This window comes from Schistocerca piceifrons, chromosome 7, assembly GCF_021461385.2.
Source record: "Schistocerca piceifrons isolate TAMUIC-IGC-003096 chromosome 7, iqSchPice1.1, whole genome shotgun sequence".
In the NCBI taxonomy this organism is placed as follows: domain Eukaryota; kingdom Metazoa; phylum Arthropoda; class Insecta; order Orthoptera; family Acrididae; genus Schistocerca; species Schistocerca piceifrons.
Genome location: NC_060144.1, coordinates 226,001,040 through 226,073,128, shown reverse-complemented (window position 1 = coordinate 226,073,128; position 72,089 = coordinate 226,001,040).

Here is a 72,089-nt window from a genome sequence, read left to right as displayed (position 1 = left end):
CTGCCATTTCTGATGATATATACATCTCTCGTAACCTTTTCTCGTAATGTGTACATCTTTCAAGAGTTTGTCGCGTATGTGCATGTCGCTGAGGAGGCGCTTTGGAAACAGCTGCAAAATTCGAGTATTTCGTTTTCCGACGGCAGGTAGAAGTTGCCGAGTTCGGGTGAGCCAGACTTGTTGAATGACTGATGAATGTTTTGATAGTGATTCAGTGAAGTTACGAAATCATTAAAGGTACAATGAGGTTTGGTTTCAATTCAAATCGGGTCCAGTTTCGGATCTTACACCATTGTCAAGTCATCCGCGTAAGTGCTATCATAACGTGTGTACGCTTTGCTGCCTTGTTGTATGCAGACTGCGCTTTGCGCTTAGCCATTCACACAAGCAGTGTTGTCAGCGTACAGACTTTATGGGAGCACTCAAGCGGATGACTTGATAATGGACTAAGGTCCGAAACTGGTCGTTTTGCACAAAAAACGAACTTCGGCGCAATATTGTCGGTTTCGTAATTCAGTGAATCGTAGTAATTTGTTGCCTATTGACGCCCAGCATGCTGGAAGTGAGTATAATAATGATGTTTTCATATCGATACCTCGGACACCTAACAGGTATTAACTGGACGCTCTAAAGCTAACCCGCTCAGGTTGGTAAACTAGTGGCCCAGGACTACTGACAACCGAGTCTCACCACCACCATAGTGGCCTGCCACCCCAGCCTCTGTATTATTATGATGCTCTTAATGCGCAAGATAAACACTGATACAACTTAACGATCTCACAGTGGGATAGTACAGGAGACAACAGCGATTCTCTAAATTGTTGCAGTATCAAATGCGACGATATTGGTGACATTATGCGCAACTGATTTATGATAGAATAACTTAGTGGTGCCTAAATCATTCTCTGGGAATAAATAGATGATTTATGCCAACTTGTGATATCTAGTCGGGCGAACAAAAGGAGTTCTATGAGATTTACTGTAACTTAGAACTACTTAAACCTAACTAACGTAAGGACATCACACACAACCATGCCCAAGACAGGATTCGAACCTGCGACCGTAGCGGTCGCGCGGTTCCAGACTGTAGCGCCTAGAACCGCTCGGCCACACCGGCCGGCGTGTATTGCATCCTTTTCGACGAAGCCCACATACTCATTTTTTAAATGTTTTGGTGCATTTGTAATACAGATACTCTGAACGCATACTATACACGTGGCGCAGCCACCACGGCTGTCTACATCAGCCCCTGTCATAAAGAATGAGATCTGAATACAAGTAATTTAGTAATTTTAGTTACAGATCTGATTGTTTGCAAATTTCCGAGATCATTGATAGTAACCTCAGTCCGACTAATCGTTAATTAAAATGTCGTCAATCGATCAATTTATCTCATTTAACTAATTTTCCCCGGAAAATGAAAAAAATCTACGTGGGGGATCGTTGATTTGAATGGTTGAAGTAATTTCGGTATTGACCGATTAATTCATTTAGAAACAACGCAAAAGAGCGAAATTTAGTGAATCCCGAGACCGTTAAACTGGAAAACGAAACTTGAAGTGTCATGTTCGCTACCGGAACACTGAGGTCACAGTCGCAAACTGCGGTGTGCGATCAGTGTACAAATAGTACGGTGAGTTGGTCTCCGGCCAGATTAAGTTGGTGTCCCTGGATACCCTCATTTTGCACGTAATAGCAGAGCGGAAGTAGCCGCCCTTTTAATGTACCAGCGTTCAATAACCTTGAGAGCGGCCTTGGAGTAAGACTGTAGAGTTCGTTTAGCATGATTCGTCACAGGAAACTTAAGCAACCATGTTGACGCAAATCTGCTGCATAATTACAGACCACGTTCTATGCTAATTTATTACGAGGTTTTTGAAGAACGAAAATCCCATCTATAGAACTCAACATACGATCCGCAAACAGAAATCTTGCGAAACTCAGCTCGATCTGTTCCTAAATGAGGTCAACAGTGCTGTAGACATCAGCGCTCAGGTTGATGCTTTGGTCCTCGACTTCAGGAAGTCATTTGACGCTGTCCCACACTGCAGATAAAAAAAAATACTACCTTACAGAGTATCAGACCAGATTTGCGACTGGATTCAAGACATCCCTGCAAGTAAAACTCAGCACGTCGCTCTTGTCGGAACAAAACCGACAGATGTATAGGCAATTTCTGGAATATCACAAGCAAGTGTAATAGGACGGTTGCTGTATATGAATGACCTAGTATAATCCGTCGGAAGCTCTTTAAGGCTATTCGCAGATGTTGTGGATGTCTATAAGAAGATAACGATTTTGCGAAATAACCTACATGGGATTGACGAATGGCGCACGGACTGGTAGTTGATCCTGAACATAAGTAAATGTGGCACGTTACGCATGCACAAGGAAAGAAATCAGCTGCTGTACGACCACACTACCAGTGAGCGACATTGTAGTGGGAAGCACAGATCCCATACTGAGATACATAGGAAGACATCCACAAAAGTGTGGCTTGCAAGGCACTTATTCGACCGATTCTTGAGTATTGTTCATCAGAGGTAGACAATACCCAACGAAGAGCCCCGCGTTTCGCCACGGGATCGTTTGGACGTGGCGAGGGTGTTACTGAGATGCTTAACAAATTCCAGTTGCAGACGCTACAAGAGAGACATTATGCATCACAGGGATGTTTACTATCCAAATTTCGAAAGACTCCCTTCCGGAAAGAGTCGGACATCGTATGTGAAATTTAAGAGAACGGAAAACCCATAAGATTGGCGACAGTTTAGAGAGGCTCGAAATTTAACGCGAACTTCAATGCGAGTTGCTTTTAATAGTTTCCACAACGAAACTCTGTCACGAAACCTGGCAGATCACGCCAAGAGACTCTGGCCGTGTGTTCAGTACACCAGCGGCAAAACGCAGTCAGCACCTTAACCAGGTTATTACAACGGTAATGTTACTGACGACAATGCCATTTAAGCAGAGTTACTAAACACAGTTTGCCGAAATTTCCTCGACAAAAAATGACGAAGTAAATATTCCAGAACTCGCATCAGGAACAACTGCAAACATAAATAATTTAAAAGTATAACCAGTTTAAATCGCTTAATGAAGGCAAGGCCTCCACTTCACATTGAGTTCCAGCCAGGTTCCTTTCAGACTATTCTGATACAGTATCTCCATATTTAGCTCGTGGAAAGATCCGTATCAAAAGACCCAAGAAAGGAAATAGGAATTACAGATCCATATAGCTAACGTTGATTTGCGGTAGTATTTTGGAACGTGTACTGTACTCGAACATTATGAATTATCTCACAGAAAACTCTTTATTGACAAACAGTCAACAGGAGTTCAGAAAGTATCGTTTTTTTGAAACACAACTAGCTCTGTATTCTACCGAAGTAATGAGTGCTGTCGATAAAGAACTTCAAACCGATTCCATACTTCTAGATTCTCGGAAGGCCTTTGAGACCGTACCTCACAAGAGACTTCTAATCAAATTGCGTGCCTGTGCAGTATCATCTCAGCTGTGCCACTGCATTCGTGATTTCTTGTCAGGAAGTTTGTAGTTCATATTAAGGGACGGGAAGTCACTGTGTACAACAGAAGTAATACGTGGCGTTGTATAAGGAAGCGCTATAGTTCCCCTACTTTTTTCTGATCTATATGAATGATTTAGGAGACAATCTAATTAGCTCACTTGGATTGTTTACAACTGATGGTGTCATTTACCGTCTTGTAAACCATTTGCCAAATGATTTACAGAATATATATGTATGCTGCTAAAACTAGCAGTTGACTTTAAATAGTGAAAAGCTTGAACCCATGAGTAGTAAATGGATCCACTGAATTTCAGTTCCACTATAAATCGCCCAACTCTAAAGGCTGCCAATTCAACTAAATACTTAGGAATTAGAATTACGAAAAACTTAAATGGGAACAATCACACAGATATTTTGGGGAAAGCAGACCAAACACTGCTGTTTATTGGCAGAATACCTAGAAACTTCAACAAGGCTACTAAAAAGAATGTTTGCGCAACATTTGTCCGTCCTCTACCTGACACCAGAAAGAGGACGGACAAGCAATGTGTAAACGGAGCGGCTACAGTTAGAATCGACGGAAGATATCGAAAAGGCGCAAAGAAGGGAAGCTCGTTTAGTGTCATCGTGAAACAGGGCAGAGTGTGCCACGAATATGACACGCGAATTGGGGTGGCCTGTCATTAAAGTAAAGGCGCTTTATGTTGCGGCAGGCTGTTCTCATGAAATTTCAATTACCAACTTTCTCTTCGGAGTGTGAATATATTTTGTTGTCACCCACCTACATAGGGATAAATGATCACCGCAATAATATAAGCTAAATCAACCCACATGCGAAGATTTAATTGTTCGTTTTCACCGCACTCTCTTCGAGCGTGGAACGGTAGAGAAATAGCTTGAACGTGGTTCGATAAACCCTCTGACAGGCACTTAACTGTGAATTGCAGAGTAATCACGTATATGTAGATTAGGTGTACTTCCTTTCACATACGTCTAGCGAAATGACCGCAACGAGTGGTTTCAAGGAATTATAGCTGATAAGAGGCTTTCCGCCAATCATTTTACCCACGCGCCTTTCACGAATAGCACAGCGATGGGAGGATTAGTTAGTGGTATCAGAAGTACCCTCCGCCACACACCGTCATGTGGCTTTCGGAGTATTAATGTCGGTGTAGATATGCTAATCCGTACAGGAAATTGCCTTCTGCCAACTTCGTATTTGAGTACACTTCCACTCCAGCGTACTGAAACCAAGTCCATGATGAACACTAAACGGTTGATGCCTTATGTTTTGATGCTAGCAGCACATTTATGTTAGTCGTATGGCAGTACAGGGCATGAAGGTAGTAGCTTGTCAACAGAACCAATGAAGTGAGTTTCATGTTAACATCACCTACATTCAATTGGAACAACTAACAATGGGGGTGAGACTAAGAACTTCATGTTACTGTACGTCTAATAAAAGCAGCGCAGAGTGTTATTTGAACATTCCATGTAAGGAAAAGTTTAATTTATTGCTGGTACGTTCTGTTTCTGTGTGTTTCCCATGATTAAAATGATTATTACGAGAGGTAGAAAATGAAATGAAGCCTTTTCGGATCCATGCCCGTATAATACATGTTGTTTCTCTTAAGTGAGGGGAATGGTTCATGAAAGTTTGGCCAAACCTTTCTGTCACGCTCTGTATGTCAAGAGATCGTCAGCAAATTTCCGTCGATCGACTATGTCAAAAGTTTCAGAACTATGGAGTAGCATTAACAAGAGCATATACGATTCAGTGGTGATTGTGAATTGTATACTGTGTCTTTACTCAAATATAATAACAGTGAACTACATATCTCACCTGAAATTTCACAAGAAACTTAGGTTGAGTAACGTGAAAACTATAACATGTCAGCCATCGTACAAGGCTCCTACGTAGGCCGCACCTAACTGAGGGCGGTGGTTACACTATGCGAGTATTTAGAGTCTCTCTGTGTGATGCGTTTGCAGTACTTATTTGATGGTATCTACACTCCTGGAAATTGAAATAAGAACACCGTGAATTCATTGTCCCAGGAAGGGGAAACTTTATTGACACATTCCTGGGGTCAGATACATCACATGATCACACTGACAGAACCACAGGCACATAGACACAGGCAACAGAGCATGCACAATGTCGGCACTAGTACAGTGTATATCCACCTTTCGCAGCAATGCAGGCTGCTATTCTCCCATGGAGACGATCGTAGAGATGCTGGATGTAGTCCTGTGGAACGGCTTGCCATGCCATTTCCACCTGGCGCCTCAGTTGGACCAGCGTTCGTGCTGGACGTGCAGACCGCGTGAGACGACGCTTCATCCAGTCCCAAACATGCTCAATGGGGGACAGATCCGGAGATCTTGCTGGCCAGGGTAGTTGACTTACACCTTCTAGAGCACGTTGGGTGGCACGGGATACATGCGGACGTGCATTGTCCTGTTGGAACAGCAAGTTCCCTTGCCGGTCTACGAATGGTAGAACGATGGGTTCGATGACGGTTTGGATGTACCGTGCACTATTCAGTGTCCCCTCGACGATCACCAGTGGTGTATGGCCAGTGTAGGAGATCGCTCCCCACACCATGATGCCGGGTGTTGGCCCTGTGTGCCTCGGTCGTATGCGGTCCTGATTGTGGCACTCACCTGCACGGCGCCAAACACGCATACAACCATCATTGGCACCAAGGCAGAAGCGACTCTCATCGCTGAAGACGACACGTCTCCATTCGTCCCTCCATTCACGCCTGTCGCGACACCACTGGAGGCGGGCTGCACGATGTTGGGGCGTGAGCGGAAGACGGCCTAACGGTGTGCGGGACCGTAGCCCAACTTCATGGAGACGGTTGCGAATGGTCCTCGCCGATACCCCAGGAGCAACAGTGTCCCTAATTTGCTGGGAAGTGGCGGTGCGGTCCCCTACGGCACTGCGTAGGATCCTACGGTCTTGGCGTGCATCCGTGCGTCGCTGCGGTCCGGTCCCAGGTCGACGGGCACGTGCACCTTCCGCCGACCACTGGCGACAACATCGATGTACTGTGGAGACCTCACGCCCCACGTGTTGAGCAATTCGGCGGTACGTCCACCCGGCCTCCCGCATGCCCACTATACGCCCTCGCTCAAAGTCCGTCAACTGCACATACGGTTCACGTCCACGCTGTCGCGGCATGCTACCAGTGTTAAAGACTGCGATGGAGCTCAGTATGCCACGGCAAACTGGCCGACACTGACGGCGGCGGTGCACAAATGCTGCGCAGCTAGCGCCATTCGACGGCCAACACCGCGGTTCCTGGTGTGTCCGCTGTGCCGTGCGTGTGATCATTGCTTGTACAGCCCTCTCGCAGTGTCCGGAGCAAGTATGGTTGGTCTGACACACCGGTGTCAATGTGTTCTTTTTTCCATTTCCAGGAGTGTAAAATTAATAGTCGGTAAAGCAGATGCCAGACTGAGATTAATTGGAAGAATCCTAAGGAAATGCAGGCCGAAAACAAAGGAAGTAGGTTACAGTACGCTTGTTCGCCCACTGCTTGAATGCTGCTCACCGAGGCGGGATCCGTACCAGATAGGGTTGATAGAGGAGATAGAGAAGATCCAATGGAGAACAGCGCGCTTCGTTACAGGATAATTTAGTAATCGCGAAAGCGTTACAGAGATGATAAGTAAACTCCAGTGGAAGACTCTGCAAGAGAGACGCTCAGTAGCTCGGTACGGGCTTTTGTTGAAGTTTCGAGAACATACCTTCACCGAAGAGCAAGAAGTATAATGCTTCCTCCTACCTATATCTCGTGAAGAGACCAGGAGGATAAAATCAGAGAGATTAGAGCCCACACAGAGGCATACGGACAATCCTTGTTTCCACGAACAATACGAGACTGGAATAGAAGGGAGAACCGATAGAGGTACTCAAGGTACCCTCCGCCACACACTGTCAGATGTAGACTAAATTTTTAAAGGGCTCAAAGTTTACGAATTTTACTGGAGATATTTGTATTAGGTAGGTGTATAAGTTAGTAGCAATTTTGATTTTCGTGTTGGTGTTCCGGTTGCTATGGGTTCTTTTGTCGACTGCCCTCTTTTTTATTTCTAGTTCACTGTTGCTATCTGGGCTTACACTTTTCTGATTTTGTCATTTGGAGATAGGGAATGGAGCCGTCGTCGCTAGGAAATCGAGTGCCACATGGAGAAAACGGAAAATTTCCGACATATTCGCCTGTTTGAATACAGCAGAGCGGTTACACCAGTGGAGGTAGCCAGAAACATTTGAACCATATGTGGAGATAATGTCATTGGTCACAGCACGGCAACGAAATGGTTTTCTCGGTTTAAAGAGGACTTTTGACATTAGTGACTCTCCACGTCCTGGAAGACCTTCGGGGTTTGATGACGATCCTTTAAATGTGTTAATACACAATGATCCACGTCGTTGTAGTAGAGAACTGGCAAATGCGATGAACTGTGATCATTTCACCTTAATGCGACATTTGCCTGCAGTAGGGAAGTATAAAAAATCTCTGTATATCCACCTTTTCAGAGATGGTTGTGGGCCTCTCCTGTTCGATACAGGATGTCATATCAAACACCTTTCAGCCGTCTAGTTTTCAAACTTATTTTATTTGGCTACCAGTTTCGACGATTTACTGCACCATCTTCAGGCCAATGAAGGACGTGTAGGAAAATTTCACCTCGGTTCTAGGCGCTGCATTCGGGAACCGCGTGACCGCTACGGTCGCTGGTTCGAATCCTGCCTCGGACATGGATGTGTGTGATGTCCTTATGTTAGTTAGGTTTAAGTAGTTCTAAGTTGTAGGGGACTGATGACCACAGAAGTTAAGTCCCACAGTGCTCAGAGCCATTTCATCTCGGTTCTGGTCAAAACAGGCGCCAGCATACGAATACTGGTATCTGCAGATTTCTGCTTGCTATGCCGATAACTGCGACAATCATGTGCCGACTCAAGTGAGTGATCGGTACCGTGGTGTACTCTTCCTACACGTCGATCAGGGGCCTCAAGATGGTGGAGTAAATCGCCTAAACTGGTAACCAAATGAAATAAGTTTGGAAACAAGTCCGCTGAAAGGTGTTTGATTTGACATCCTGCTTCAAATACCGGATGTATGGGTGCCGCATGGTCTAAACCAAAATAACAAAAATCGTTGGTTGGCAATATGTGCATCTCTGCTTGCTCGTCATCAATTGGCTCGTGAACAACACCGACAGTTCCTATCCTGTATCGCTAGTTTTGACGAGGAATTGTGTCTTAATGCTAATAGAAATAAAGGGAAAGAAATGGATGATCCCAAAGAAAACAGCAACTCCCCGTATAAAGACCTTTCTGCGTGCACAAAGATAGTGTTTGCGTCTGGTGTAGCACCGACGGTGTGGTGTATTTACGTAGAGTTATGTGTATCTGTTGAGTTTATTGATATTATCGAAAAACGCTAAAAACTTATGCATTAATACTTTATTTTTTCGTCATACCTTCTTACTTAATAGCCAACAGTTTGGTCCAAAAGAAATCCAGATTAGGAAAATTCCATTTTGAGATTCCTCTGTTCTGTCCTCCAACGATTAAAATGTAATGCGGCCCAGGATTTCGTTGGAAAAGAGGGAACAGACGCGGGCTCTCAGAGAGCAAACAGCGCCTTAGCGGGGCGAGATAGCAACTTCGCACAGCTTTATTTCGCTGCATGCAACTTTTAATCCCGGCTCATTTAGGACGCTCAACTCGGGAGAAAAGCGGGCGAGCGGCTCAGGAGGCGTCACTCTGGGTCCGCTTCATCACCGCCAAACTCCGCGGCGTAATCCCGAAAACTGCCTGCGCAGCTCCGCCAGCTAGGGCCGCCGCGCCGTCCGTCTACCTGCTGTGAAAGTACGCGCGCGCTGCACTTCCGATACCTGTGCAGCGGGCTGCCGCCGGCGCCGCAAACAAAAAGCTCTTATGGAAAGCAGGAGGAACTGCCCCAGAAGAAAGTCGCTCTGTTCTTCAACTCGCCTCCTTCGCTGTCTCGTCGCTGCATGTTACCAGTGGATGCTTTCCAAATCGGCTTTCTCTCCGCTGCCTGTCGTGAGTGTCACAAATCTTAAGCTACTGCCGTTAGATTTAGATCGTTAATGCCATTGTTTCTAAGGCTCCCAGCTACCACCCACAACTCTCTCCATTCCACATACATGTACTCAAACATACACACACACACACACACACACACACACACACACACAGAGAGAGAGAGAGAGAGAGAGAGAGAGAGAGAGAGATTTATTTTATTTTATGGGTCCGTCCCGGATTTAGACATGGAAAATACAAACATCAGAAAAAGTTTTGCATCACCTCGGTTCCAACAGTTCCGAAACCTGCACAGAAAATTGAAATAGAGATCAACAGAAACCTCATTTCCGCACCCTTTATTGCTCATGAAAACAATTGCATGTTACACCAGACCTGTAGAGTTCGTGGTCCAGATTTCTATACACACCAGTATCTCTAATACCCAGTAGCACGTCCTCTCGCATTGATGCATGCCTGTTTTCGTCGTAGCGTACTATCCACAAGTTCATCACGGTATTGTTGGTCCAGATTCTCCCACACCTCTATGGCGATTCGGCGTAGATCCCTCAGAGTGGTTGGTGGGTCACGTCGTCCATAAACAGCACTTTTCAATTTATCTCAGGCATTTTCGGTAGGGCTCGTGTCTGGAAAACATGCTTGCCACTCTAGTCGATTGATGTCATTATCCAGAAGTCATTCACAAGATTTGCAAGATGGGGGCGTGAATCGTCCTCCATGAAGACGAATGCATCGCCAATATGCTGCCGATTGGTTGCACTATCGGTCGGAGAATGGCATTCACTTATCGTACAGCCATTAAGGCGCCTTCCATGACGACCAGCGGCGTACGTCGGCCCTACATAATGCCACCTGAAAACATCAGGGAACCATCACCATGCTGCACTCTAAGGCGCTCAGCCTGACCCGATTACCTCCAAACACGTCTCCGACGATGGTCTGGTTGAAGGCATACGTGACACTCGTCGGTGAAGAGAACGTGATGCAAATCCAGAGCGGTCCATTCGGCATGTTGTTGGCCCCATCTGTACCGCGCTGCGTGGTGTCGTGGTTGCAAGGATGGACCTCGCCATGGACGTCGGGAGTGAAGTTACGCATCATGTAGCCTATTGCGCACAGTTTGAGTCGTAACACGACGTCCTGTGGCTGCACGAAAAGGATTATTCAACGTGGTGGCGTTGCTGTCAGGGTTGGCTCTCAAATGGCTCTGAGCACTATGGGACTCAACATCTTAGGTCATAAGTCCGGACATCACACACACCCATGCCCGAGGCAGGATTCGAACCTGCGACCGTAGCAGTCCCGCGGTTCCGGACTGCAGCGCCAGAACCGCTAGACCACCGCGGCCGCTGTCAGGGTTCATCAGAGCCATAATCCGTAGGTAGCGGCCATCCACTGCAGTAGTAGCCCTTGGGAGCAATGAGCGAGGCATTCCATCGACAGTTCCTGTCTCTCTGCATCTCTTCCATGTCCGAACAATATCGCTTAGGTTCACTCCGAGACGACGATGTCCGCTCCCGGTAGCTGAGTGGTCAGCGTGACGGATTGTCAATCCTCTGGGCCTGGGTTCGATTCCCGGCTGGGTCGGAAAATTTTCTTCGCTCAGAGACAGGATGTTGTGCTGTCCTCATCATCATCCTATCATCCTCATCGACTGCAGGTCGCCGAAGTGGCGTCAAATTAAAAGACCGGCACTCGGCGAACGGTCTGCCCGACGGGGGGCTTTTTCCATACGATTAAATTAAAAAACCCCGTAACGACTGGACACTTCTCTTGTTGAGAACTGTTCCTGGCACAAAGTTAGAATGTAAACGCAATCTAACCGCGGTATTGACCGTCTGCGCATGCTTGACCTACAGACAATATGAGCCGTCTACCTCCTTCCTGGTGGAATGACTGGAACTGATCGGCTGTCGGACCCCTCCGTCTAATAGGCGCTGCTCTTGCGTTGTTGTTTACATGTTTGTGAAGATTTAGTGACCTCTCTGAACAGTCAGAGGGATTGTGTCTATGATACAACGGGAAACGGGGTGATGCAAAACTTTTTTTGGAGATTATAGTTAAAATGCAACATGGCAATTAAAAGTATAGTACAGTAAGAGAAGATACTGAAAGAAGTGACGTGTTACAGCAACACACATATCGTTTTCTATTAAATCGACTGCAAGCTCCAGAATTCTGACGGACCTATCCCTTGCTGCATTAAGATCTTCTATGGTGCAAGGATCGTGCAGTCTTCCGTAGACCAGGAGTTGTTGTGTGTCATTGAGGTGGCCACACTCTCATAATTCCTCCTCAGTGGTGCAGCCCCACTTCCAGAAGTTCGCCTTTCATCTTGACATTCCTGTCCTCCGTCAGTTTAGAGCTCCCCATGTCGCATACGGCAGATGGAACCGTGCGGCAGGTTCCTCTTTGATGTTCTTCCTATCCCCTGTTAATGAATCTTGCCACAGATCTGTCCAACGAATTTCAGGTGCTGATGGAATTGCTTATCTTCGTGCATGAGGCTCTCTCTGAATCTCAGCCTAGCTCTTTGTGCTTCATGTAAGAACAGAACGTGCCTGGGGCCAGTTTCCTACTTCATTTTCTCAATCTCTGTGGCTGTTCTGCGGATGTCAGGTGGCTCTACACCCATAATTTGATAGATTTTGGGCGCAGTAGTTGGTCGTTGGCAGTCAGTCACAGTGTGGGAAAGTCTTATTCAATTCCGTATCTCGGAGAAGATCAGTTTGGATTCCGTAGAAATGTTGGAACAGGTGAAGCAATGCTGCCTCTACGTCATATCTTAGAAGCTAGATTAATGAAAGGCAAACCTACTTTTCTAACATTTGTAGACTTAGAGAAAGCTTTTGACAATGTTGACTGGAACACCCTCTTTCAAATTCTGAACGTGGCAGGGGTAAAATACAGGGAGCGAAAGGCTATTTACAATTTGTACAGAAACCAAATGGCAGTTATAAGAGTCGAGGGACATGAAAGGGAAGCAGTGGTTGGGAAGGGAGCGAGAAAGAGTTGTAGCCACTCCCCGATGCTATTCATTTTGTATATCGAGCAAGCAGTAAAGGAAACAAAAGGAAAGTTCGTAGTAGGTTCAAATGGTTCAAATGGCTCTGAGCACTATGGGACTTAACATCTGTGGTCATCAGTCCCCTAGAACTTAGAACTACTTAAACCTAACTAACCTAAGGACATCACACACATTCATGCCCGAGGCAGGATTCGAACCTGCGACCGTAGCAGTCACGCGGCTCCGTACTGAGCGCCTAGAACCGCTAGACCACCGCGGTCGGCGAGGCATCAAGGGATCACCAATTTAGTACTGGAGGGCAGCGTGGAGGGTAAAAATCATAGAGGGAGACCAAGAGATGAATACACTAAGCAGATTCAGAAGGATGTAGGCTGTAGTAGGTACTGGGAGATGAAGAAACGTGCACAGGATAGAGTAGCATGGAGGGCTGCATCAAACCAGTCTCAGGACTGAACACCACAACAACAACATCCACCTGTTTAGCGTGTGTGGAGCTGCGACAGACAGGTGCTGCATATTCTGGTACAGGGAAGCATAGCGCCAAGGCTATGATGTTGTTCCGCGCAGATATTTTGCCTTGTTTCTGTCTGATGGTATTGGAGTAGGACATGTTCTGAGGCATCAAAAATGGCTTTGAGCACTATGGGACTGAACATCTGTGGTCGTCAGTCCCCTAGAACTTAGAACTACTTCAACCTAACTAACCTAAGGACATCACACACACCCATGCCCGAGGCAGGATTCGAACCTGCGACCGTAGCAGTCGCGCGGTTCCGGACTGAGCGCCTAGTACCGCTAGACCACCGCAGCCGGCAGAGAAAGGGAGTCAGAGTAAACTGCGAAAGAGAGAATATGAGGAGGAGGGAAAGCGAGAGACTGTGGCAGAGAGGGAAAATGCAAGATATGAGTGAAATGCAGGTAGTGAACGAAATCAAAGAAATATGAGACGTAGAACAATGAGATAGTGCGAACAAGAAACTCAGATAGGTGACTGGCAGATAAAGAAAGAGACACAGAGAAAAAGACGGAGAGGAAGAAATAGGTAACTAAACAATAGTAGACATGTTCAAAATGACTCTGTCTTTGTGGTACAAGAAATGTATTTCGAATCTGGCTCTGCAACAACTAAAAACTTCGTATCTGTTTCATCATATTTGTTTCAGTTTACGAATTTAAAGTGTCGTTATTACCCTGGGAACAAACAATTACAACTGTGGCCAGTATAATTCATCTGATCGCATTGTCAATGTGTAAAATTCTCCGACGTTTCCACCACTGTTCCAAATGGCCTTTCTCAGCGTGTTTTTGCTAACACCAATAAACTTTGAGCAAGGTCATTTGCAGCAGTGGCCGAAACGTCAGGGAATATTGCACACTGACAGTGCATTTACACACCCATAAAAACTTTACTGATTGTAAGAATGGTGCGGAAGCAAACGCTTACAGGTACAATTTTGGTTTTCTCCTATCTCTTGAAAGAGAGCCTTACCAAACAAAGCGTGATTTTTTTTTTTACTAACTCACTTTATATGATTTCCGCTCCCATCGCGAAGGGAGTTATTCTGGAACATTTTTTACGTAATCCTGCGTTTGGTACTTACGGTCTTGGGCTACTTTCACGTAGACTATCGATAGTACACCGTAATTTTATCTGTTCTCCGTCGTTCCTTAGTTGCTTCAAAATTCATAGAGGTAAGCCCCTTTTTAGCAACTCAGTGAAAAGCTTATTGTTTTTTGCCATGTTTTCTCATGTTTTTGTTGTTTTTCATGTTAGATACAACTTCCGCAATACAAATTTTGAGGTTAAATTATCGTATTGGGTCACTTATTATTTCTAGTGGTGGTAGTTCAAGTATATGGTCTAGAGATATGTTTGTTCGGTCCCTATTCTCCAGATGACCGATTTCCAGCTCCAGTATCACAAATATAGACTGACAACATTTGAAATCCGTAAATAACGCCAAATTATAATTTAACCTCTCGGAACTTGTGTTCCAAAAGTTGTTTCTAACGTCAGAAACAAGAGAAGATGAAGAACATTAGAAAACATAACACAGTAACACAATTTTCATCATTACATAATGCATTTAGTGTATCTACATAAAAACTAACATGTCATACAAGCCACTGAAGATCCTTTATAAATAAAAGAATCGAAACGCGTATGCAAAAGACAACTGCCTTTCATCCAATTGCAAGGATAGAACACACCTTCATGAATGAATGCTTTATTACGTAAAATACAACATATTTCACAACTTGTTTTTATTTACGTTATCCTGTCTACACGCATGTCTGTACGTTTAGTGTGTGTAGTGTTGAAACTTTCCCCCTGGTTCTGGTTTTCACTTCATCTAAAAATTGTCCATCTAAATATGGCTTGCGGTTTGTCTACTATATTACATAATTTAATTCATAAGTATTTAGTCATAAAAAAGAGCGGAAGGAGTGGAGTGTGAGGTAAGAATCAAAAAGGAGAATGTGTGGTGTCAAAGGTAAGTACAAGGTACTAAAATGTGAATGGAAAGTAGGGAAATCTTTGTTTTGACCGCCATCTTGTTTTTATGCACTCTTTAATTGTTTATGATGTAGTGTTTCAAGTTACCTATAGAAGTTTGTAAACAATTTTTAACATGCTCAAAACAGCCACAGCCATGAGTGTTCCTGAGCCCATCATAAGATGACAGCCACGTTACAACAAGACAGTGAGTGATTAACCACAAATCTTTCATATGATTAGCAGACCAACATACAATGAGACATCGCCTCTTATTAGGTTCTGCTTCTCTTTCTCCATAGGATGATCACAGCACATGCCAAGACTATAAAAAAGTATGTGCGTTTATGCTAAATGTTTTTATGCTGCCACTATAGGCTGAGGATGAGTTACAACCTCTAAATGTGTTGATAATTCAAAAATTTAAGCAGTCAACAAAGTCTGTGACTGGTAGCGGTATTTGAAACAATTTTCCACTTTTTTGAAACCGTGAAGGTCGATTATTAGTCAATACGGTTTTAAAAACACAACTAATATTTTTTCATTGGCAACATACAACCCGCATACCATTAAGAATTAACTTTAATGAGCACGCAGGATCTGCTAAGGAAGTGTTCATTCCCTGGCATTTCACTCTTTCTACCTTTTCATTCATCAACAGCTTCATGGCTGTTACGGGTCTCGGAAAATTGTAATCTGGTGTAGCGTTTCTCAGCAAGATGTTGTTTACGGATGAGGCATCGTTTACAAACCACTGGCAAATCAATCTTTGCGCTACGCACTGCTGGTCAGTTTAAAACCTATGCTGCCTGAGAAAAGTAAATACGCAACGATCTTGATCTGTGAACGTGTAGTTCAAGATTTTCAAGGAACGCTATAATAGCGACAATAATCTATAGTTTTTTGCAGGTGCAGTTAACATAGACATTCCGCTACTATTGTTGGTACCTAGCGTCATCTAGTGAGTAAAATGATCGAAAATAAGAATGTGCACTGTATGGGCTGGCCTGACAGATTTTCGATCGGATGCATTTAATAATGTCTTGGGGACGACTTGTGGACTTTCATTCTCAAGTTTCCTCACGTTAGTGAAGCGTCTTCTCTGCCAACTGAAAGCAGGACAAACGTTTATACCGGCCACATGGCATCGCCTTCGAACAAGTCTGAAGTTAAAGTTAACCAAATCAAATACCGCTATTTTTCTTTTTTTTTTTTTTGTTTGATTTGGAGTAGATTTTTTAGTTTTATTACTATTCATCGATAATTTTTTCCTCTGGTTCATAACTATCCTTTGTACGACTAGCACACCAACATATGTTAAATTCTCGTGAATACCGTTTGCTTGCTCTACATTGTTCTAATGTCCTTGTGGGAAAATATGCTGCTATCTTGATAACGGTTTACTTTCAGTTAATAGTATAGATTTGGGATACCACTGGAAAGAACACCATGTTAGGTACAATATATTTAACCGCCTCATACTTAAAAAGAAGATAACACTTTTTCCTTAAAACATTATTCCAACTGATGACTAGTATCAGTGAAATGGAAACGCTGGATGTCTCCTGTGTTTATGAAAATTACCAACATTCTTTTGTGCAACTGCGTCTACACGGAATTGTTGAACATTGTTTCGTGAAGTTAAGTTCCATCATGATAAAAGCTTCTTACATCCAGTTATAATGGGATCATATGATTTGGAAGAAAAAAATAATTGCTAAAAGTCAGTATGATAAAAGCTGCCACAGCATAAACGTGTCATTAAGTGGAAAATGACAGTAAAGGAAAGTTTAGTATTTATGAAATAATGATTCTAAATTAGAGTATCAATCGGTTTTTTTAGTAATTTTCGAAGCAGTCAGTGAGTGATGAATTCGTATCAGCATTGAAGAAGCCAGTCTGGCCAAGAAGTGCTTTCAGGTGCACTGGAGGCTAAATATAGCGCGGGGATTAAGGTTCGCGGCTGCGGATAAGAGCCCCCAGTCTCCCCTGCGAGATAAGCCCCTGCGTTCATGACAGGTCATCTGGAAGTCTACCAGCACGCGCAGGCATACTGATTACTGCAGTCACTGAGCGGGCGGCAGGGGCTGCGTTAATTAGCAAACTGCGTGCTAAAAGCAGTAGCCCAAGAAAGACTGCGACCTAGTCGTCCAACCCAGAAACGCCTGCGTAGCAACAGACGACCTGCTGCTACGCAACATCTTAGTAACTCTGGCAGGTACCAGTACATACGAGCTATTTCACAAGAGAATTGGCTAATTGAGGGGATAATATGCTGGAGTGAAAAGATTTCGTTAAACAGCAGCTTACACTAATCAGCACAAAGTGAGTAGACAAATTGTCATTCACCTTTATTGATTTCCCGTCTTGTGACAACGCGTAAAATGGCTGTTTTTGTACATGCATTACCCATTCCAGAGTGATACACGGAATTTTCGTCCGTACATCTACAAGGAAATGGTAATTGTTTCACCACTGAAGTTTTCAGCCGTCGTACGAAGTTCAGAATTGGAAATACTGAGATAAATGATCGTGGAATAGAAAAACAACCACAATCGCTTTGTAGTGGAGAGACATAAGGACCATGTCAGAAATGTTTAGGATTCTGGAGAGATGATGCGAAAGAACTGGAGCAACGAAGGCCATCAAAAATGGCTCTGAGTACTATGGGACTTAACTTCTGAGGTCATCAGTCCCCTAGAACTTAGAACTACTCAAACCTGGCTAACCTAAGGACATCACACACATCCATGCCCGAGGCAGGATTCGAACCTGCGACCGTAGCGGTCGCGCAGTTCCAGACTGTAGCGCCTAGAATCGCTCGGCCACCCCGGCCGGCTTAGGTCATCTAAGGATTGGAAAAACAAGCACATGATATTCCCGTTTTCAAGAAGGATCGTACGACAGATGCTAGGACAAAGAACGTAGTTACGGGCGTATGCCATTGACGTCAGTCAACTGTAGAATTGCCGGCCGGAGGGGCCGTGCGGTTCTAGGCGCTAAGGTTCGAATCCTGCCTCGGGGATGGATGCGTGTGATGTCCTTAGGTTATTTAGGTTTAAGTAGTTCTAAGTTCTAAGGGGATGATGACCTGAGAAGTTAAGTCCCATAGTGCTCAGAGCCATTTGAAGCCATTTTGAACTGTAGAATTATGGAACACGTTTTAGCCCGTGTACCGTGATGTACTTGCGGAACGAAAATCTCCTCTGCAAAAGTCAACATGATTTCCATGAGCGGAGAACTTCAAATTTAAGTTCACTCTGTTGCTCCATGAGATCCACAGCGGTGTAGATACCGGTGCTCACGTCGATGCCGTTTTTATCGACTTCAGGATAGCATTTGGCACTGTCCCGCACTGCCGTTTAGTGAAAAAAGGGGACTTTACCGAATGTCCGACCAGATGTGCGACTGAATTAAAGACTTCCTTGTTGACAATATTCAACACGTTGCTCTTAACGGATCAAAATCGAAAGATATAAAACGTACAAAGGACGCTCAAAATTATAGACCAACATGCCTAACGCCTTTTTGCTGCAGAGTCCTTGAACATATTCACAGTTCGAGTATAACAAACTTTCTTGAGACTGAGAAGCCAATTTCCACGTAACAGGACGGTTTTAGAAAGCGTCGCAAATGCGTATCTCAGCTTGCCGTTTAATCACATGATATACTGCGGAAGCAACAGGCAGATTCCATATTTCTATATTTCCGCAGTGCATTTGTTACGACGCCACACTCCAGGCTGTTAACGAAGGTACGAGCATATGGAATAAGTTCACAGATCTGTGACTGGCTCGAAAACCTTTTAAGTAATAGAACGACGGCGAATGTTTATCTGAAACAAGGGTATCGTCAGGAGTGTCCCAGGGAAGTGTGATAGGATTGCTGTTATTCTCTATATTAATGAACGATTCGGCTGACAGTTGGCAGCAATGTAAGGTTGATTGCTGATGATGTTATGGTATACGGGAAGATGTCGAAATTGAGTGATACCAGACGACTTAGACAAAATTTCCAGCTGGTGTGATCTACATCTACATCTACACGGATACTCTGAAAATCACATTTAAATGGCTGGCAGAGGGTTCATGGAACCACTTTCTCAATTCTTTATTATTCCAATCTCGTATAGCGCGCGGAAAGAATGAACACCTATATCTTTCCGTTCGAACTCTGATTTCCCTTCTTTTATAGTGATGCTCCTTCCTCCCTATGTAGGTCGGTGTTAACAAAATATTTTCGGAGGATTTGTTGATTGGAATTTCGTGAGAAGATTCCGTCGCAACGAAAAACGCCTTTCTTTCAATGATTTCCAGCCCAAATCCGGTACCATTTCTGCAAAAATCTCTCCCATATTTCGCGATAATACAAAGCATACTGCCTTTCTTTGAACTTTTTCGATTTACTCCCTCAGTCCTATCTGGTAAGGATCCAACACCGCTTAACAGTATTCTAAAAGAGGACGGAGAAGCGTAGTGTAGGCAGTCTCCTTAGTAGGTCTGTTACATTTTCTAAGTGTCCTGCCAATAAAACGCAGCCTTTCGTTAGCCTTCCCCAAAACATTTTCTATGTGTTCTTTCCAACTTAGTTGTTCGTTATTGTAATACCTAGGTATTTAGTTGAATTTACGGCTTTTAGATTAGACTGATTTATCATGTAACCGAAGTTCAGCGAGTGCCTTTTAGCACGCATGCGGATTCGTGATTTAGGGTCAACTGCCACTTTTCGCACCATTCAGATATTTTTTCTGAATCGTCTTGCACTTTGTTTCGATCTTATGATGACTTTATCAGTCGATAAACGACAGCTTCATCTGCAAACAACCGAGGACGGCTGCTCAGATTGTCTCACAAATCGCTTATATAGATAAGGAACAGCAAAGAGCCTATAACACTACCTTGTGAAACCCCCGAAATCACTTCTGTTTTACTCGATGACTTTCCGTCTATTACAACGAATTGTGACCTCTCTGACAGGGAATCACAAATCTAGTCACATAACTGAGACGATATTCCATAAGCACGTAATTTCACAACGAGCCGCTTGTATGGTACAGTGTCAAAAGCCTTCCGGAAATCCAGAAATACGGAACCGATCTGAAATCCCTTGTCAATAGCACTCAACACTTCATGTGAATAAAGAGCTAGTTGTGTTTCACAGGAACAATATTTTCTAAACCCAAGTTGAAACTGTGTATCAATAGACCGTTTCCTTCCAGGTAATTCATAATGTTCGGACACAACATATGTTCTAAAATCCTGCTGCTTATTGACTTTAACGATATGGGCCTGTAATTTAGTCGATTACTCCTACTACCTTTCTTGAATATTGGTGTGACCTGTGCAACTTTCCAGTCTTCGAGTACGGATCTTTCGTCTAGAGAACTGTTGTATGTGATTGTTAAGTATGGAGCTAATGCATCAGCATACTAGGAAAGGAATCTAATTGGTATACAGTCTGGACCAGAAGACTTGCTTTTATTAAGTGATTTGAGCTGCTTCACTACTTCGAGGAAATTTACTTCTACGCTACTCATGTTGGCAGCTGTTCTCGATTCGAATTCTGGAATATTTACTTCGTCTTCTTTTGTGAAGGCATTTCGGAAGGCTGTGTTTAGTAACTCGGCTTTAGCAGCACTGTCTTCGATAATACCTCGATTGTTATCGCGCAGAGAAGGCATTGATTGTGTCTTGCCGCTAACATACTTCACATACGACCAGAATTTCTTTGGATTTTCTGCCAGGTTTCGAGACAAAGTTTCGTTGTGGAAACTGTTATAGGCGTCTCGCATTGAACTCCTCGCTAAATTTCGAGCTTGTGTAAAGCATCGCCAATCTTGGTGATTTTGCGTCTGTTTAAATGTGATGAATGGCAGGTAGCTCTAAAAGTGTAAAAACTTAAGTTAGTGCAGATGAGTAGGAAGAAGAAACCTGTAAAGTTCGAATACAGTACTTGTAATGTCCTGCTTCACACAGTCAAGTCGTTTAAATATCTGTGCGTAACGTTGCAAAGCGATATCAAACGGAATGAGCGTGAGAGTACTGTGGAAGGGAGGGCGAATGGTCGACTTCGATTTATTAAAAGAATTTTAGGAAAGGGTGCTTCACCTGTAAAGGAGAACAAATGTAGGACGCTGGTGTGACCTATTCTTGAGTACTGCTAGAGTGTTTGGAACCTGTACCAGGTCGGATTGAAGGAAGGCATCGAAGCAATTCAAACGCGGGCGGCTAGATTTGTTTCCAGTAGGTCCGAACAACACCCAAGTACTACGGAGATGCTTCGGGAACTCAAATGGGAATTCCTGGAGGGAAGACGACGCTCTTTTCGAGAAGCACTGTTGAGAAAATTTAGAGAAGAGGCATTAGAAGCTGACTGCCGAACGATTCTACTGCCACCAAGACACACTGCTCGTAACGACCACGAAGATAAGATACGACAAACATGGGGCTCATACGGAGGCATATAGACAGTCGCGTTTCCCACGATCTGTTTGCGAGTGCAACAGGAAAGGAAATAATTAGTAGTGGTACAGGTACTCTCCGCCAAGGCTTGCGGAGTAACTATGTAGGTGTAGACGTACTTTCGGAAGTACCTCAAGGAAGTGTAATAGGGTCATTACTGTTTTGGATGTGTATAAATGAGTCAGCAGAGTGCATCGGAGACTCTTTAACACTGTTCCCACATGATGGGATTTTCTATAAGAAGATAAATACACCACAAGACAGTAACGATTTGCAGAAGGTCCTGCAGAGGATTGGTCGATAGTGCAGGGATGGGCAGTTGTTTCTGAACGTAAATAAATGTAACAAGCTCCGCAAAGGTATCAACTACTGATGACAAATCGTTGGAAGCACTAACTACCGCAAACATTTACTACTATGTATGCGAAGCGAATGACTACGCAAAACAAATAGTAGGAAATGCAGATACTAGATTCACAGGAAGAACCTTAAAGAAATGTAATTCATTTACTAGTGGAAACGAAATGTTCGTTTGGCGTCATTGGCCGTGAGGCCTCTTGCGGGGCAGGTCCGGCCGCCTTGGTGCAGGTCTTATTACATTAGAGGCCCCATTGGACGACCTGCGCGCCGGATGGGAATGAAATAATAGTGAAGACAACACAACACCCAGTCCCTGAGCAGAGAAAATCTCCGACCCAGCCGGGAAACGAACCCGAGCAAGTTGGGCGGCAATCCGTCACGCTGACCTCTCAGCTATCGGATCTACCAATGAATTGGCTTACAAAGCGACCGCTTCTTTAGTTTGTTCGTCAATCTGGAGCTCCTGCAGGTATCACTGATGGAAGGCATGGTAGATGCAATGAAGAGCGGGGCGTATCGTCACGAAATCGTTAAGTCCACGTGAGAGCGTTACAGAGACGGTCGACACACTTCTGTGGCAGACGCTATAGCAGAGGCGTTGTGCATCAAGTAGACCTTTTGCTATTGAAATTTCGAGTGAGTACTTTCTGGGAAGAGTCGGACTACTTATTATTTCCTCCCGCGTACGTCTCGCGAAATGACCAAAAGCAGAAAATTCGAAAACATAGAACCAGTATAGAGGCTTACCGACAGTCATCCTTCCCACGAGCCATTCGCGAATGGATTAAGTAGGAGGGTATCTGATTAGTGATGCGGAAGTACCATTCGCCACATGTCACCAGGTGGATTGTGGAGTACTGATGTATATATAGATGTAAAATTCTTATTGTATAAGTATGGAGCGCAGGCAATCCGGAGATTCTATCACTTAAATTCACGATATCAAGCAGCCCTCAAGTAAAAGTACAAATTAATGACGTTGATGTACTGGTAGAGGAATATGTGCTCTTGGTGGATAGCAAAAATCGACGACCATCAAGTATTTTATTTTTCTTATTCTTGAAGAACCAGGTTTGCAAACATAGCTAGCAATCCGTTTTGTCACTCTGACCGGTTTCAGTGTGTATCTACACTGTCATCATCGGATCTTGTAACTTTATTAATTGTACGTGCTTGTCACAATACCGAAAATCAAATAGTGATGTTGAGTCAAATAAAACAGGGCAGGGAACATCAGCATGTCACAAATAAAGTAACACAAAATTAAATCATAACGACGTGTTGTGCTGACGTCGCAGCATACAGACTATGGTAGGAGGCTCTAACAAAAAACCGTCCCCAGTAGTCGCAAGGAAATGCAAGTCACACCCGTTTACAAGAAGGGTAATAGAAGTGATACACAAAAGGAACGTCCAACATCCTTGTCATGGACTTTTTGTGTAATCTTAGAACTTGTTATGAACTCGAAAGTGATGAGATATCTAGAACAGAATGACGTTTTCCACACCAGCCAGCATGGATTGAATAAAATAGCGATCATATACACTTTCACTTTTTTCACATGAGATACTGAAAGCTTTCGATCAAGGCAGTCAGATAGATGCAGTATGTCTTGATTTTCGAGGAGGAGGAGGAGGAGGAGGAGGAGGAGGAGGAGGAGAAGGAACTTGAGAGTTTAACATCATAGCTAACACTTTGTTCAAGAATCATAAAAGAAGGTTGTATACATGGAAGAAGCCGGGAGATACTGACAGGTTCCGATAGATTACATAATGGTAAGACAGAGATTTAAGAACCAGGTTTTAAATTGTAAGAAATTTCCAGGGGCAGATGTGGACTCTGATCACAATCTATTGGTTATGAACTGTAGATTAAAACTGAATAAACTTCAGAAAGGTGGGAATTTAAGGAGATGGGACCTGGATAAACTGAAAGAACCAGAGGTTGTACAGAGTTTCAGGGAGAGCATAAGGGAACAATTGACGGGAATGGGGGAAAGAAATACAGTAGAAGAAGAAAGGGTAGCTTTGAGAGATGAAGTAGTGAAGGCAGCAGAGGACCTAGTAGGTAAAAAGACGAGGGCTAGTAGAAACCCTTGGGCAACAGAAGAAATACTGAATTTAATTGATGAAAGGAGAAAATATAAAAATGCAGTAAATGAAGCAGGCAAAAAGGAATACAAACGTCTCAAAAACAAGATCGACAGGAAGTGCAAAATGGCTAAGCAGGGATATCTAGAGGACAAATGTAAGGAAGTAGAGGGTTATCACACTAGGGGTAAGATAGATACTGCCTACATGGAAATTAAAGAGACCTTTGGAGTACAGAGAACCACTTGTATGAATATCAAGAGCTCAGATGGAAACCCAGCTCTAAGCAAAGAAGGGAAAGCAGAAAGGTGGAGGGAGTATATACAGGGCCTATACAAGGGCAATGTACTTGAGGACAATATTATGGAAATGGAAGAGGATGTAGATGAAGATGAAATGGGAGATACGATACTGCGTGAAGAGTTTGACAGAGCACTGAAAGATCTGAGTCGAAACAAGGCCCCGGGAGTAGACAACATTCCATTAGAACTACTGACGGCCTTGGGAGAGCCAGTCGTGACAGAATTCTACCATCTGGTGAGCAAGATGTATGAGACAGGCAAATAACCTCAGACTTCAAGAATAATATAATAATTCCGATCCCAAAGAAAGCAGGTGCTGACAGATGTGAAAATTACCGAACTATCAGTTTAATAAGTCACAGCTGCAAAATACTAACGCGTATTCTCTACAGACGAATGGAAAAACTGGTAGAAGCTGACATCTGGGAAGATCAGTTTGGATTCCGCGGAAATGGTGTAACACGTGAGGGAATACTGACCTTACGACTTATCTTAGATGCTAGATTAAGGAAAGGCAAAGCTACGTTTCTAGCATTTGTAGACTTAGAGAAAGCTTTTGACAATGTTGACTGGAATACTCTCTTTCAAATTCTGAAGGTGGCAGGGGTGAAATACAGGGAGCGAAACGCTATTGACAATTTGTAGAGAAACCAGATGGCAGTTATAAAAGTTGAGGGGCACGAATGGGAAGCAGTGGTTGGGAAGGGAGTGAGACAGGGTTGTAGCCTATCCCCGATGTTATTCAATCTGTATATTGAGCAAGCAGTGAAGGAAACGAAAGAAAAATTCAGAGTAGGTATTAAAACCCATGGAGAAGAAATAAAAACTTTGAGGTTCGCCGATGACATTGTAATTCTGCCAGAGACAGAAAGGACCTGGAAGAGCAGTTCATCGGAATGGACAATATCTTAAAAGGAGGATATAAGATGAACATCAACAAAAGCAAAACGAGGATAATGGAATGTAGTCGAATTAAATCGGGTGATGCTGAGGGAATTAGATTAGGAAATGAGACACTTAAAGTAGTAAAGGAGTTTTGCTATTTGGGGAGCGAAATAACTGATGATGGTCGAAGTACAGCGGATATCAAATGTAGACTGGCAATGGCAAGGAAAGCGTTTCTGAATATGAGAAATTTATTAATATCGAGTATTGATTTAAGTGTCAGGATGTCGTTTCTGAAAGTATTTGTATGGAGCGTAGCCATGTATGGAAGTGAAACGTGGACGATAACTAGTTTGGACAAGAAGAGAATAGAAGCTTTCGAAATGTGGTGCTACAGAAGAATGCTGAAGATTAGATGGGTAGATCATATAACTAGTGAGGAGGTATTGAATAGGATTGGGGAGAAGAGAAGTTTGTGGCACAACTTAACTAGAAGAAGAGATCTGTTGGTAGGACATGTTCTGAGGCATCAAGGGATCACCAATTTAGCATTGGAGGGCAGCGTGGAGGGTAAAAATCGTAGAGGGAGACCAAGAGATGAATACACTAAACAGATTCAGAATAATGTAGGTTGCAGTAGGTACTGGGAGATGAAGAAGCTTGCACAGGGTAGAGTAGCATGGAGAGTTGCATCAAACCAGTCTCAGGACTGAAGACCACAACAACAACAACAACAACAACAAGAGTTTAACGTCCCGTCGACAACGAGGTCAGTAGTGACGGAGGAAAAGCTCAGTTTAGGGAAGGATGGAGAAGTAAACCGGTCGTGCCCTTTCGAAGGACCTATCCCAGCATTTGCCTTAAGCGATTTCCTTGGAAACCTAAATCTCGATGACCGGACGCGGGTTTCAGCCGTCATTCCCCCGCATGCATGTCCAATGTGCTAACCACTGAGGTACCCCGCTCGAGTTGATTTTCGATATGGATTATGCTAATTATCAAAAGAACGATGGGTTGGGTTATCGAGCGAAATTTGTGACTGGATTGAGGATTTCTTGGTAGGGAGGACATAGCATGTTATCTAATATGAAGAGTCATTCACACAAGTAGAAGTAACTTCGGCTGTCCCCCGAGGAAGTGTATTGGGACCCTGGCAGTTCATGTTGCACATTAATGACTTCACTAAGAACGTTTTGCGGATGATGCAATTGTCTTTAATGAAGTACTGTCTGAAACAAGCAACATAAATATTCAGTTAGATCTTGATAAAATTTGAGAACGGTTAAAATATTGCTAACATGCTTTACATGTTCAGTAATGTAAAATTGTACACTGCTATGACTATAATATCAATAAACTGCAGGTGCTATCGTTCAACTCATACAAATACCTGGCTGTAATCCTTAGCAGGTTGGTTGATTGATATGGGGAAGTAGGATCAAACAGCGAGGTCATTGGTCTCATCGAATAAGGGAAGGATGGGGAAGGAAGTCGACCGTGCCCTTTCAAAGGAAACATCCCGGCATTTACCCGAAGCGAATTAGGAAAATCAGGGAAAACCTAAATCAGAATGCTCGGACGCGGGTTTGAACTATAGTCCTCCCGAATGCGAGTCCAGTGTTCTACCCACTGCGCCACTTCGTTCATTCTTTCTAGGGATATGGCATGGAATGATCAGATAGGCTCAGTCGTGTGCAAAGCAGATGCTAGACATCGGATTATTGGTAGAACACTGGGAAAATGAAGTGAATCTACAAAGAAGATTGCATACAAAAATCACCCATCGTCGAATATTGCTCAAGAGCGTCGGACCCATACCAAATTGGACTAACAGGGGATATTGTGTACACAGAGATTCCTAGCTCGAATGGTGACAGTTTACTTTGATTCATGGGAGAGTGTCACACAGACACTCAAGAAACTGAACTAACAGACGCTTGAAGAAAGAAGTAACATATCTCGAGAAAGCCTTCTTACAAAGTTTCAGGAACTGGCCTTAAAACATGACTAGGAATGAACCGCAAGCCACCGCCCCAAACCATTCCCCCCCCCCCCCCCCCCACCACCACCTCCATCTCCGCCGCGCACGTGTCGCTCCCGTACAGGTCGTGAGCACACACGGAAGCATTTAAACATTCATTCTTCCCGCGTTCCCTTCGTGAATGCTACAGAAAAAAAACCGGAAACTGGTACCCTCTGCCATGCACTTCAGATTGTTTTGCAGGGTATAGATGTCGCTGGAGATGAAGAAGTTACCGCCTACGTTTATTCACCATCTGTACTACATGTTCTTGTCTTCGTAGTGCGTTTAATTATTGTCCATGTAGTCAGTTATATTCACGCTTCTTAGAATTCGAGGAAAAAAATCCTTACATGTTATGGCAGTATAAATTAAACTGTTACTGTACCTGAAAACGTACGTTATCCACTAGTTTTGTTGTCACATTAATAAAGGCTGGGTCAAATTTATGTTTAGTTCATTCATCTGAAAGTCGTCTGCTGCTGTACACCTTTCATGCCGTTTATTCATGCGTGAGTCGATTAACACTTACCCTTAGTGACTTATCCATCTGCTAGAGTAGCATAACTTGGGAAGGGAAGTGGAAGGTACGTCTTAAGGTGCCTAAACTTTGGGTAAGCCAGCCAACAGAAATGCGTGGCAGGCAGAACAGGTCAGCGAGGGTCGTATGGCGACATTCTCCTTCCACTTGATGCTTTGAGGACGATCCTGTCTGTTTAGTACAGGTGTTTTTCATGAGATAGCAAATGAGCAAGTTAAAGCGTTCGAGATTATGGCGAGTCGCCTGTTTATACTGCATTTGTCTGGTGGTGCTCTGTGGGACAGATATTTCACAGTCGTATTCGATACGGGCATTATTAGTTCATAGTTTAGTTACTACACAAGAGAATAAATATCCATTTTCTGTTTAGTCATCAGAGACTTTCACGCATTTAAATAATGTCATGAGCATTAATAGTAATATGGGAGGATTTTCCCTAACTTGTGTATAAGGAGGGCCATGTAGCGTTATGTGTTGCCCTTAAGGGCAACTGTACGTGAAACATGTGGTTTTTTATTCACTTCTGAACGACATATTTTCAATATTCAAGTAATTTAGGATTTGTGTTGTGTTGCTTGTATACTTTCTTCCTGTTGCATCTGTTCCTTTGCTGTATGATGACAATTAGGTTCAAAAATGGTTCAAATGACTCTGAGCACTATGCGAGTTAACTTCTGAGGTCATCAGTCGCCTAGAACTTAGAACTAATTAAACCTAACTAGCCTAAGGACATCACACACATCCATTCCCGAGGCAGGATTCGAACCTGCGACCGAAGCCTGACAATTAGGTTTAGCACTTCTTGATACTTATTTTTGCTTAACCATGTGCTGCATTGCCTTCATACCATATTTCTGATGGCTGCTATATTTTGAGAATGTTGAGAACGAAGTCTTTCGCGTTGTGTAAAACATTCTCCGATTTCTTTCTGCGTGAGTTCGGAGTAAAACCTCAAGCATTCGACGAGTGCCACCACTGTCTTCGCCAGGAACAACTGACTGTCAACATTGCTGCTGTTGTGGCCTTATATAGCCCAAATAGGGTTTCTGATTGGTCGCATGTTACGGCACGCTGTCACAGATGATGTCAACGTTTGCGCTGGTGGCGCCACACGGCCCTCCCTTACCGTAGACATTGCAGGGAACGTCTACGGTTCTTCTCTGCATTTAAAGCTCGCTTCAGAGCTCCGCTTATATTATATCTGCCATCACGGTTGAAGGTTTCCTCACACATTATTTTTGCAGCCTCATTAATCATAGAGTCCCAGTATGTGGGAGCCTGGGACAAAACTTTTGTTTCGTAAAATAATATTTCACGTGTATTTGTGAGGCTGTGATCATAAAATGCAGATTTCACCAGTTCTCGATTTTAAATATGCAGCGGTCAGAAATGGAGCGTATGGACTGACCGATGTAACTGCTTCCGCACTCACATGGGATGTTGTAAGTCTCAGGAATCCGGAGGCCGAGACTGTTCTTAAGAGGCGTAGCATCTGCTTTATCTTCTTAACAGGTCAGAAAATAGATCTGATACAACGTTTTCCCAGGACACTGCCTATGTGGCTGGATGTCGCGTCGCAGAAGGGAAGTCGATGGCTCATCACGTGAGTGTTCAACATTTTCACATCTCCTTTCCTTGCAGACCGCTGACTTGGTATCAGGTGTCCCTTAGCCGTTCTTTCGGAACACGCACTTCATGCGATTAATTTAGGAATCCAAACGGTCTTCGTGAAAAACGGTTTTTTGCTCTGTGTGTCAATGTGTTTAAAGCTGTTCTCATCTGGACTGATGGTCAAAACACTGTGTTCTAAGATAAAAATCAGTGTGCGTCAACTTGCGGTACATTGTGTGACCGAGACGTCCATCCGACTTTCGTTGTACCATAGCATCAACAGCCTTTCCTCTTTCTCTCTCCCTCTGTATCGATGGTGCAATGGATGTTTGGGTGTAGGCTATTCATACGTTCCTGGAGGTATTTTGGAGCTTCTACGCCGTGTGACCTGACCGTAAACGTGACCTCAACATAACAATAAAATAATTAATTTTGCTCACTGATTACTATTATGATTTGTTCCATTTCTGCTACAGCGGAATTAGGGATTTCTTCCCGTTATCTTTTATGATGTTATGTCACTGAGTGAGATTGAAGTGTATATGTCATGGACATCAAATGGACTCAGTTTTTCAGTTGTCTGGAAAGTGTATCTTTTATTTTTTGGTTTAGTTCTAAAGAGCTTCATACTGTTCTTTAGTTCTCTACTTTTTTGTGTTCAGCTAAGTATAAATGTACCAACTTTGCAATCCAGTATGTGGAAGCACTGTCTTTATGTATTTTTGGCTTGACTTTGAGCGTTTCTATATTTCATTCCATTGTTTGCACATACATTTTCAACGATTTTAATGTGTTTTCAGTCTCATTTGAAATCCATCAGAAGTAATTTCGTAAACAATATTTATTGTATTTCATCCTGAGTTTATTCATGTAATTCTGTATATCAATCAGCCTACAGTGGTAGTTTTTCTGAATTTGTATCTCTTGCCCACTTTGTTCTACCTTTTTTCTTTTATTGATTTAAATACTGGAGCTTTTTTTTTTTTTTTTTTTTTTTTTGCTATGAATTTTCTTGTTTCTGATGAAGCTCTGAGCTAGTTTTACCAACAGTTCCCTGGTTAATCTTGTTTATAGCTGTGTTTTAGTTTTACCTTTGTGCTACAATACGTTCATCTATTACGATATTCCCAATGTCAGTATCCGTTAATGTGTCGTAGTTAAAGTTATGTTTTAGATCTATCTCTAAAAATTATACCTCCACTCACTCATTTGTACGTCAGTGAAACTTATTGCTCTTTGGTACGAGAATAGTTGGAAGTCTAGACTCTGTGTGTGTGTGTGTGTGTGTGTGTGTGTGTGCGAGCGAGAGAGAGAAGAAGAAGAAGAGAGAGAGAGAGAAGGAGGGTGAGAGGAAAACAAGAGAGAGGGAGAGACATGGTGGGAGACAGAGATGGAGAAGGAGACAGAGAGAGAGAGGGGGGGGGGAGAAAGAGAAATGGAGGAACTGAGAAAGTGTTCTCCAGTAATTGTACTCCAATGAATGGGTTTACTTTCTTTTTTTACTTTCTGCTGTTTTATGGATATTTTCTTAGCTATATGTCCTTCCACTTTGCTATGATGTGACATTGATTAGATAAGTTGCGATTTTCCAGTGTTAACCGAATATTTTTTCTTGAGTTCAAGTTTTTTTGAATACTTTTGCTTATTTTCGTTATTTAATAAAGAAATTTGCGTTCGTAACTTATCTTTGTGTGCTACTTGAAACTCACTCCCTAAGTTCATGCATACGTAATTTGGAACAAAATGATTTTGATTAAATGTTCCATTGAATTTAAAATTTGTGGAACGAGTTATCCTCCCACTACGTCTCACATGCGACGCTTATCTGGTCTTCCTAAGGGTGTGCCTGCATCCCATGCTTGAAGATGTGCCTTTGGTGAAGTGAAGGGTAATGTGGCTACTGCATGATGACGCTTCAGCTCACTTCTGGATTTCCATGCTGATGGACGGGGCGAGGTGATCCAGTTAAAAGGTGTACACGGTCACCTAATCTCAAACTTTTATATTTCTCCCTGTGGACGCACCTGAAAGTAATCGCGTGTGTAGGGCCCATTCCGGACGCGGAGACTGGGAACAACGCATAAATACCGCCTGTGACGGCATCCGGTTAAGAAATGGCACAGTTGAACGGGTGCCTCAGTCACACTGCGTCGCGTTCTATATGTGCTTTGGGGCCTACCAAACGTTTAGTCACGGTGGTCTCATCACAGCATGTCATGCACTGCACTATAATGTACAGGCATGATGAATTAACAAAAAATCAAACATTTTGTTCCTTATCCTCTCAGGGATAGTTTTCTACTGTTTGTTCCCATTTAGCAAAATCATGCTGTGTAAACGCTATGAGGTTAATATGTTTAAGAGACTGCGCGAAGGAAAGGACCGGAGACCTTAGTATTTGAGATAAATTTTAGCCAGATACCTACACGTGTTCCTGAGAAAAGAGGGTCTTAACAGACGGACAGACAGGCAGATAACAAATGGCACAAAAATAATTTTAATGGATGTAATTACAAACTAACAATTACTGTAAAACGTTGCTTATCGCCTAATTTCGTGATTCCAGGTCAACGGGAAGTACCCTGTAAGTTTTGATGATTGAGTTTTCGAGTGTCATCTGACATAAATGGCCGTATCTTCTTGTTACATTCAGTTAGAAGTTCAAATTACAGACACCGCCAAGGTGCCATGAACTTAACTATTTGACGTAAATTTCAGTTTGATTTCTCTATCCCTTCTTGAGACAAATGAGCCTTAATAGAATGACATACAGATGGACAACAAAGTGACTCTATAACTGTTCAATTTTTTTAATACAAGAAAGAATTTTTGTTTTACATCAGCTGTGCATATTGCATTTATTATTGACCGGTTTCGGTTATTTCTAACATCTTAGAGTGGACAAACTGTAACATCACTTGATTTGAAAATGCTTATTTAGAATACACTTTTGAGTACCAATTGTAACAATGATAAAACGTGGAATGCAACATAGCAAGAGTGTGACAGTATCTATGGAACTCACACTCCTGACAGTTAACAGATTTAGTCATTTGCGGTTACGCGGAGCTGAGATGGCAATCTCCTGCTAACCGTCAGGATGTACATGCAAATTAGCTATGTTTTTCAAGATGTGGCAAGATCTTGTTACGTTTCATTCCATGTTTTGCCATTTACGTTTGATGTACGAGAGGTTCTGCTATGAGAAATGTGGATATTTAAACCATCAGATGTTACAATTTTTCTTCTAGTTGATGGTGGCTGAAATAACCGCAATCAGTCGAGAATGTATATAATACAGACAGTTGACGGCAAATCAAAATGCTTTTCTACAAACATCTCACAGCTGTAGCTATTTCACTACACAGATTTTTGTTCCGATTAACCGAAGGAGATAAATAATTCTAAAAAACTCATCTGCGATACAGCGTATAAAAGATATTGCATTATGCAGGGGAAGGAATAAATTTCGTTTATAAATGAAGCCAATATACAACATTTGAATTTATGACGTAATTAGTACTGTGCAGAGGGAAAGAACCTCATGGTTAACGGCACTTTTCGTGATCCGTGGGATAATGTTCGTTAATATAACATCTGCAAGGTGACGGTATCTTGGCCCATAGGAGTAACTTTGGCTTTAGAGGTGAACAAAAGGCAACATGTGCGTGAACCGAACGGTACAACTTCTGCGCCGTCTGCACAGCATTCGTCATGAACAAAGAAAGAATGTGTTCGCCTTATGGGTGCTGCTTGTGTGCTAAGAGGATCTACTTTCACCGCGTTCCAGCCAGTCTTGTTGTAAATTTGCTTTGCTGCTCTGATTAATAGGCGGAACGCTCCGCACGATTCTGACACGGTTCTCAACAGCGTAACGTTGCCCAACGTGCTTCGGATAGCTGCAGAACGCTAACAACGGCACGCAGGTCTCGACAAAGTTGTTTTCCACACTGTACAAATGCGTATGATAATTTTCATGCTCCTCATGGGCCAACAGTGTCAGCTAAAAAATGATTCAGTTAATTGTGACAGAACAAAGCAAAATGTACAGGTATTCTAGGGGGCGTGATCGTTCAGGTTTTCTCGGCGTGGTTAATGAAGACCTTTAGGGCGTTAAAGCAAGTTTTTCTTGCATTTTACAGACAATATTTCCTCGATCGGCATACTTACCTCTTGCAGGTGCTATGAACTGTGCCATTATGGGTATTCGCTTGTTATATATAGCACAATTAATCACCTGGCGCCTGCTACACGCTCTCATGCTCATTTATAGCAACTGGTTGTTCACCTCGACATGTTGTTAGGAAGGCCAAGGTACTGAGAAGTAGACGTTTTGGCGTCACGCTGGTTACAGTTCACTATTTAGTTGGGATCCAGGCAATGACTACATTTGACGGGGCCCGCCCGACTATCAGTCGGCTCGCAGCCGTGCTAGCGTGCGGAGCTGCTCCGCGCGCCGTCCGACGCTGCTCTCTCGGCGGTGTTTACTTCCGCGTCGCGGGGTTTGTGTGTATCGAGTTCAGTACTAACGTACACCATGGCGCACTCGTACCGCCGTCCAAAGATCAAAGTAACGTTTCAGGCCGAACATCCACGACCCAGAGCTTTCGAAGTCGAACAGTTCATACGTGAGGATCTACGTTTGAACCCCCAGGACGTAATCGGCATACATTTTTCCATCACTGGAAGTGTTGTCTACATCACGATGTCGACGGAGGAAATTTGCAATGACATAATTCACCGTCATGCCACCGGACTCAAATTTAAACACTCTGATGGACATATGCGTGCTGTGACAGTCGCCCATGCTGGATTCGGTCTCCGGACATTGCGGGTGTTTGAGCTCCCGTTCGAGGTGCCTCAGGATGCGGTCATTGCCGCTTTTCAACCATATGGCACCGTTTTGGGTCACGTCGCGGAGAAGTGGCAAACATTTACGACCTACCCCGTATTAAATGGCGTCCGGCAAATAAAAATTGAACTGACGAAACATGTCCCATCGTACCTGCTGATTGGCGGTGTGAAGGCCATCGTCATGTACGATGGACAGCCACGACCGTGCGCAGGATGTGGCCAGGAGGGACATGTACGCTCCGAATGCTTACACCGCCGTTTAATACAGACGCCGTTACGTGAAGAGACCCAGGCTTCGAGGGTCACATCCGTACCCATCACCTACGCCAAGGTTGCACAGGAGCCGGTCGTACCAATCTCGATTGCGCCAGCAGCATCGTCAACGCCACCCGCCGCAGCACAACGCGCCGACGACACAAGCACGGCGTCGCCTCCAGTGCTCGCTTCAGGACCGTCCGGGTTGCAGACCGAAACCGATGTTCCTGTTGGAACCATGGACGTCGACCTCGGTGTCGTTCCGACGTCTGCCTTTGTCCAGACGGGTTCGGCGTCAGACGACGGGCGACCACATTTTGATTCAGAAGACCACATCAGAAAACAGCGGTCGCTTCGCAAACGCAGGAAACGACGACGAACGCCTTCCGATGACGCCCTTTCTCAGACGGCCCCGCGAGATGTCGACCTGATGTCTGACGGTGATCTCCCACATTGCGTCCAGTCACGCGATGCAGCAGCAACAGGCGCCCCTCCTGTGACGCCTCCTCTCCCAGTTCGCCACGTGTCCTCGCCGTTGTCAACGAATGATGACGGCGGTCCCCCCACCACTCAAGTTGCGGAATCCACAACACCCGTTCCGGAAGTAAGCGACCGTCACATGTCCACGTCGTCAGCTTCCTGTGCCGATGACGTTGAAGAAGAAGTGGAACAGACTGCCAGCGCGTCTGCACAGGAGTCCACCACGGCGACATTGGGGCTGGCGCTCCGCCAGTAATTATCACCACTGCGGCACCACCGGCGGGTCTCCACCTGCCGGCTGCTTCTACCGCACGTTCTGCAAATACTGTGGATGGCCGTACACAGCAATATCGTATCGCCACGATGAATCTTGCCACCATTCCTGCCCCCCATAAACTGGCCATGTTCAGAGACTCTATTTACTCTGCGGATGTGGATATCGCACTCTTACAAGAGGTGTTTGTAGCTGACTTCCTAGTTCCCACCGGATACAACGCCCATGTTTCCCCCGCATCCGACACCGGTAGCGGCGTCGCCATCCTGCTGCGCGACAGACTCCCTGCAGAGGACGTCGTCTACCTCCCCACTGCGCGAGGTATGGCCCTCACACTGTTCGGCGTGCGTATTATTAATATCTACGCTTCGTCCGGCACTGGCCGCCGTCATGACCGACAAACTTTTTTTGTCGAAAGCGTCACACCCCTTGATACTCGGTGGGGATTTTAACTCGACACAAGAGCCCGCGGACCAACTCCCACGACATTCCCCTTGTGAATCTCTCTCAGTGGTCATCGAGCGCCTACGACTTGTTGACACATGGAAGAAGCTCCACGGAATTCAACCGGGCTATACATTCTACACCTCTCACTCGTAAAGCCGCATAGATCCCATCTACGTTACCCGCTCCCTTGCTGATGGCACACGTCATACGGAAGTCTGTCCCTTGGCCTTTTCAGACCATGATGCGTACCACTGTGACGTCACTCTCGCCCGACAGCAAGTGTGGCATAGTCGTGGTCTTTGGAAACTCAATGTCGCTCACCTGACCTCCTCAGACTGTCGCCGTATGGTCGAAGAAGCGTGGGCATGCTGCCACCATCGTCGAGAAGCCTATGACTCCAACTTATCATGGTGGCTCTCCTGTGCAAAGCCGACCCTTAGGAAGACTCTGATGAGTTATGGGAAGGAATTAAAGGCGTGGCAAACTAATACCCTGCACTTCTACTACACCATACTACGTGACTGTACGACGATGCCTTTCTCGCCAGCTCGGCAGTCGATGGTCCATCGCACGAAGGCGCAGATCTCCTTGATCATGCGGCGTCACTTGGAAGGCACTGTAGTCCGTTCTCGAGCTTCTAATCGAGTCCCTCAAGAACGTCCGTCAATGTACCACCTCATTCAGGAAAGACAATGACGACGACGAGCTCTGATCCAAGTCCTCACTGATGTGGAATGGCGCCGGCACGACACCCAACAAAGCATCGGTCGTGCTCTCCATGCTCATTTTGCCGGGCTATACGCAGCCGTACCGCATTCTGCAACACTGATCACAGAAGTCGCTCAGCTTACTACGAACACTCTTCCGGAGGATGCAGTGCATGACCTCCAAGACGACGTAACCACAGATGAAGTGGTAGATGCTATCAAGGCGGGTTCCGATAACAGATCTCCTGGACCCGACGGTATACCCACCGAATTTTATAAAACATTTTCATTATTTGTTGGCTTCAACATGGACGACAATCGCACAAGAGCTGATGTCACCGATGACAGTGGTCCCGAGTGCCTTTCTCGAAGGCATTATTATCCCCGTACATAAACTGCGCGGATTATCGAGGGTCCAGGACTATCGACCAATTACTTTGCACAACAGCGACATGAAAATATTCACACGGCTACTGGCATCGCGACTCAAGAAGGTCGCACGTTACGTCACATCCTGCGACCATACTTCCCTAGGAGGCGACAACAACATCCGTACGGCCCTTTGCCGTTACAAAGACATGATAGCATTAGCGCATTATCAGCGTCTCCCTGGCGCCTTGGCTTCACTGGACTTTAGCCAGGCATTCGACCGTGTTGACCACTTCTATTTACGGACAGTTCTTCAGCATATGGGTTTTCCTGGCAGTATTGGCACAGTGGTTATACGCCTGTTGAGTAGTGCAACCTCTAAAATCATGTACATTGGTCGCCTTACACCACCCCTGGTCATCGCACGATCTGTGCGGCAAGGCTGCCCTCTTTCCACGACTTTGTATGCTTTCGCCTTGGAACCCCTGCTCCAGGGCATGCGCCAACGTTTGGAAGGTATGGCTGTGCACGGCCCCCGTTTTTGTTGTACAGCCTACGCAGACGACATAGTACTATACCTGCGCAGTGAAGATGAAGTACGAGCAGCACTGACATGGGTGGCGACTTACAGCGAAGCTTCGGGGAGCTGCCTCAACGTGTCAAAATCCAAGGTCCTGCTCATTGGTGAGGGCTTGCCGGAGAGATGCGCCGTCTCCCTCAGTGTCGCCGCCACCATACGGTGTCTTGGACTTGATTTCACGGCAGAACTGCGCCGCTCAGCGACTATCAATGGTAGACGCCTGCTACAGACAATCAGAGCAAATCTCGCAGATCACCAGCTACGAGCTCTCGACGTTATCCAACGCGCAGTACATGGACATGTATCATGCTTCCCGTATACCACACGTGGCTCAAGTACTACCAGTCCCAAATCTCCGGGCGCGACGACTGTTGATGGCTTTCGGCTCTTTCGGCTCCTTCGTCAGCTCGGGGATGTTATTCAAGGTGCAGTATGAATCCCTTGCACTTCCGCGAGATCGTGGTGGGGTGGGACTCACCCACGTGCCGACTGGTGTCAAGGCACTATACGTCAGCTCCCAATTAAAACTTTGGCATCGTTGCCCGCACAACCTTACTAGCCTCCTGCTTCACAACTTTGCACCGGCCTCCTTGTCCGCCCCAGTACTGGTATCGACCATTCCAACCCCCTTTTATTACATCCAACGATTTTTCCTGGAGTTCAGTTATATCTACCGGTCCTTACTACTTACACGTTTGTACCTCACGAAAAGAGTCTCCGAATTGTTACAACAGTGCCGCCCGTCCAACCCCATCGAACGTAAGTATCCACAGTACGTGTGGCGACACATATGGAAGGCGATCCATGCGCGTTTTCTCGAATCAGACGTTCAATCAGCGTGGTACATCACCGTGAATGGCAAACAAGTTAACCGAGATCGTCTGCACCGCATCCATTTCGCCGATTCATCCCTCTGCACCCACTGTGGAGTGGATGACACGGATGTCCACCGGTTCCACTGTGGCACAGCGTTCGATGTCTGGACACTGGCGCGGCGAATTTTGGCGTTTCTTACTCGCCAGACACCAGCTCAGATCGACGTCCACATGCTTTTGTACCCCGATAAGACTTTCTACCCCTCCGCCAACACTCACTCTGTGAATTGGATCTGTGGCCACACGATCCGCTATCTTTTTACTTCTGGCGACAAGTCTACGCTAGGATATTGGACTTACCTCAACGAACGATACTGCGTCCTGATACGCAACCCACGCTATAAGCAATATTTTTCCAATTTCTTACGGAGCACTTTCGATGACCCACCTAGTAGCTGGAACGTCCAAGCCCTGAGAAGCTGAAAACTGTATAAACCGAACCGAACTGAATAGATCTGCTACCCAGAACCCACACCTACGCCATGAGAAGACACGTTTGGACGAGCTGGCATGCTGTAGGCGGAGACACTTCAGGAGCTCCTGTAAGAACTGGTCTTTAACTACAAGTCGCACGACGACTTTAAATTAAAAAAAAAAAAAACAAAGTTTCCTTAATTATTCCTCATACTTTGTTCTTAAAGGAAAACGAAATTTGATTTTGGCTTTGAGGAACTTTTTTTTGTTCCACAAGATTGCTTCTTCGCCAACAAGACGGAGGAGACTCATTTTGTTTACTGGAAGGAGAAACCAGTATAATTGGAGCCTTTGTTTTCTTTTGGAAAAATATAAAAAAAACTTTTCCTTGGTTATACCTCATATTTTGAAAAAAAGTATTCTTTCGAGTGAAAAGTTTAATTTCTTTATTTTTGCAAAGTTATGAAAAAAAAAGACTAGCCGCGCGGTCTAACGCGCTGCTTCCCGTCGCATCAGTGTCGAGGTCCGGTGTGCCGGCCAGCCTGTGGATGTTTTTAAGGCGGTTTTCCATTTGCCTCGGCGAATGCCAGCTGGTTCCCCTTATTCCGTCTCAGTTACACTATGTCGGCGATTGCTGCGTAAACACTGTCTCCACGTACGCGTACACCATAATTAGTCTACGTGGCAAATATTTTGGGTTTCACTCGTCTGGTATGAGACGTTACCGGAGAGGGGGAGGTGGTGGGGTCCACTGGGGGCCAAACCGCACAATAACACTGGGTTCGGTGTGGGGCGGTGATGGGGTGGGTGGACTGCTGTGGTCTGTTGTGGGGTTGTGAATCACTGAGGGCTATGGCGGGACGAAGCCTCTCCGTCGTTTCTAGGACCCCGGTTTAATACTCAGTACACACATGACGAGACGGCTCGCAACACCTGAAGGAGACAAGTGGTCCTGTCGTCAAAATATTGTGCATAAAATGGAGTCAACAGCTCAGCTGAATACCCATTAGCGCATCAGAATTATCATGGCGAAGTATTTGAGTGAAATACATGCCTTACACCACTGTCAGTGTCATTCGTTTCACGCAGTCATCGTTCCACTACAGCGTATTATCCGTATGACACAGCAAACACGTGATCCTTTTCTAATACACTCTCCCGTCGGAGGTTCGAGTCTTCATGTTCTAGATCGTGGAGGACCTCCTCACTACGGATCAATTGGAATGAAAGTAAATGTAATCTAATGTAATCTAATCTAATCTCCCTCGGGCATGGGTGTGTGTGTGTTGTTATTAGCATAAGTTAGCTTCAGTAGTGTGTAAGTCTAGATACCGATGACCTAAGCAGTTTGGTCCCTTAGGAATTCACACACATTTGAACATTTTTTAAATACATATAATTCGTTCACCCAACAGGTTTCTTTATCACCATAACAAGAGGAAGTCAATTTAATCATTGTAAATTACCGTCGGAATTTCCCCATATTTGTGCTATCCGCAAATCATTTTACTTCAAATAAACCAGTCATTCAGTGATAACAAAAGACAGTGAATGTGTCTGCCATTGTCGCCAGCAGAGTGTCGTTCCTTGTTAATTTTGCAGCGTAATATACAAAGATTCCGCGTATCCTCTTTTCCGTAGTAGATACCTCGGACATCTTAACGAAAGGCAACAATTGACTGCTGTCTCCGTAGCGTTGATTGTGTAACTAACTATCATTCCAAGGCTCTTGAGAAAGTTCCGAGATAATGGAATAATACTCGTAGGCTAGTATTAGGTTGCCAAGCCTCAGATACACCATAACATGACCCAGATCAGTCAACAGCACAACAAAATTCTATGAAGCCAGAGCTGCCTGCGAGGTAGCTGTTTCCAGACATGTTTATGCGAAGATCAGGTACGTTTATGTGTGTACCAGAGTTTTCGTAGAGTACGTCGCAGTCACGACAATACAGGTATCAGACGTTTATTGTGCAGCGGTCAACATCGACAACCAAACATGGATGATATATAACGAATGTACTGTTCACAAAAAGAGTCTTAGTTTTGTTTGAAGAACGATTATCATCACAGATTCGACTGAAAGCAGGAAGAGTATAATCCACATCTCGTCGATGACGAGATCACTTGATGCATGACCTTTCCTAAGGAACTGTACCGACACTTTCACTAAGACATTTGGGGAAACTAAATGGAACTTGAATCAGTAGGGTCGGCTGAGGATTTGCAACGATGTCTTCGTAATATCAGTCCTGTCTCTTCCACTGTGCCACCTCGTTCGCGCTAGCCCTTGTTGCTGGTGGGGTGATGGTTTGATGGGGTATCCCCCCTTCACATATTCCATGTTGGCAGGAGGAATACCGATAACGATCGCAGGTAAACATGCACAAGAATGGACAGTGGCATAGAAATGGTCATTTTGAAGGAATCTATTTCACAAAGCCAGCGATACCTTACAATCAGAACAATATACAGCGCGATTCCCTGATGGATACGGGTAACAGTATCAATTTGAGGTAACAGACCCTGGTGCGGGAAGGACCGGGTCGAAAGTTGTAAGCGAAAAACATTCTTGCATCTTTATAGTGGAATACATGTGGGGGAAATGTTGTTGCTAACACTGCAAGACAAGCAGCTTTCAGAGGTTGTAATATGAACCAAAACAAGAAAAAATTTATAGTAAATATGGACTCTAAAGTGCATGCCTTAAGAGCACTTGTTCATCTTCGATGCTGTGAAACTGTGAAACACATCTCTTCCACTGAACAAGCGCTCTTCAGGTTTGCGTTTTGCGCACAAAAAGACTCAGAGAGAAAGAGACTCTCTCTCTCTCTCTCTCTCTCACACACACACTTGCTGTAGAAGAGTTACGTTTCACTGTATCGAACATAAGCAACGGTATGCAATTTAGAGCCCATGTTTACTAGACATTTTTGTCTTGTTTTGATCTATAATGCTACTGAAAGTTGGCTACTCTAGAATCTTAGCAACAACTGTACCGGTAAGTGCATTTCTCCATCAGACCTACGAGAACGATTTTTGCTTACATCTTTGGATTCGGCTGTTACCCAACACGGGTCGAACTGTTACATTTATCTTTCTTCATCATACCTCAAAGTTTTTATCTTCATCAAGGAACCGCCCTGTATAACATGTGCGAAATATACTGTGTTAAAACTTGCAGCTCGTCATCAGCCATCGAGAAATCTTCTCGCTCGTCATTCAGTTGTGCCTCTGGTTTTGAGTCAACTATAGAGTCTACTCTAGAGTCATCCCGTGCAGCACATGTAATGCCGTTAGCTAAAAATGTTGACTTCTTAATTAGATACTTTGTTCTTGTTGTAGTAACTTCCGCGTTTTTTTTCCTTATTTTGCTTGTAAATGTTTATTTTCACTTTCACAAATGTTTAAATTGCTTGATGAGCACTCTGTTTTATCCGTTGTCATGTGATTTAGTTTTAAAAATTTCTCAAGTCGTCCTGGTAACCTGTTCACGAAATCTGCCGCTATTTTTTAAATTATGTTTAGCTTTCATACATTTTGCCACAACGCATAATGTGATTGCTTTATACATTTCCAGTAAGAAATACGGATTAGCGGCTCGAAGAGATATTGATGTTTTTCCAACTCTATAAATAAATGAATATATTTGCTCCACTATTCGGCCCATACAGAGCACCATTTTATTTCACATTTTCTTGTCCATTCAACTTAAAGCTTCTTGGTGAGCTGTTTTTATGTTTTTGTAAAACTTGTTGTTTGTGAATCTAACAACACATATATTGCACCTAGTAGAGAATTATACTTTCAACAAAAGCAGTCTTGGAATATAGATTTTCTCTTCCCACTACTGTATTCCCGTATCCTCGTAAATGAATACGTCACCAACGTCACTTATTTGTCTTTTATCCAAATTTACCGATTTATGTTACTTTTTCTCCGCGTAGAGCCTGGTTTTATATCTTGCCAGTGACTGCGATGGCGAACTGAACGAATCGGCAAATGACTATATAAACTGTTCTTACACGCATGTGATGAGCTCCTCCAAACTGATCTGGCGATCACATAAAGTCGTGAGACAAATATATGACTGCTGATGCGGATATAGTGAAACTCTTATACAGGAATGGAAGGTACGTTACTAGTGTATACAATCTATAGATTACAAATTTTTGATGATGTGCACAACAGACATCCATAGCAGTAGCAGCTGAACTTTTTGTCTGCTTTTATTGAGCAACGATATTCTGAAATGTAATAACAAGCATTAATGTTCAGTTACCAACGGGGTTACTGGACTTCAGATTCGGATACGACTTGGATGAAGCAGAAGTGTGGTAGTGATCTTGTTGAGAAGGTTGCTCCGTCATTTACCTCAAATGGCTTATGTTATGTAAAGGAAACCTAAACCATATGGCCGGAAGAGAATTTGAAGAACATCTTCCGATAGTGAGTCTGGCATTCTAAATGCAGTCCACCTAACTTGTCGATATTATCCATCGTGATCGAAAGAGATTATCGTGATTTCGTGGTAAAATAAATGAAAAGAGTTTCCAGTCAAGCAGCTACTTGCTTCGCAGGCAGGCCACATATTGATACCTCTGTCACAGTGCAAAATAATGTATATGCCCTTCTCATCCACTTCCAACTTCAGTTTTCTTCTTTCCATCTCATCTGCTAATATTACCATACTTTCTGTCACTCTCCATCTGACCAGTCTCTTTCTCCACATTGGTTCAAATGGCTCCGAGCACTATGGGAATAACATCTGAGGTCTTCAGTCCCCTAGACTTAGAACTACTTAAACCTAACTCACCTGAGGACATCACACACATCCATGCCCGATGAAGGATTCGAACCTGCGACCGTAGTAGCAGCGTGGTTCCGGAACGTAGCGCTTTGAGCCGCTCGGCCACAAGCGCCGGCTACACATTGGTTCTTTCTGTTTTAACATCACGCTTTTGTGTTAGATGTCACTACACGCATTCGACCAGTTCACATGTTCAATACCAATAGTAACGTCTATTAACTGAGGAAATCTGGTCACATGTTTGACGAGTCTTGCTGGCCTTAATCTTGGCAGACGAAGAAAACGCATAAATAAAAATAAAGCTTTATACCCTGTTGTTCGACTAAAGTGCAGAATTCCGAATCTTGCAGCTGGGATAAATTGTGTTGTGCAAATTTAGGCGGGAAATGCAAACATGATGTTGGTAAAAAGTCGCGACCACGAAGCTAAAAGCCTTCACTGCCAGAGACTGACTTTTGCATGTCAGGTGACTGAAGATTCTTACGTCATGGTGTCCTTCATTGTATTAGAACACGCATTAACGTGAGGCAATACTGACGTTACGACTTATCTTAGAAGAAAGATTAAGGAAAGGCAAACCTACGTTTCTAGCATTTGTAGACTTAGAGAAAGCTTTTGACAATTTTGACTGGAACACTCTCTTTCAAATTCTAAAGGTGGCAGGGGTAAAATACAGGGAGCAAAAGGCTATTTACAATTTGTACAGAAACCAGATGGCAGTTATAAGAGTGGAGGGGCATTAAAGGGAAGCAGTGGTTGGGAAGGGAGTGAGACAGGGTTGTAGATTCTCCTCGATGTTATTCAATCTGTATATTGAGCAAGCAGTAAAGGCAACAAAAGAAAAATTCAGAGCAGGTATTAAAATCCAGGGAGAAGAAATAAAAACATTGAATTTCGCCAGTGACATTGTCATTCTGTCAGAGACAGCAAAGGACTCGGAAGAGCAGTTGAACAGAATGGACAGTGTCTTGAAAGGAGGATATAAGATGAACATCAACAAAAGCCAAACGAGGATAATGGAATGTAGTCGAATTAAGTCGGGTGATGCTGAGGGAATTAGAATAGGAAATGAGACACTTAAAGTAGTAAAGGAGTTTTGCTGTTTGGGGAGCAAAATAACTGATGATGGTCGATGTAGACAGGATAGAAAATGTAGACTGGCAATGGCAAGGAAAGCGTTTCTGCAGAAGAAAAATTTGTTAACATCGAGTATAGATTTAAGTGTCAGGAAGTCGTTCTGAAAGTATTTGTATGGAGTGTAGCCATGCATGGAAGTGAAACATGGACGATAAATAGTTTGGACAAGAAGAGAGTAGAAGCTTTCGAAATGTGGTGCTACAGAAGAATGCTGAAGATTAGATGGGTAGATCACAGAACTAATGAGGAGGTATTGAATAGAATTGGGGAGAAGAGGAGTTTGTGGCACAACTTAACAAGAAGAAGGGACCGGTTGGTAGGACATGTTCTGAGGCATCAATGGATCACAAAGTTAGCTCTGGAGGGCAGTGTGGAGTGTAAAAATCGTAGAGGGAGACCAAGAGATGAATTTACTAAGCAGATTCAGAAGGATGTAGGTTGCAGTAGGTACTGGGAAATGAAGAAGCTTGCACAGGATAGAGTAGCATGGAGAGCTGCATCAAACCAGTCTCAGGACTGAAGACCACCACCACCACAATAACGACAACAACAACTACGCATTAATCCACAATGACGTCTCCCCAACTCATTGAATGCACTGTGTACACCAGAGCCGGCAACGGCGTGCCTAAATTCACACGTACTGGGTGTGCGGATCGCATGTGGGCCAAGGCTCGACTTGTGTCGGCTTCGCTCGTTCCTTCCCGGAAGCAATCAGGATAGCGCGATGTATCATTTAGTACTGCTGCGTGTCTTTTTCTGTCGCACACCTCTCTTCAATTTGTCAGAACCTTAGTGTCAGCGCTGTTTATCCTGCGCTGATTCTTGCTGATTCTTCGCTGTAAGAAGGACGTTCACAGGTCCAGTGGCTGTTTTCACAAAAAGAGACAGTCTAGCGATCTATCGTCACAATCCTTTAAAAACGAATGGGAGTGAGAGATTAGAGGGATGAGAGTTCTCAACGTATATTATTCAGTCGTATTAGCGAGTGTAGCTCAATATTTGCTATGATACGATATTACTGAACTATGCTGAATGAATTTAAAGATTTAGTTGACAATGAAAGAAAAAACAATTAAAACGAGCGATCGACCGGATTTATTGTTGTCCACATCAAGAAGCACTTCACACTAAACATGCAGACATGGAGCACGTAAAGAAACTGGTGGTATCAACAGTAAAGTTTCTAAAGTAGAGAATCTTATACCACTGCGAACTGCAACAGCTTTAGATGGAACTGGACGAAGTATATGGACACTTTATATATCACTGCAAAGTGCATTAATTAATGGAGCATGCAGGGAACGCGTTTTCGATTCAGAATTCACTATTATTGAATTTATGAAGGAAAAAGTAGTGGAGGAACGAAAATTACAACATCTGGAGTGAATTGCAGACCTCGTATTTTAAGTGGACTTGACCGCACACTGCCCATAGAAAGATACTGAAAGGTGAGAAACAATATCTTTCTGATTTGATGGGGATCTATTTAAAAAGATAATTGCGCTACATGATGGACACGTTCTTACAAACGTAGACCAGTTCCGGAAGGTCACTGCCATAAAAGAAAACGCGATGATCGAAGAATTCATTGTGACTTTGAAAGAATTTAATAGACAGTTTCCTAAACATTTTGAGTACAATGCCAATATTACATCTGTTTTTGAGCTGTCCTCGAGACCGTTCGCCACTTCAAGCGAAAGCGCCCATGTACATGTGCAGATGTAACTGGCTCACCTACAAGGTAATTCATGCTCTAATGATAAATCGTTTTGCTTTAAAACTGTCCACAATGTCTAAATTGCTTTACTCAAGTAGAATAACCACACCTCCATAATGAGCTTGCATAAGTGCTACATTATTACGACCGATATTTTCCTGTGAAATTTTCGATTATGAAACGAAATATTGAAATTGTCTGTCTGTCCATATGCCGACAGTTTGTACTAGATAAATAATCTTATGTCTTCAACATGGTAAAAATAAATAAATGATAGTGAATATTTGTTTTCTTTGTGATCTATGTAGTTGAGAAATGTGAAATATAAAAAAGTCATATTCACTGCAACTGCTATACCGTTTAAATGTGGTGCTTTCGCCGTTTCCCTCTCTTCCACCCTCGCGCCCTCAGACAGCTTGGGATGACGATGGGGGAAGTGTGCAGAAAGGCTGAGCGCTAGGGCACTGGTACCAGGATATGGCACGTGAGCCGCATTCTTGGCCGCCCCTAGCGCGCAAGAATCAGATCTAAAAGCCCATGCAACAGACTAGATAATCACTATTTGTACCATAATGGCTCAAGTGAGATGCAGGCCATTGGGGATACCACACGCCTTCATAGACTGGAACAGAGTTTAGTATACTCAGAATGTCACTTGCCCTGTCTAGGGGGTTATTAATTATTTCCTCACAGTTCTCAATGACCATGTGACAATTAATACCATACAGCCCAAGTTGTATATTAGATACTGTCAGAATGCGAAAATAGCATTAGTAGTCTCTTTCAAGTAGGATCTGATCGCCATTTCTGTGTTATCTCATTGGATATCTGATTAAACTGGAATTCACTCAAATTGTCTCTTCCATATAGAATCGACTTAGTTATAACATATATTCTCTTATATGATATGGAGTATCACATGATAGAACGTTACTTCTTATCGGTAATATTGACCTAAAGAACAATACGTCAAAAGACACGGGTAGAAAAGTTTTACATAACAAGAGGAAGTCGAATACTGAAATGACTGACTTAGAGAGTGAATCGGTAACAGGGATTGTTGGATTCCCTGGGCGTTATTCGCCTCTTAAAGGCAATGCCCTGCAGCTGATTCGTGTATCCTACGAGTGAAGAAGAAATAAAACAAGAAAAAAATCATCTTCCAAATGTAAACTTTGATTGCTGATTTGATGCCACGTATGTGTTCCAAATGCGAGGAAACAGAACATTCAGACCCCATAAAACAAAAATTAATTTTTTTAAATATTCAGGAGCTTTCTAACAAAGTTTATAACATCACATTTTCGTACAATACCTGTTATTAATGAAAGATATTTTCCGTAAAGTCATTATGCAGTGAACGACATCCTGTTATTTACTCGTAATTCATGTTGTTTTCTAATGTCCGAGTATTTTATGAGATTTATCGCGCTTGCCCTTCCATAACTATTACTGAACAATTCTTTTTCTTATAATTACTTGTGTTAAAGTGCTATCAGTCACATTTACTTTCATTTTCTATTCAGCCTGGCGCAACGTTGCATGTTACGAGCACGCTCTGCTTATTTTTAAGCATGTGTACGGCAGACATGTATGTTACTTAATGATAAAGCATTATAATTAATCTACATTAACACGTAAGTACTAACTTCAAAATTCTGTGTACTCCACTGTTGACAGAATGGTTGTGGGGGCGGGGAGTAAGAAGATAGTGTCCATTGGTATCTGCTGTTTTCATTGTTTTGATGTCTCGTACAATAGCGCTATGCTTCGTTCCTTCCAAACAGTTTTTATGCAGGGAAGTATATCCAAGCTCGAGTAAGACTTCTTAGTACTATGTTGTAACGTTAAGCAATACTACTGCTAGTGCACTTGCAGGAAATACGATGCGAATAAAGCTTCGTAACCCCGAAATGGATATGTCGTCTATCTCAACAGGCAACGAGATACGTTTTACTGTGTTCCACATCTGAATAATAATAGCTGATACGACAGAACTCAGACTTCTGGCCGAACTCTTGCCCCCCTTCTTCCCCACATCACCCAAAGGCCACCATCAGCAGAATAGGACATAAAAATTTTAGCTTTAGTATTTCTGTGTCGATGCAGGTTGACTAAGATATTTTCTAACTGAATAACATATGAAGAGTGGTAATGTCAAAAGGTCTAACCGCCAGATCTCACATGTGTCAGGAGAGTAAGAAATCAATGTATCTCTTTTTTTGTACATTACATGTTCTTATCCAGTGACATTGAGAAAATATTCTACCAACACAGCTCATCATTGAAAAAAATGAGAAGAAAGTAAGTAATTTATTAACAACGTTCGGACTGCTGTACCCGGGGAGTGACTGTTTCTAAGTGCAAATAAGAAAGTTTTTATTTTATTTGCCATTAATATTGACTGCCAGAGACTAATTTTTATTTATTATGATACAACTACAGAAATACAGCAGTAATGTTATAACTAGTGGAACTGAAGTAAACAAATTCGTTTCCTATATATTTTAAATTTTTGAAAAGAGATCAACACAATGAAATTCAAGAGAAAATGTATGAGCAATGGTTTGTGTTTCTGACACAATTTCAGTACTGTAGTCAGATGTTGCGAAGTTTACTGTACAACTCCATGTGATATTGAGGAGGAACTGAATTTAATTTTCCTAACTTATGCAGGCACTGTTCAGAGAAGTGGACAGGACCCCATATTTAGCATGTAAAAGGATATGTTAATCTAGAAATCATGACGGACAGCAATGCCATAGATGGAGAAGGAGTAGAAAAAGTTATGACATAGTATGGGCTCTGTAATAGGAATGAAAGGTGAGAAACAGAAATTTCATTTTGCAATAAATTTCAGCCACTAGTAACGAACACACTGTTCATTAGAGGAGGAGGTATACTTCAAAACGCCGGGAGGTACAGCGAGATTCTAGCTGGGTTTCATCATGCTCATATGGCGTTTCCGAAATTTGATATTATACTGTAAGTCGTATCCAGAAGCAGATATAACCACGGATCACAGTATATTATTAAGGGATACTCAGTCACTCTCCACTTTCCTACTTTTTTTGCTGGTTTTGAAACATAAATTATCTCCTTCTATTACAACGATGTTTTATTGATACAAGCAAAAGTTTGCATACTCACTGATTACTACTCATCCAAATGAAGAAAACTTTGGTACACGATACTTGACACTCTACATGGAAAGTCTGCTTGGCTTACGAAATATGTGACATCTAGTAATGACTATTTCAAACATTTTCTGCATGATTTGACACTTGAAACAAGTGCAGCAGAATACCGAGAACACAATAGCACTGAAAATGCGTTTTTTTAAAAAGATGGCACTTAGAACGTTAGACAGTCCTTCCGTTCACACAGAAGCCTGAAGATGAGCAGAGCATGCTCGAAAGGCAGAGCGTTATGTTAAGACGAACAGAAAAAAAAGTGAAGGCGTCTGGTAGCAGTATGACAATTTTTTTAAATTCGTAATTATAAAAAGAAAAACAAGTATATCCGATATTTCCTCTGCTCTTTGTTAAGCAGAGATAAAAGCCATCACATCTCTCTCGTAAGCAAAGTCTTCGTAATTATAGCAGGAACGCACTGTCGTGACGCCATCCGGTATGGAGTGATGCCGTTCATCGTCGGCCTATTCAGCCGCCCGTGACGTAAGCACCAGCAGAACCAGGAAGCCGCACATGCGCACGGATGGCACTGAAAGCGGCGCCGCGGTATTCGCATAGGCGGTAGCCGTAAGTCACGGGGCGATACCGTTCCTGATTATCTGCGGAATTCTCCATTACCGCGGCGCAAACATGTTTCGAGCAGGCGCACTCCAACCTACTTTACAGCGCTATTCACGGCTGGAATCGGATCGAGATATATGGCCTGGAAGCCAGGCGATGCCGACTGCGCCCGACTGAATTACGTTGCAAAATGTCAGCAAAAGTTTATGGGCGCGTCCGGCGAAAAGGGAGGAAACAGCCATTATGGATGCTTTGCGTCGTAATTCTCCCTTTAAATAGAAATCTTGGCATCTGTTATACAAAATATAGTACTCGCGAGTGGCGTATGGCAGGCGGGCGGTTGCAAAAAAGAAAGTACGCTTTATTAGAACTACGTAACGGAACAATATTACGTGTCTACATTCCTGATAATTATGAGGGCATAGCCAAGGATCACGGACACTGTTATGTTATTCTTTTAGACGTGTGTTACTGTGGTTCAGTGTCTACGGGACCTTTTTAAATGCAGTCTCACTCAAGTCTGAAGCTGCTGCTTCGACGATTAATCTAGACTAAGCATAAATATTGCAGTAAGTGATTTAAATCACGTACTTACATTCCTAAGGGTCATATATCATACTATACTAGCCTTTGTAAAATAAAGAAACTTTCATATTCTCCAGTTTCGGAAGGAAGGAAAGTTAGTTCAAATGGTTCAAATGGCTCTGAGCACAATGGGACTTAACTGCTGAGGTCATCAGTCCCCTAGAACTTAGAACTACTTAAACCTAATTAGCCTAGGCAGGATTCGAACCTGCGACCGTACTGGTCACGCGGTTCCCGACTGTAGCGCCTAGAACCGCTCGGTAACTCCAGTCGGCCGGAAGGTTAGTGTTTAGTGCCCATCGACATCGAGGTCATTAGAGACGAATCACAAGCACGGATTAAGGAAACATGCGGAAGGAAGTTGGCTGTGCCCTTTCAAAGGAATCATCCCGGAATTTGCCTCAAGCGATTTAGGTTCAAATGGCTCTGAGCACTATGCGACTTAACTTCTGAGGTCATCAGTCGCCTAGACCTTAGAACTAATTAAACCTATATAACCTAAGGACATCCCACACATCCATGCCCGAGGCAGGATTCGAACCTGCGACCGTAGCGGTCACGCGGTTCCAGACTGAAGAGCCTAGAACCGCACGGCCACACCGGCCGGCAGCGATTTAGGGAAAGCACGGGAAACCTAAAGCAGTATGACGGGACGAACATTTCACACGTCGACTTCCCGAATGCGAGTCCGGTATATTAATCAATGCCCCATTTCCCAAGTTTGGTCTTCCATGAATTTGTGTGGTTTGAAGCATCCATACGTTACCATCGGGAACTTATAAGATTGTGTGCCGAGGTTGGCACAATATACAGAGGTTGGCAGTACCTCCGTCCCGTGGACTCGTGATACCGTTGGTGAGACAGGTTGTTTATCAGAGAGTGCCAAGTAGGAGGGGGGGCTCTGTTACGGAGCGCTGACTAGGAAGTGCTGGTTGTTGATCCTCTAGTGTTGAAAGCGGGTGATAAGAAGGAAGGGCGTCAATGTAGACGATGTGGAATTGTCAATGCTCTTCCTACGCTCCGTGTTAAAGGCACTGCTATCTGTGACATTCTACAACGCATAGCAGTGACCTATAACGAGTTCACTGGTGAACGTTTGGGCTGTGTGAAGTTCTGCCAGCTTTCCTTCGGGACGCATTATTTGCTAACTACTTTCGGAAGTCAAATTAACTTATGTTATGTAACTGTTCTGTAATGCGTGTGAAGCTGTACGCCATTTATTATTATCGCAACTAGAAGAAGAACTTAATTCCCCTGAAAATAGCCGGCCGCGGTGGCCGAGCGGTTCTAGACGCTACAGTCCGGAACCGCGCTGCTGCTACGGTCGCAGGTTCGAATCCTGCCTCGGGCATGGATGTGTGTGATGTCCTTAGGTTAGTTAGGTTTAAGCAGTTCTAAGTTCTAGGGGACTGATGACCTCAGATTTTAAGTCCTGTAGTGCTCAGAGCCATTTGAACCATTTGAACCTCTGAAAATAACATTTGTCATTTCTGCGTGTTAATAATTGGACCAACTTGATGATATTTATATATTTGAGCTTGAAATTGCCATGTACTAAAAATCAAACCTCCCTGGGAAGCTGAGTGGCGTGACACAGTTTGCGGTTAACCAGGAAAGCTGTATCTGGTTTGTGCTTCACTACTGGAAAATTTGGTATAGACCTATGTATCACAAAACGTACTGTGCAAGTAAAAGCTTATATGATCATGATGTTTTACGAATTCATTTCACCTGTTGATCGGCAAAGGTTTTAAACTTTGCCTAATCTGGTTTTTAACTTCTGCGTTTTAAGTTATGATTATAAGTATGTATAACTCTAAGAAATTAGTTTTCTTAGTAAACTGCCATTAAAGATTACTGGCCAGTTTTCTGCTCGGAATATCAGGGTAATTGTGATCTCTCTTAGTACCAAGTTTGTTGGTGTATTTGAAGCCATGTTTGTGGGAAGCCATGTTAGTGGGAAGTTATCTGCTTTTCCTAGATTGATGACGTTGTGACTATTGACTATAGACTTGAGCTCAGATTCTTACATAACCTTATCTGTTTTAGAAAATTAGTTATATCTGTGTGATGCTGTATTACGTACGGAATCGCAGAGAAACGTAATTGTCACCTATGGCTGTACTCTGATATCGAGTCTGCAAAACTAATTGTCTCACTAAACTATTCCTGGTTAAGATAGCTGCGCGGGATATTGTAGTTAAGCACATTTACATATTTCTGCTTTAGCAAGAAGCTCTTGCGTAGTAATGATTACTGTGCACCTTTTTAACCAAGTTAAATTTATTTTCTCCTAATATAAATCATATCTAAAAATTTGTTTTACTGGGAATTCACTCTTTTCCTTACCGGTCCTGCGTCTGTGAAATTGATTGTGATATAGAAATTTACGTCAGTTTTAAATTGGTGTGAATTATTTTAATAAATGCTTTGTTAAATGTTAACCCCAAGCTCAGCCAATCGATCCATCCATTGTTCTAACGATTAAGATATACCGCTACAGTTGGTCGCCAGAAATCATTGAGGACATGAATTTTCCTGAGACACGTTTCCCCACGCGATTTGTATGCTAATCCGTAAAAGAAACGTTATTAGAACATTTCTCGAATTATTAAAATGTTCAAATGTGTGTGAATTCCTAAGGGACCAAACTACTGAGGTCATCGGTCCCTACACTTACACACTGCCTAAACTAACTTATGCTAAGAACAACACACACACACCCATGCCCGAAGGAGGACTAGAACCTCCACCGGAAGGGGCCGCGCAAACCGTGACACGGCGCCTCTGACCTGGCGGCCACTCCGCGCGGCTCAAACTATTATTAATTAACCAACCACATACTAAACCAAAATAAGTATTTCCACGCAAATTTCATTGGTAATATGAATTTTAGCCTAATAGTATGCAATGTTAATCAACATTCGGTAGAAACGAGGTAGCTTTGGGCGTGTCGCAGGGAAAGCTAGTTGGAATGTTAAGACCGTCAACAAACATCGTTGATTTATCAGGTAGAGTGCACAGTACTATCATATTGTTCGTTGTCGATGCTATTATCTGTTCTATCTGAAATAAATGCTAGCTCTCATTAACTTTGGCTAAAAGGTTATATCTGTAACAAAGAACTCAATAGTATCTGGTTAAAATACATTAAGGAGCATTGACAGTATTGCACTCAGAGGGAAGAACGATAAAAACGTGAAACATTGGAAATGAGTATAGTGAGATCGGATATCAAAATGTTCCAAGTGTGGCGCCAGTGCACATGCCCATAGAAACTGGAGAGGAGCTGCAGTCGAGCAAGGGACCCTACTTCGACTGTGCACAATGTAGGAGTCATATACGTGACGATCAGATGCCGCCTTGGGGAGAGCGTTGCTAGGTGCCGAATACCAAATAGGCCTGTTAGAGGACATTCCTCACGGTTAAGAAAGTTGGAGAGGAGCCTAATCAGCAGCATGAAAACTGAAGGCTGGTCAATTGTTCGGAAAGTTCCGTCTGACGATGTTCGGAGCAGGGGGCAAAAGATGGTACCCACGTGCGACGTACCAGGTCTGGAGCGAGCAGGAAGTCGACGAGGCGAAAGGATCGAAAGATAGTGCGGCAAGCGATCCGGGATCCTATAGTTACTCTCTCCACGATACACGATGTACTGACGCCAGCTGTTGCACAAACCATTTCCACACGCCTCGCGGATGTGAATTTGCAATTTAGGCAATCTTTTTTTGTACTGCCGTAAACATAGAGACATCGGCAATTCCGTCTATAGTGGTGATAATCAATACCGACGTGGACTGCCGTACGAAGACAATGCGTGTTGTTTAGTGATGAATCCCGATTCGTTTTGGGGGCGAATGATAACCGCTTACGGGTGTTGAGGCAGCCTGGTTAACAGTACAGTTCCACCGACGCTTTCGCATGTCACACCTCCTGCACAGCTGCCGTAAAGGTCTGGGGGGCCATAGCCCACAGTAACCTGTTTCCGCTAACTGTGGTCGAACTTAACGGGCCATCGTTATGTTGATGGCATTCTTTGACCCAATGTGGGACCTTTCGTACATGGCCAACCACGAGCAATTTTTCAGCGAGATAATGCTCGACCATATATAGCTCGAGTTATCCAAGATTTCCTGCGTCATATTGCAACTCTTTCATGGTCGGACTGCTAACTGGACTTCTCCCCTATAGAACATGTGTGGTACCAACTGAATTGCCGGATGCTGTCGTGTCACTCTGTACATGTTTTGGAGGTGGCTGTTCAAGATTTGTGGGCCAGTCTCCCCCAGGACAGCATCAGAGGACTAATCAGCTTGATGCTAGACCCTGTAGATGCGTGTATTGCTGCGAAAGGGGATCCAACGTCTTGTTGATGTTGCACTGTATATATCTTGTTGTACTTACTGTATTTGCGTACTTTCCTTGATTTTTGAATCAAATGAATCTGTCATCTGAATAGTTGCGTCTAATAAATTTAATTTCGATCCTATGCTCCCCTCTTGGTGCGCTGATTTCAGTGTTTCTGTGTGTAATTCAGGAATTCGTCACAGCATCTACATATTTCGCAGTAACGGTATGAAACGGGACAAACATAGAAATTCAATCGTAGGAAGGGCGAATGGAAGGATTATAGAAGGCAGAGTACCATGGGCATGTAAAGCAAAATGCAAACGTAATGCAAGTACTGTGGGCCCAGTCCTGCTTCAGAACTTAAGAGTGTCTTTTTAGCATGCTTGACAAGAGACATCGGACGAATCCAGAGATGAATTTCTAAGAATGTAATACGAAATTATACCCGGAATGCCAGGAAACTGAAACGGAAATTTTTGGAATAAAGCCGGCCTGGGAGGCCGAGCGGTACTAGGCGCTACAGTCTGGAACCACGTGACCGCTACGGTCGCAGGTTCGAATCCTGCCTCGGAGATGGATGTGTGTGATGTCCTTAGGTTGGTTAGGTTTAAGTAGTTCTAAGTTCTAGGGGACTGATGACCTTAGAAGTTAAGTCCCATAGCGCTCAGAGCCATTTGAACTATTTTTTATTTTGGAAGGAAGATGAAATTATTCCCGCGGAAGTCTATTGACTTAATTTAGGGAACAGAAAGCAGGTACACATTTCACTCGCTCCGGGATTTTGAAAATGGGGTAAGAGATATTAAGACGGGCATCGGGGCCTGCGAGAACCCTATAGAACAGAATATGTGCAACAGATCAGGTGAACTTGCTGGCCAGGAAGGTGGTGGTACCGTTCGTTCTTCAATGAAATGTTTCATGTCTTCCACCGTATGCGTCAAAATTTTTTCTGCTGAATTAAGTCTTGCAAGGATGCCAGATGAGCAGTATCTCTGGCTCTGAAACGTCGTTGATCAGCTGCTGCTTCTTATCTGCCCTTAATTGGCACGAATTAAAATTGCATGTAGCAGGCAGTCTTCAAAATAGTTCAAATGGCTTTCAGCCCAATGGGACTAAACATCTGAGGTCATCACTCCCCTAGAACTTAGAACAACTTAAACCTAACCAACCTAAGGACATCACACACATCCATGCCAGAGGCAGGATTCGAACCTGCGACCTGCTGCCAGCACTCAGGACTGCATCCGCCGTCTCCTTTTAGTGTATTTCATCGACTGGATGGGTGATGTGGAAGCACGTTTCAGGAATAGACGACCAAAACGGAGGTTCTGAGCTCACTTCGTTCACTAGTTTCTCTGACGCTTTTGGACTTAACAGCGTTAGAGTAACCTGTCATAAAGTATCTAAGTACGCATACAGCGAGACGTGGCAGCTGGATTCATGGTGCTTAAACTGATGAAGACTAAGAGTTGACATTCCGGAGCCTTCAAAAATGGGTTCCGGCAACAGGATTATATTTCGTGTTTGTCTTTAAATAAACGGTCTTGATCATGACGACATTCTACTAGATGATGTAATTTCAGATTTCGATGCATGCACATAGTTGGCTAAAATGTTCACATTTAATTATGATGACATAATGCTTCACAGTGCATCTGAAACCATGTCTGCTTCCCAGCATACATGATACGAAGTGAAACGTCTGATCAAGCACTCGTTGACCGTGCAAAATTTCCGGATTCAAGTTGGAGTTATTCTTCTGGTTTTTGTTTACACGTTTTTGAGACTGGTTAATAACATTACAAAAAAAATCTATAGACTGTGAAGAAAGCTTACAGTCGTTATTGGTACACATTTATGAGAATATGAAATGCCATGTTGTGTTGTCAATGGTATGCTTAATTTGACAAGGGCGTGTTTCAGCCTGTTCGTCAAATAGGTTTTTTGCAGTTTTGTAATTTTCAAGAATAAATTATCTAAGCTTAGTGCTCAGCATCATGAATGACAATTATTGTTTCATGAATATGTTCATGAACCGGAAATTGAAGATGCACTTTCCGTATCTCAAATTTGTACATTTTCTGTTTGTGATAGATTTGACAGAAACTAGAAAGCGTTCATGTGTCTCTGTATGCTACGCTTTTGGATGTGATACAAAGTTCCTAAAGGTAACATAATTTGTAATTTAACATGATTGCATTATTCGTAACTTTTGTCTTCCGGTTTGTTATTAGAAGTAAAATGGCTATTTCCATCTTGTTAACACTCAAGAGATTTGGCCTTATGTCATGTGTATGTTGTCTGTTTAATAGTTCGTGTTTTCCGGATAGCAGCGGATTAGCTTGGCTGTAAGCCTACATTGATGAAAATTTTCAATGATCAATAAAATCCTATTTAACTGATATTATATACCTTGAATATAGACCTTATGGAGTGCCTGACATTGTTATCTTCCGAAATATTGTATGAACAGATCAGGTTGAAAGATTTATATCCAGTCGACATCGTAAAGATGGACTAGAGACCTTTACTAAAACTGTTGGTACCAAGTCTGTAACGTTACAGGCCACAAAATTGTAATAGATTTACTCATATTTTTATCGGTGTCACTTTTACAGATTCGTATATAATAGTTCCGATGATGAAACCTTGTTTCTTCTAAACTTGTCATTTTTAGCCCTTTTGCTTCGAGAAATGTAGATGGGTCTACGTTTTAACTCTGGCAGTATAATATTTTGAAGTGTCACTCGATTTAAAACTACCACTCTACTCACCAGTAACATTGTTTACGTGCCCTCTGTAGTCCTTGGCGTTCGTGATCACTGTACGCTGCCAGCTGAGGTTTGTGAACGGTAAGAAGCGCAGTTTATGATGTCGAACCGTCGCTGCAGACTGGTTCACGCGCTATGCTATGCTGCAATGTAGAACCAACGGTCTGAGCGATTACATACAGCCCCTTCCGGCAGAAGAGACTGTGCTCACTGTTGCGTGACAGATTACTCACTCACCGCTGCATAAGTCATTTTTCTCTACACGTGATGCACCCACGTTGACGAAACATTATAATAAGCTTTCTCGATTCCTTTTCTCTGACGGATCTTACGACAGTTACAAAAAAAAAGTGGTGTGAGTCAGGAGCTTTTGCGGCACTAAATTCGCTTCGAAAGGCACATATGCAGGTATAAGGTGCACTACCGTGTCCTAGCGTGCGCAATCCAAAATGTCATATCTGTGTCCTGTTGCACAACGGAACCACACTATACTCTGTACACAGCAGGTGCACAATATCAGCAGGAACTGATAAAACGCTATTCCCGCCACCGGGCAGTCACCCGGAAAGCAATTCATGAAGATCGTCTTAAGTATATGCGTATTGCTTGGAACATGCCGCATCCACAACTAGTTTAGAGAATCACTGGTAAAATCCTACTATAGTCATACAAGATGCATGGATTAACTACAGCCGGCCGGAGTGACCGAGCGGTTATAGGCGCTACAGTCTGGAACCGCACGACCGCTACGGTCGCAGATTAGAATCCTGCCTCGGGCATGGATGTGTGTGATGTCCTTAGATTACTTAGGTTTAAGTAGTTCTAAGTTCTAGGGGACTTATGACCTCAAATGTTAAATCCCATAGTGCTCAGAGGCATATGAACCATTTGATTAACTACAAGCTAATCTCTTAACACATGTAAACCACTGAATGGCTATCAACTCCATCCTATTCTAAACTCTTCTTTTGGAATTATGTATGCCCCGAATTGATAGCCGAGGGGAAGACGCAACGTCGGAAGTGTCTCATCTCACCGATGATACACGTAACTCACTCCTAGGATCCTCTCTCTGCACGTCTATTCCTCTAGGGGTTTCAATAACTGGCTTATTCTCGAAACTCTGTCTCCTGACAGGCTAACCCAACCAGTGATTGCTTTACCCAAACGAGAGTCGTCGCATCCCCTACCTTACTGAAGTCTTTATTATGAATTTTTATATCAAATGGCGGTTTCACAAGATAAAAAAGTTTCCCCAGATGACATGCTGGAACAAAGCCTCTCGTTGCCTATTTGCAATGACGTTGACTGCCTTTCCCTTCAAAAGTACATTCCAAATTCCAGAGCTAGCCTGTGATTTGTCCATTTGTATTCCGGCGGCTATCAGCGTACGTTTCGCAGACAGGGAGAGCAGACCCCACCGGTAGTCGTTGCATTTGACTCCCCGGGACTTCGGCGTCTCGACGGTCGAGGTACTTACGCCTCCCCCTTTGAGGTCAGTTTCATGAAGCCACATAAGCGACGGTGGCGGGTTTTTTCTCCCTTAGCCTGAACTGGGTGTTTGTTTACACTACAATGGCCTGTAACATTGCGGTCTTCATAGAATGAATTTATAGTATAACGTACCTTTCCTGTTACACAATAGATGATATTACTGTAGTCTTTATCCAGTACTGCTTATACACGATTTTACACGTTTTTCGAAATTGTATGCCTTCGGGTTATTGGTTGTGAGTATTGAAATTTTCTGCACATATTTGTGTATCTTCATGGTTCAATGCTAACCTGGCATTTGAGTAACGAGGGAGAAAGAATTCTTTATTCTAAGCAATATATTTACAGCGATGCTTGTATGTGACAAAACTGTTTCGTCCTTGACTGAAAATACTGGTACAGTTGTATTAATTTTTTATTATTGCAGATTTTTACACAACCAGATTTCAGGGTCTCAGCACCACCTTCAGGTGCCACTGTAAATGAAAATGAAACCAATTCTCTAAACAATCAGACCCATAAGAACTCCATCATCAGTGAAAACAAAGAGAGCCAGAAAATTTAAACAACATTAAACATATCAAAAATTAGTCCGAAGTGTATACGAGGGGTACCCAAAAAAACCGGAATAATTCTTTAAAAGTTACATATTTTCAAATTGTTTACAAAATAATCTTATCCTTACAACTAATACAATTGCCCCACCAGTGCTTCCACTGTTCGAAACATTTTTTGTCGTCATCTTTAGAAATGAGTAACAACTCCTCCCTCGTTTTTTTCTTGATTTCTTTAATGTTATCACATTCGCGTCCTTTCATGCCCCTTCTCATGAGTAAGGATAAGAAACGTCGCACGGAGTGAACTCAGGCAAGTAAGGTGCGTCGAGCAGTGAATCATGCCATTCTTAGCCAAAAACTGTCAAACAGAGTTGGCTGTGTGTGCAGGTGCATTGTCGTAGTAGAAGAATAAGTCTCCTATCTGCCACAAATCGGGTCATTTTTAACGAACACTGGTTCACAATCTTTTTAAAACTCCTTAAAACTATTTGTGAACACGAGCTCTCGAGTTTTTTCAATATTTTCGTCGATTTGGGCAGTTGATAGACGTTCAGATAGAGATTTGTCATCAATCGGCACGTCGGTATTTCTAAATCGAGCAAACCACTCGTACACTTGTGTTTCTCCCATAGCATCATCTTGTTAAGCTATTTTCAACATTAAATCAGTTTTAGCGGCATTTTTACCGAGTAGAAAACGAAACTTCACAGCTGCTCGTTGATCACTTAAAATTTCCATCATAAAAAACGCAACAAGAACACAACAGCTCTAGCAAGAACAGTTACTGTAGATGATCAGAAGAAGCCAGGTTGACAACACAGGGGCACTGAACTGGCAATGATCTGCGCTATACACGCCTAGAGGCAGAAATGCCTACTACACAGGCTCCGCCCACGGCAATATTATTCCGTTCCTTTTGGGTACGACCTCGTATATTCAGGTTAAGTTAAAAAGGTAGTGCGTCTGTCGTAGATGGTTCATGAAAGGGAGGGTGGAAAAATGATGGCGCTGAAACCACATTTCAGAGTTGTCTGATGTAAGTCGACCGTATGTTGTAAGCGCGGGCGAGGGCTGGGAGTAAACCCAAACGAAACTGGATTAAAAACTATACGTTACACCAATAGCGGACAGATAAGACTAAACTGTGCAGCTACACTTATCGAAAGGCGAAACCAGTGCCAAGTTCGTAAGCGCTGTCACTGAAAGACAGTCCGCCAACTGACGTAACTGTAAGAGACGTGAACTCTATTCAGAAATCCAAAATTAAGTAAATAACTAAAAACGACACAACCGCGCACATCTCACGCACATCATTTGCTCGCAGATAGTGCCGATATGCCCCGACTGTCAATGGATCGAGGATTCAGTGATGCGACCACGTGCTGCACTCAGGCAAACACAGTGTAGGGTACGCACCACACGAGCCAAACACAAACTGCTACCAAACTAAAATAAACCAAAACAATGATCCATTGAAGATAACGTAAAATGTGTGAGAGATGCACCCTCCATAAGAATAATAGTGGACAAAATTGAAAGCAAATAAGAAATATATGAAACCTAAAGTACACTACTAAAAACCCGCAAACGTAGAACCTGTCACAGGGAAAAATTGATATCAAATGAGCGTTCTGTGCAATACGCACATGGAAATACAAAAGTCTAAGGTAGAACTAGTAAAACAAAAGAACACAAATTCCCTTACAGATCAAAACTGATATCAAAACGGTGTTCTGTGCAATATGCTTAAGCAAATTAAATAGATCACTACAAAAATAGCAGCACAGAAGTACTGTAACAATAAAATACAAGAGGAGATAATTTGAAATATGAACAGCGACAATAGTAGATATGGTGCCTGTATAGGTCACCTATTTAAAAATGTAATTACAAGTAAAAGATACTGCAGAAACACGAGGTCAGGTAATTAAAAAACAAATACCGATAAATATTAGTATGAAACTGCTCTCATGCGCCATAAAAGTAATAATGATCTAGAGTAAAACTCGTAACAAGAAGACCAAAAATGTATAAACTGCCTTGATTAACCAAAGCGGAACCTACGCACCGTCCAACGGACAGAGAACCATACATAGAAACAGAGAGCTATGTAATAACGCCGCCAAAGCGGATTAGCAAAAAAAGAAATCGGCTACTAAGGTGCTGCAAAAAGTTACTCAAAATATTTTTCACGATAATGGATGACAGCCAAAAACAGTTGCATTATCGTGAAGAATTTCAACAGTTGCTGCTGCAGCCATGTTTAAAATGTCAAAATATTTTTGTTTCCGCTCTACCTACTCGTTTACAGCAGTATCAGGACTACTTTTTTCATCTTTATCAATCTCTATCTCGTCTATCCTTAGGATACACATGCCGTATATAAAGGCCCCCCTCGATATTCTCCAGCTTATGATCATTAAGCGCGAAATGCACTGACAGCACGGCTTTCAGTTTCTTTATACTGTAATGCTCCTTGAACTTCTGGCAGTTTGCCCCACAGTTTGTGTGCACTTATTTAATACAATGAATCCCCGTTCTGCTGAATGAATAAAGAATCCTATAATCACGCCGTATAAACCTGTGACCTTTATTATTAGGAATAAAAAGGCCAGAATAATTTATAGATCCCTCAGCCAATCACACAATTTAACTGTGTGCCGGACCGAGACTCGAACTCGGGACCTTTGCCTTTCGCGGGCAAGTGCTCTACCAACTGAGCCAACCAAGCACGACTGACGCCCCGTCCCCACAGCTTTACTTCTGCCAGTACCTCGTCTCCTTCCTTCCAAACTTTACAGAAGCTCTCCTGCGAACTCTGCAGAACTAGCACTCCTGCAGTTGCTCAGTTGGTAGAGCACTTGCTCGCGAAAGGCAAAGGTCCCGATTTCGAATCTCGGTCCGACACACAGTTTTAATCTGCCAGGAAGTTTCATATCAGCGCACACTCCACTGCCGAGTGAAAATCTCATTCTGGAAACATCCCCCAGGCTGTGGCTAAGCCATGTCTCCGCAATATCCTTTCTTTCAGGAGTGCTAGTTCTGCAGGGTTAGCAGGAGAGCTTCTGTGAAGTTTGGAAGGTAGGAGACGAGGTACTGGCAGAAGTAAAGCTGTGGGGACGGGGCGTCAGTCATGCTTGGGTAGCTCAGTAGGTAGAGCACTTGCCCGCGGAAGGCAAAGGTCCCGAGTTCGGGTCTCGGTCCGGCACACAGTTTTAATCTGCCAGGAAGTTTCATATCAGCGCACACTCAGCTGCAGAGTGAAAATCTCATTCTGCAATCACTCAATTTATTCGGAATAACTCCATAATAGGGAATCTTCAAGGCTTTGTTTTCTCCTATATCATGTGCCACAAGCGTACTGCGTAGAGGCCCCATATTCCTATTCTTAAGTGTCATTTGCCTATCAATGTCTTGGACCACCATAAGCGGGTAACCATTCACATATGCCAGAAATTTTATTGTGTCCCATTCTTTACTTTAGTCTTCCTTTCTAAGAGGGGCTGCATGCAGTCTGAGAACCAATAATCTGAAAGCTGCCAGTTTGTGAGCTTTACGGACAATGGAAGAGTTCAACGTATAACTCATAGTTGGTTTACGGTAAACGTTGAAGGCAATACCATCGTCACTCAGAGTAGGTAGCAAATCCAGATAAAGCAAAGGACCATTCTTGGGCAACCCAGAGTAAAATTAATGCGGAGTTTTGAGCTATTCAGCACCGTGTCCATCTCGCCAAGCCGATCTTTGCCACCATCATAATCGATAGTTCCGTCATATATATATATATATATATATATATATATATATATATATATATATATATATATATATATATATATATATATACCTTAAGGCTGAATAAAATGTCTTTCTCTACATGTACGTCCTTCAATGCCACACTTCTTTCTAACGATGAATGACTTGCTGGAAACCTAGAAGTATGCACTTTGGCTATTAAGGAAACATTTAATTTTGAAAATTACCTCCTCATCATTCTGGAAACGTCTGTCATCTAATGGTTCCTTCCTCTGAGGAAAGAGGAAGCAACTGGTTGCCATGACGACGAATATATATGTGGCCATATCTCCAAATCTGATTTCACAAAGAGGCATTAGGTATGATTTTATCGCATACACTATGAGCTAGGGCGTTCTTAAGGGACATAAACATCCTCTTGGATAGCTTGCTGGAAATTCGTCTTCATAGCCTCCCTTTGCCTCCTCGGGAGAGCTCGTTAATATGATTCTCTTAAAAGTTGCGCTTTATGAGCATAATTTGTTAGCACCACACCATGTCAGTCTACCATTTCAGTCCCACAAAAGATTCTCCATCATCTTTTCAGCTGATGATCGCATTAGCACCTTCTTCGGTGGTGGTTAACTCTCCCATGCACATGGATATGAGACAGACTCCGACCTTTAATTACTCAAGACATTTATTTGTTGAATAATTTCGTAAAAAAGTTGGTGAAACGTTATAAAATTACATTAGCACAAGAACATTAACAGACATTACGATATTTTTCAGAACAGTTTCTCGAAAGCAGTGGTGGTACATTATGTGTACCACTTCTCATCAAGTTATGTGGTAGTAGTGGCTGGAAGATAAATTCAAGTTTAACAATTCGAGCAGCGTGGTAGTTTTGGTAGGAAGAAATGTTTTTTCCTCAGCAGAGAGGTACATACACTTGGATAATGGGGACTTCTAGAATTATCAGTCATCATAGACAAAAATGGTCGTAACCAGTACAGCGTGTCATAAGTCTTCTCACCCTGCTTTGGTATGCAGCTGTCATGTAATCTGGGTCGTCATCACTACAATGTGCATCTTCGTTTGATGAGCAGTGGCCTCGACGTATTTCGGAATGGAGTATTGCCATTGTCTCATCTTTCAACACTTCCTTACAGAGATTCATTAGAAATTTAAATTGAAGATAATGTCTCAAATTACATATATGAAGTTTATTTACCCTCTCATGCCATTTTAGAGAAACGACAATGCTCCAAATGTGTAACACTATTCATTGTTCCACGCAGTATGTAACGTGGTGGATAAAAGTTTGTATATGTTTTGAATTCATGAAGTAGTCGTCTCCTGCAGAATACATTTAAGAACTCTGAACTCCACAGTGATTCTGCATGTATATAAGTCATTATCTTACCTACAACGAAAAGCTGAATCAACAATATATCACGAAAAGACAGACACAATTGCTCAATCGGTCGCAGTGGGCGAAACCAGGAACACTGTGCATAAAGTGGGAAGTAACAATCGCCACATGCGGACTATATGGAAAACTGCTAGTTCTGACATCTCTTAATCGTAGTGGGAGCTACCAAATTTACTACAGTGGGTAGTTTGCCAAACATACTTTCATGTTGGATGAGTCAGGACTTACTAATTTAGCAGTATGTTCTTTGATGACATCATGTTTTTAAGCAAGCAAGAATGGTTGTGCAGACACGTTGTGCGACCTACGCTATTAGACTTAATCCACATGTTTGGATTGCTTGCTTTGCTCCTTTGCCTCTTTCACAGTGGTACAGGAAGTAGCATTGTTTCGATAACAATCCATGTGTATTCATAGCCTAGTTTCCCCTGAACGCTGCTTCGCGCGATGAAATGAGAAACTGAGCTACGATTGCAGACTGTTCATCAAATAAAAGTGCCCTCGTCTTTCTCGCAGCTTGTTACGGGCATGGCCGAGCCAGATGGAGAGGAATGGAAACCGCACGACGTCCGTGTTCCGAGCGCCGGTTTACTTTTCAATAAACGCAACAGCCACAGCTGCCGTGCGCATTCGTGCAAAACACACCATTTCCAGATCATGCCTGGCCGCAGGTGAGGCAATCACAAAGAGGAGCGCCGGCCATGCTCTCTCTCTCTCCAAAGGAAGAGTGTCGGGCGCTAATCAAGACGGGCAGCTGGTGACAGCCTGATTCTATGATAACTGCTTTAATTTACTCTCCGAATCAGGAGTTGTCCTGTTTCCATTATGCTGGTTTTTTGATGAACAAAGATGAAGAAAATAAATATTTATTTACTACGAACGTTCAATAATTAGAGACAACTTGATGTAGAAATGGAAACAGCTGTGTGAAGAGTTTTGTACTTCCATGACCTTAGGTTGGCGTCAGTGGCATCAGGTGAGAGCAGTTGACAGACAAAAATTGTTTTATTTATAACTTCATTATAGCATTTAACGATGGCGTGACTGCATGAAGTTTCAACATCAGTTGAACAACGTTCAGAGATCCGCTTTTTGCATTCTTTAGGTGAGAGACTGACTAATATCATTTATCTGATAATTTTACAATAGGGTGGAAATTTTATGAACCGCGTTAAAAACATCGTCGAACCTCAGGGACTGACGAGCAACGTCCTGCACGGCCTGTTGAAGTGGCAGCTCCTTCGCTGGAAATCTGCATTGTCGACATTATTCTTGAGCACGACGTGTCATGTAGCAGAAGCAGTTGCAGTAAGTCGTGGCAAAGTCCATGACGTTACCAGTAATAAGCATAAATACAGCAAAGTGATTTAAAAAAAAAATAGATAACGCAAAAATGTAGTGAAAATTGACTCTTGATATTTACAGATTTTAAACAAAGATATGAAGGGGATGGTGACCTGTTCCTAAACAAGATTTCGAAGTGTGACGAAACATGGGTTCACCAACAGACAAAGCATGGAAAAGAAGCGCACCAGCTTACATGTTCGAAAGAACTTCAGAACACAAGCATCAGAGGGAGGAGTGTGTCGACCTTTTGGGATGCCCAAGGCGTCGTCTTTTGTGTTTATGTGGAAGGTCAACGTAATACACGCTGCCTGCTACTCAGACATGCTGATGAACAAAGTACAGCCAGCAATGAGAGAAAAACACCGCAGATCTCAAAAAAGGCGTGATATTGCCACTCGACAGTGCTCATTCTCAGACTGCTCACCTGACCGAGATAACCATAGAAAAATGGGTTGGGAAATACTGCCACATCTTCCCTCAGATCAGATTTGGCTGCCCCGGATTTTCATTTGTTTGGTCCAGTGGAGAAGGCTTTAAGCGGAAAAAAGTTCAGTAACAATGAGGAGGCTAAAGGATTTGTAGGCAAATGGCTCAAATAACAAAACAAAGACTTATTTGCAGCAGGTACTTAAAAAAACAAGTTTATTGTTGGGACACCTGTATTAATTGGTGGGAACTACGTTGAAAAGTTTACTGTACATCTACATCTACATTGAAGAGAGGCGCATCAGCTTACCTGTCCAAAAGAACTTCAGAACACAAGCATCAGAGAAAATAGTAATAAAAGTTTCATTTTGTCATTTTGTAAAAACACACAGCATTTTTCTGTACCTATTTGCCTGTTTAGTTACTGAATGTTCTTCAAAGTACTAATACGAGCGTCCGCTATCGAATTACATGAAAAATATATCTGTCGTTTACTCTGACATAACGTGAAGCCTTATATTCTGTGCTGTAAATGTTTCGAATCGAGCAGGGAACAAAAGGTTTTAAAGAGCACCTGCTCCATTGCAGCAGTCAATATCCAAGTTTTTCAGTTGTTATCGACTGATATAAATTTAAAAAAAATACAAGTAATGATATAGTGAACAGTATTTAAATCTGTCTCTTGTTGAAGGACGAGGTAGGAGTCTCGTTTCAAATTGTATCGGGCGGAAGAACGTGTACGGGTAATGAGTGAACCTCACAGGACAATGCTAGCTAGTGGCTCCAGGAACACTCTTTTGAGTTTAAACACTTCCTCTGGCTTCGAAACTTCCCACACATGAATATTATTGAGCATATTTGGGATGTCTTGCAAATGCTGTTCAGAGGAGAACTCCACCCATTCGTACTCTTACGGATTTATGGACAGAGCTGCAGGATTCATGGTTTCACTTCTCTCCAACACTACTTCAGACTCGAGGCGAGTCGATACCACGTTGTGCTGCAGCACTTCTGTGTGATCAGCCAGAGTGGCCGAGCGGTTCTACGCGCTACATTCTGGAACCGCACGACCGCTACGGTCACAGGTTCGAATCCTACTTCGGGCATGGATGTGTGTGCTGTCCTTAGGTTAGTTAGGTTTAAGTAGTTCTAAGTTCTAGGGGACTGATGACCTCAGAAGTTAAGTCCCATAGTGCTCAGAGCCATTTAAATCATTTTGAAATTCTGTGTGCTCGCGGGGGCCCTACACGATATTAGGCAGGTGTACCAGTTTTCTGTATAGTTAGTGGCGCTATCTCCTGTTCTGAGCCGCAAGCGACCGTTGGCGAGAGCTCATTCAGGTGCCAACATCCGTTAATCAACCACCAGGAGAGTAGCGATATAGTTGTACAGCTTTTTCTGTAATCTTTTACAGTTTAATTCTTAAAATCGCAATATCTGGATGGATATTGTGTATGCATGCTGTAAGATTTCGCAGGAGGAGTTAACCACAGTTTGCGAAAAGTTGATGAAGTTTTCCGACGCGGTGAGCCGTCTACCGACTGCTGCATCAAGGTTGTAGAGGCTGCAGAAAAACTGGCGCGTCACACGGGGCGCCTCAGTTGTAGCTTGTTTCACTTACAGTAGCTGCTGCCGTGGCACCTTACAGCGTACCTAACACGGGGGAACTGTGCTCCCTGCCGAACAAGTGGCGGGTAATGACGCGTGCGCAGCACTCTGGGTGGAGCATCAATGCGGAGATTGGCCGTGTGTCCTATTCAGTTTGCCGGCCGGAGTGGCCGTGCGGTTCTGGGCGCTACAGTCTGGAGTTGAGCGACAGCTACGGTCGCAGGTTCGAATCCTGCCTCGGGCATGGATGTGTGTGATGTCCTTAGGTTAGTTAGGTTTAATTCGTTCTGAGTTCTAGGCGACTGATGACCTCAGATGTTAAGTCGCATAGTGCTCAGAGCCTACTCAGTTTTTCCATTTGTTCTACTAGAAGTTCAGTTTATTTAACTTCATAATACTCTAATTTCTTCATTTTTATGGTTTTGATTTTGATAGTTATGTTGTATTGATCTTTTACTACATTGAGTCTTCTTTGTTTCCTAGCCCATTCACCCTGTTGAGTGGACAGGTGCTCGCTCCTTCAGCAGAATCCCAGCAGTCACGGATGGTTTGGGGGGGGGGGGGGAGGGAGGGGGAGGTTTGGAATAGGTGTTGGGAGGGGGAGTTGACAGTTATCGGGAACTCCAATGTTTTGCACGTTATGGAGCTCCTTGGGAAAATAGCATCTCGTTCTGGAAAGAAGATCGACGTGTCATCGGTTGGTCTGCCAGGGGGCCTGTTCGGAGATATTGAGGAGGCCATGCCTGCAGCTACCGAGGTGCATGGTGGACGTACCTTCAGTTTATGGTTCATGTCAATTCAAATTACTCTTGTCGTTTGGGTTAAGAGGCCTTCCTCAGTTCATGTCGGCGGGTGGTGGAAGTGGTGAAGACTGCTGACCTCGTTTCTGGGAAACAAGCATAGTTTAAAATTTGCAGCATCGTACTCAGAGTTGATCAAAATCTCTTGATTTCGAGCCGAGTGGAGTGTCTTAGCTAGAGGCTCTACGGATTCTGCGACAGTCTTGGCTGCAGATTTGTGAACGTGCGAGATTCCACAAGAAAAAGAACGCAGTTACTTAGGTTGTAGAGTACTTATGAGCTCTACATGCTTCTTTTAGGCTAGGCGATGTTTCGGGGTTCTTTGATGAACGCTCGCCAGTCTACATGCAGAAAGTGAAATTAGATCGAATGAAAAGTAGAAGACACTTCGAATTGCAGAATTTTAACAGATTTTAACAGTAAACTGCCAAATCGTTGCTAACCAAGTTTCTGAATTTACCGATCTCTAGGCAAGTTGTCGTCCACAAATTATACTCGTAACCGAGAGCTCGATGAAATGTGAAGTATAGATCTCTGAAATATTTGACAAGGCACGGAATGTATTTTGGAAAGACATGTTAGAAGGTTGTCATAGGAACGGGAGTGTCAATTAAAGTCGACAAGTATAGTATGTTTATCGAGGTCGAAGTTGAGCTTACCTGCGAAGTTACTTGGACGCGAGTAACAATCTTGGGTGACCTCAAGCTACACATCCGGTGTTTTTACTGGCCACTCTATTCCGCCGAAAAAGCTGTAGAATCTTCCGAAGAAATTCTGAGGTCAGTAGAGTGGAAATACTCTCATTATGCAGTATTCGGTGGAGATGACTGTGACCTACAGATGATAAAATGGGACGCCTGTGGTTTCATTGTATGTGGTACCGACAGACAGTTTTGTAAAATTGCTGTGAACACGTTTTCAGAAAGCTGTCTTGGGCTGCTAATTCGACAGCCCACATGCAGTGGAAGTATTTTTGGCCTTGTAGCTACAAACAAGACAGCTAAGTAGTAAGGAAAGCTGTTGATGAGATTCATTTTATTGGAAAAATTTCAGGAAAGTGTAGTTCACCTATTACCAACAATGTACACATTGCGTGACAAGCACAAAGAGTAGATTAGAGAATTTAGTGCTAGTATGAAGGCAGATGGTCGTTTTCCATTTGTTCCTTCTGCGAGTGGAACAGGACAGGAAATGACTCGTTGTGGCGCAAAGTACCTCCACCATGACACAACGGTTGCTTGCAAGGTATGTAACTGCAGATTTAGGTGTAACAGCCGTATCACACTGCCTTGTGGTGCTCCTGAAACCATTTGTACTTCTGTCGATTGCATTTCTACATGTTGATTTCCATTCAGTCACAGATTTTGATCATTACTGTATAATGTGGTACGTTTTTCACTGAGCGACAGTATATAACTGTGTCGAATGCCTTCTGGAAGTCAAGAAGAAAGACATTAACCTGAGTGGCCACGCTTACGGGGGTCTCGATCTGATGGACGAACGTGGCGAGCTGAATTTCTAAATACCTCTGTCGATGGAATTCATGTTAATTTTATAGAAGAGATTTTCTTTCTCTAAAAATGCCATAATACATCAGCATAAAACTTATTCCTTAAATCTATAACGAACGGATGTCAGTGACACAGACTCACTACTCTAAATAATACAATTTCGAAACCCCCTAATTGTCGAGCGTCTACGGTGCAGAAACGTGGTCCCTTGCGACGCCACCATCGGGCTCGACGACGCTTAAAAAGCAAGGCGTCGACAATTGCAAAAAAAAAGGGGGGGGAGGGAGCCACAGCTGAAGTGACGTGCAAGGAGGGGTTTGTCAATGACGTCACGCATATTTCACGACTCTGGCCAACGCCGCTGTGGACGTTTCACACATGGTCACCACAGCCTCCTTTACCCACATTTCATCCTTTCTTCTGGCGTCCCTGGGATGGAGTTCAGTACCGCGTTACCCTCCATTGAGATCCCGTGGTTTCCATATGAGTGGCAGAGGAAAACGTTTCAGACACACCGCTGCTCAGCACCGGTACTAAAAAGGACTCAGGGGGTAGCATAAAGGTCGTCAATTAGACGACCACTTCCCCTTAGGCGCTGGTTCCCCCACATTTCGCTGTCTAAAACGACAGTTCGCAATGCGATGAGCAACAGGACAAAGTTTTTGACAGTCATTTGCACCACCGGACGTTTCAACCCTTCTCTAAGGACATTGTGGGGTTGCCAGCGAAGTGTTTGTTTTTATTAAAAATTAAATTCCTCCAGGTGTACTTAAGATTTTTTATTATTTGATCCATATGGAGCACGTGTTAGTCAAACCGCGGGACTTCCAGACTGAGCCACACACAACTGATTTCATCAGATGTACGGTGATGGCCTGAAGATGACATTGACGCAACGTCCAAACCAGTAGCGAAGTAAATAAAAAATCTTAAGCACAGCTGGAGGAATTTCATTTTTAGTAAAAATTATACCAGCTGTGTCCCACCTTCATCTAGTTTAAATAAGGATGTACGAAGAGTGATTGTGGTTTTCCAGCTCTCCTGTTTTGCTTCGTTTTGTGGCGTGATCACAGAGGGTTGTGAAATTCACCCAAGCGTAAATAAAACAGCAAAAGCTCTCTCAAGGCCTGTCAGTTCCTCGGTGGCACCCGCCCACAGTTATTGAGGATTTTAAAAATGGACGCGTACAGAAGCAACCTGTACAATAGTCCGAAGCGATCGTAGGTAGGCAGCAACAATCACATGGATGTGAAGGAGTTGCCTGTTTGCAGGCTCCTCGGACTACTTTACAGGTTGCCCATGTACACATTCGTTTTTAAAATTCTCACTGAATGTGGGAAGGTGCCATCGAGGATTTTGCCGAACTGGGAGCGGCTTAGAGAGACT